This window comes from Hippoglossus stenolepis, chromosome 7 (genome assembly GCF_022539355.2).
Source record: "Hippoglossus stenolepis isolate QCI-W04-F060 chromosome 7, HSTE1.2, whole genome shotgun sequence".
Taxonomy (NCBI): Eukaryota; Metazoa; Chordata; class Actinopteri; order Pleuronectiformes; family Pleuronectidae; genus Hippoglossus; species Hippoglossus stenolepis.
This window is the reverse complement of record NC_061489.1, coordinates 26,365,662-26,436,355: the sequence shown is the minus strand read 5'-3', so window position 1 is coordinate 26,436,355 and position 70,694 is coordinate 26,365,662. Positions and strand designations below refer to the sequence as shown.

At 43.1% G+C, this 70,694-nt stretch overlaps 4 protein-coding genes across 4 annotated transcripts in view; 3 read left to right on the top strand and 1 right to left on the bottom strand.

Annotated features, from left to right (window-relative positions):
* shtn3 (shootin 3) overlaps nt 1-13,684 on the top strand; it is a 20,521-nt gene extending 6,837 nt beyond the window's left edge. Inside the window, 17 exon segments of the mRNA XM_035162256.2 lie at nt 2,312-2,406; nt 2,897-3,077; nt 3,736-3,833; nt 4,009-4,090; nt 4,746-4,840; nt 5,541-5,687; nt 6,059-6,212; nt 7,228-7,374; nt 7,377-7,401; nt 7,515-7,585; nt 7,889-7,992; nt 8,352-8,393; nt 8,518-8,538; nt 9,399-9,461; nt 9,824-9,953; nt 10,610-10,886; nt 11,039-13,684. Coding sequence (XP_035018147.2) covers nt 2,312-2,406; nt 2,897-3,077; nt 3,736-3,833; nt 4,009-4,090; nt 4,746-4,840; nt 5,541-5,687; nt 6,059-6,212; nt 7,228-7,374; nt 7,377-7,401; nt 7,515-7,585; nt 7,889-7,992; nt 8,352-8,393; nt 8,518-8,538; nt 9,399-9,461; nt 9,824-9,953; nt 10,610-10,886; nt 11,039-11,153 — 1,847 coding nt within the window. The 3' untranslated portion in view covers nt 11,154-13,684.
* Nucleotides 13,685-14,143: 459 nt separating this feature from the next.
* thoc3 (THO complex 3) lies at nt 14,144-17,261 on the top strand. Its single transcript, XM_035162258.2, has 6 exons — nt 14,144-14,359; nt 15,409-15,565; nt 16,108-16,312; nt 16,400-16,561; nt 16,659-16,759; nt 16,844-17,261. The coding sequence occupies exons 1-6, from the start codon at nt 14,180-14,182 to the stop codon at nt 17,005-17,007; spliced, it is 969 nt and encodes a 322-aa protein (XP_035018149.1). The 5' UTR covers nt 14,144-14,179; the 3' UTR covers nt 17,008-17,261.
* An 8,758-nt stretch (nt 17,262-26,019) lies between these two features.
* Nucleotides 26,020-54,169, top strand: LOC118112806 (complexin-2). The gene is made up of 4 exons (XM_035162384.2): nt 26,020-26,171; nt 45,726-45,876; nt 53,078-53,253; nt 53,759-54,169. The coding sequence occupies exons 2-4, from the start codon at nt 45,846-45,848 to the stop codon at nt 53,954-53,956; spliced, it is 405 nt and encodes a 134-aa protein (XP_035018275.1). The 5' UTR covers nt 26,020-26,171; nt 45,726-45,845; the 3' UTR covers nt 53,957-54,169.
* An 8,736-nt stretch (nt 54,170-62,905) lies between these two features.
* Nucleotides 62,906-70,694, bottom strand: part of slc25a48 (solute carrier family 25 member 48) — an 11,625-nt gene continuing 3,836 nt past the window's right edge. The window contains exons 5-7 of the mRNA XM_035161470.2: nt 69,411-69,698; nt 66,405-66,538; nt 62,906-64,934 (exon numbers count right to left, since the gene is read on the bottom strand). Of these exons, the coding sequence (XP_035017361.1) occupies nt 64,830-64,934; nt 66,405-66,538; nt 69,411-69,698 (527 nt within the window). The 3' untranslated portion in view covers nt 62,906-64,829. The remainder of the gene's footprint in view (nt 64,935-66,404; nt 66,539-69,410; nt 69,699-70,694) is intronic.

Genomic DNA, 70,694 nt, shown 5'->3' with positions numbered 1-70,694 from the left:
AGAGAGAGAGACAGATCTGAGGGTGCAAACGAGTCTCTGCCAGGCAGGGAGGGAATCACACCACCATTCGGAGGCATTAAACACTGAGGGTTTAAAAATAGATCCAGAAGCCTTCCCCGTCCTCCTCCTCTTTTATATCATCCCTCTCTTTTCTGATCAGTGTTTCCTCGACTGAAACCCAGACCGTCTCTGACTCTGGGCGAAGAGATGAATCTCATCTGGGCTTTTAAAAGGTCACCTGCTTATATGTCTCATGCAGTTAATGAAAACCAGACTAATATTGTTTTTGCTGTTTAAAGAGGATTTTGCTCAGATCTCCAATATCTGCATTTGAAGTGGAATAAATGCTGCCTTTTAAAAAATCTTTTATTTCCTGTTTTACTTATTGAATAATCTTCAAATAAGAACATCTTAGTTCAGAAAGTAGTAATAGTAACAACCAGTAATGTGTTTTATCAACATACATTAATATTATTTAGTTAACACCTCAAAAAACCTACATTTTCTTTTATCACTTGAAATCCTGAGCTTGATCTTACAGAAAAATGAGTTTGTACTTTTTTAAACCTTTTACATGTGACTCACATGGTTCACCTGCTTGTTTAAATGAAGTAATGCATTCGGATCAGGTTTATTTGAACAATGAATCATTGATAAAGATTTAAATGAAGTTTATGACGGAGAAATCAGATCAATATACGAACAGGATGCTGCTGATGTTTCTCTGTAAAGTCCTGGTGAGAGTCTGTTCTTTAAAAGCCTTGCTCCCTAATGCATCTACGCACTGCAACTACACACAGTGGATAGTGTGTGTGTGTGTGTGTGTGTGTGTGTGTGTGTGTGTGTGTGTGTGTGTGTGTGTGTGTAGGACTCATTGTGTTGCGTTCAGACATCAGACAGAGACGCATTAGTCATTTGCCTGAAAGAAGAAAACCTTTCACCTCCAGCATGTGATCTAGAATCAGGGTTAATGTACCTGAAGGCTTCACTGACACAGATGCAGGTTTTGGTCGTCGTCATGGTTTCGGTTCATTCTGTGGCCAGTTCAGTGTCGTGAATCATAAATCTCTGCATCATACATTTGATATTTTAGATCATCTTCTGATAAATACACATACTTTTATCAGAGAGCAATTTCTGATTCTACCGAGAAGACATAAACTCAGAGTTGATATCTGCTTCCCTAACAGCCTTTATATGTCTTTATATAAACTGAGGTATAGATGAATATGTAAAACAGTATTTTACCCCCATCCACCACCCTTCAGCTGCACTTTCACTGCTGTGGCCTCAGATTATACAGACGCCAGCTGACAGGCAGCTCGAGAGTCTCTGTGTCAGTGGTTGAGGGCAGAAAGAACATGAACACCTCTCCTCCTGCCCTCAGCCGTGTGAGTGATAATCACATTTGTGGGCTTGTCCATCGACCAGGAATCTCTCAGTTAATGGATCAGGGACGTGAGAGCGGGAGCTTCCTGCTGACTGAAACACAATCCAGCCTGAAGGAGTCCAGGACGCATTGTGTCAGATGGTGGAAGGTCAAGGTCCCGAGGATGTGATACATCAGGGGCACTTGAAGGGAATTTCATTACACGTGGCATTAACATTCACTTGGACTTGGTTATCTTAAGAACGCCCTGAGAGAACCTTTTAAATGTGGCACAAATCTCCTCTTAAAGACTCACAGACCTACTGATACGATTTGGGGGGTCAAAGGTCATGGTGGCCTCTAAAAATGTTTGCTTTTGGCCGAACATGAATATCTCACACTGCCCCAGGTCGGTAACTGTATATTTATTTTGTGTGTTGAAACTTTTTGGGATCGTTTACATCCAGAAAAGAGCAGTGGGTAAATTTACAGAATTAAAACTTGGATTATTTTTATGTGAAAGGGATTTAAATAATTAGAATGAAATGCCCGTCATCTGAGAGATGCGATATAAAATTCAGCCAAAGACGAAGGAGGGAGATGAATGAAGGAAAGTGGATCTTTGTTTTGACAAAGCTAACTCATCATGTCGAGTTTCTCTCCGCTCGGTCTGGATTCTCCTAAAGTCGCCATATCTGGGTCATTTTAAAATAACTGCAGACTCGCTGAGCTCTGGTGACACGTTCGACAGCTGCGGGCGACAAACCGCCTCAGGCAGACGTTTTTATTTGAGCTTTTCTAGTATCTGTGGAGGTTTTACACTGACACACACACACACAGACACACACACACACACACACACACACACACACACACACTGATCCCAGTCTGGACAATAAGTAACTAAATTACTTAATTTCTCTTTCTGTCTTTCTGTCTCAGTGTCTCAGATGGTGATTGAGGAGGTGAGCGTCCTGCAGACTCAGCTGGACATCGAGAAGTCGTGCCGGGAAAATGCAGAGGCCGTGGCCACAAAGGTCTCACACACACACACACACACACACACACACACACACACACACACACACACACACACACACACACACACACATGCAAAATCAATGCTATGAGATTAGCTTTATCAGGGTCAGGATGACTCTGCACAGAAGTGATTTGACTACATTATCCGTGTGTTACTGCCTCGACAGCAAAAACTGTCGGCTTACATGAAACTTTAGCAACATCCAGAGGCAGATACAACAGTTACATCACTTATTTTCACAGTTATATGAATTTAAATTTGGGTTAAAGACCCAAAAGACAATAATACAATTAAAAGGCCAGCAGCAGATTATGTTTTCTTTCTTTATTGTACAGTAAACACTCAAATCTGACATGAAATGTACTTTCACTACTACAATTCTGTTTCCTAAAGGAGAATATATGTATTATGTATAATTTTTGGTTAATTATACCTTGTAATTACTCTGTCATTGCCGTAAACCCCCTGTGAACTTTGACCTCCAGCTCAACTGTGAGAACAGGAAGTTGAAGTACCTGAGCCTGTCGTCTCGGACGTCTCTGGACGAGCTGCTTCCCAGCATCTCGGACTGCATCGCACTGGAGACCGACGCAGACGCTGCAGACGCTGCAGACGCAGCAGACGCCAGCCCAGACACCTTCATACAGTATCAACAACAGGTCAAAGGTACAACACGCAGAATTAGACTCAACAAACAACCAGTTCAAATGTTGGTGACCCTCGACCTTGACCGCTAGCACCACAATCAGGACGAAAGGTCAACCTTTACATAAAAATACCCGGAGTCTTATGTGCAAATTGCTTTTAGATTCATTGAGCACATGCTCAGTGGGTCCTCTAAGACTAAACCTACAAATCCTGGTGTCTTTCTCCAGAAGCTTGAGATGTTTATCTTGGACATTTATCTGTATTTTCCTTTTGTCGAGCCAGGATCTATTTAATAATAATGTACATTTTAATTATTTAGGGTGCTTTATGTGCTTTCTAATGAACTGGTTAACTATACACCAACACAGACCGTGCAGTAATTTAGCAGGTAGTAGAAATAAGTAGACTCACCTGATGTGTCCCAGTGGACATGAGTCAAAAAGTCTGACTCCTCCATCAACTTAAAGATGAATCATCTCATAAATAACAATGTGCTCCCCAGGATTTCTTGCTCTAACTTTTGTTTTCTACGATGAAGCCACGACATCAGCACTACAAAAAATAATCTCAAAAATGATGTCAGTCTTTGTGATGGCATTTTTAACGTGTACCTAATTATTTGATATATTACCACAAAGGCCCCTGACTCTCACATGTGTCCTCTGTGTTGTGTCAGAGCTGAGGGACACGGTGACCGGCTTGTTGGACGAGAAGAAGAATTTTGTTTGTCAGATCCACGACCAGCAGAAACGGATAGATGAGCTGACCAATCAGGTGAGGGCGGACGTTCACCTGCATCACAGCTTCAAGTTCGGTGGCACTGTCCTGTGCTGATTCTGGATCAGTGCTGACTCCACTTTAAATTCAGATAGAAAGATAATTATGCTAAGATATGGCTTTGTTTGTATAGTACAAGTAAATAATGATGAGTTTGTTTCACTGTTTGCAGTCAGAGAGAAATCAGACGGAGATGAAGGAGCTTCGTGAAACTGTCGAGAAGCAAAGTAAAACCATCAAGAGATTCAACAGAGGTGAGAAAACACATTTAGCCTGGATAGCGTTATACACTGCACACACATGCTAACATGCTAATTATTATTAGCATATAGCACGTTTGTTGCCATGTTACCATGCTGGCTAGTTTGTGCTAACATGCATGTCAACATGCTAATACTAGCATGAAACAAGTAAGTTGGATATTAGTAGTCACCTACTTGCTTATATACGTTAACTTTCTAATATATATCATGGAAAAGTAAAGTGGATTGTTCTTGCTAACATGCACATCAACATGCTAATATTAGCTTGAAACCCGTTAGTTGTATTGTAGTAGTAGCATTTACTATCCTGCTAACGTGTTTCCTGCTAATATTAGCATGTTGGGATGCTAATATTAGCATAAAACAAGTTAAAATTGTCATTATGCTATGCTGACACCTTGGATAGTACTTTCTAACATGCACATTCTATGTTATCATGATTGTCAGTATGCTACTATTAGCATGAAACAAGTTAGTTGTCATGTTACCGTTGGATAGTTTGTGCTAACATGCTAACAGTACTGTCAGACTTTGTGAAAGTAACGTAGATACAGGTTGAATAGAAAAAGATAAATGTATGTTTATGATTTAAAAGAAGAATCAGTAGTTGTCTGTGTTGAGCCTCATTGTCTTCTTGTCTCTCTAGTCTCCATGATGGCCACTCAGGAGTACGATGGGATGACGGAGCAACTGGACCTGGAGCAGAACCTGAGGGTCAAAGCTGAGACCTACGCACACGAGGTAACGATACAGAAACACTCGGCCATCGCAGTATAAATACACAGTACTGCAATCACATGTTTTAGTACTCAAAACATAGTACTACATAGTATGCAGTCAAAAGACACATGGTGGATAGGATGGATTGAGATTGCAAAAGTACTTCATGGGAAGTAATGTAATGTACATCCACAGGTTGTAGTAAATGTCAGTAACATAGCAGCAGTTGTATAATGATTCAATCTTAATTACATATTGATCAATGGTATTGATATTTGCATATGAATTATTATTTCAAGGAGAGAAAAATCTTTGTATAAAGTAATTGTTTCTGTTTATCACAGTGGAAACTATAAGCTGAGAAAATACCTTGGGTAGATTTAGTATTTGCACCATAAACATTGAAGTAAAATCAGTGTGTTTTCCATGAAGGCAGCCGGAGGGACGCTGTGATGCTTCAGTGATAAACTGGGACCTGGTGTTGTTGTGTTAATAAACTGGTTTCTGGTTTTAATGAATCGACCTGAATCAGTTGTTTACTGACCTGAAACATGAAGAGCCTGTAGGTTTAAAACAGACTGGGATGGATGAACTGGGACAATGTGTTCAAATGTAGAAGGTGAGAGGGATTCATCTTTCTTCTCCTTCCTCTTCATCCCTTTACTCCTTCCACCCCTCCCTCCCTCTGTCTCTCCTCCTCCTCCTCCTCTGTCTCCTGCAGATGCTGGTGAAGCAGAAGGAGGCCAACAGGCAGAGCATGCTGCTGCTGCAGAATGCTGAGCCCAGCGTTCAGCTGCTCAAAGCTCTGGAGGACGTGGCAGCCATCACCAAAACCCTGGAGGACGAGCGTCTGCAGCATCAGCAGAAGGTGAACTAGGAAAACTTGTGCTTCTTTGGTTTATTCACTGGAAAACCAGTGAGTGACAGATAGTTCCAGTTATTGTGAAGTCAAACACTCACTTTAGCTCTGCTTCTGGTCTCCACCACCTTCTGAGGGATGTCTTCACTCGTCAGAGGCCTTTTCATTTTAGTCGTTGCGTCACACGATGGGACATGAGGTTTACTGAGGGTCACATATGATTCATTAAGGTCACAAAGTTTAAATGGGTCCTTCAAGACTAGACATACAGACCCTGGTGCCTTCTCCAGAAGGTTGAGATGCTTATGTTGGACATTTACCTGTTTTCCTCTTGTGTTTCCATGTAATGAATCATGAAATATATTCATGTGTGTGTGTAGGTGCAGAGTCTGGAGGCCCAGCTGGAGCAGAGCTCTGTGAAGGAGCAGCTGGAGGCGCTGCAGAGGCAGCTGGAGCTGCTGGAGGTGGAGAAGAAGGAGGTGGAGGGACGGCTGCAGCAGGTGGAGACAAAGAACGAGGGGCTGGAGAACAGAGGTGGGCAGAGGTGGAGACGCACACTAGTTGGTACAAGGTGTAAACAGTGGGGCGGGAGGTATCAGGGTTCTTGAGGAGGGTGGAGGAGCTGGAGACCAGTGGGACTGAACACACACACACACACACACACACACACACACACACACACACACACACACACACACACATCAGTTTGAGCTTTGATTGAGCTGCAACGAAAATCTGACTGAACTCTGCAAACATTAGTGTTTTTAACAATTTAGAAACATTTGCTATTAAATGTAAAATACAACATTAAACTACAGAAATAGCACAGATTCTACAGCACTAGCTTCATGTCTGAAAAAATCCACAGGAGGAATCTATGATATTTTCCATTTTCCCAGTGTTGTCATAAAACTTTTTGTTAGTCCTAAATAAAATAAAATATTGACACAGTTTTGTTTTGCAGCAGTTTTACTCCAAAATGAATTTCTGTGTGTGAACCATAAATCCAATATTTGTCTTCTTGACAATCCTTCACCAGTAAAATCAGAATAAATTTAAATTCATGAAATTGTTAAATTCCCTAAAGCCTGAAGTGAGTTGAACAGAGTGATGTCCTGTCGACTCACATCCGTCACTGGGGTGTTGTTTATTTCTGTGTCAACACGGACCGTTGACCATCTGCTGCAGGAAATCTGGCAAACAATTAACCTTAAAATGGGTCACACACGCCGTCAGGCCCCGAACCGAAAACCGACTTCAACCACAAACCGTTTTTTAAACAGGACAAAAACAGATGAATAAATAAATGACGGTGACCAGAGATGCTGTGTTGGGTAAGAGGCGTCACTCTGGAGTGAAAATGTGGAGGTTTGAAGGATTTCTGTCACCATAGCTCCCACAGGAGAAGTAGATAACAACAGCACCTCATGCATCTGCAGTACCATCAGTACCAGCAGGACAAATAGTACTGGTATTACCATTAGTGCTAAAGTAGGTGTTAGTAGTATTATAGTACTTTCATCTGTTCCCATTGTTTTCATCTCCACAGTCTACGAGCTCCAGGAGACCCAGAAAAAGATCACCATGACGACCAGCACAGCACCCCCTCCCCCTGAACCTGGAGTGGCCCCACCTCCCGCTCCTCCCCCACAGCCGCCTCCTCCCCCTCCTCCTCCCCCGCCACCGCCTCCTCCACCTCCCCGTCCAGATGCAATCCCCTCAGGTGAGGAAGGGGGCGACATCCCGAACACGCATGTTACATATCACACAACAATATTTATGCTTTGTAATAATCATTGATCAGGAAAGTAAATAAATGTTTTTTCTCTCCTTCAGTTCTCTGATCGCCATCATGAGAAAGTCTTCAAAAGGCTCCAAAGCCTCTGTGAAGGCAGAGGAGCCTGCATGTGAGTCTTCTCACATTCATCATATAATAATGATAATAAGTTCATATCTATAGAACTATAGCACTGATCCCACACATAAACTAATTAATGTCGGGTAGAACATAAAAAATATCTTAAGTTATAAATTAAATAAGATACAGCTAAAATAAAATAGTCTCGTTTAAGGCAGGTGAATTTTAAATATAAGTAAAAACGTAATTAAATTAATTTATAAAAGATTGTATAGTGTATATATATACTGGGGATTTGATATGGATAAAAATGCAAAGTATATAAAAGCTGCTTCCCTGTTATACTCTCCAGCTTCTGAGGGCTCGGACGACGTGAAGGTGAAGGCGGTGAACGAGATGATGGAGAGGATCAAACACGGAGTCGTCCTGCGGCCGGTCAAGAGCCAGGGCAGCAAGGTTAGGACGACAGACACCACTGATATCTGTTGTCTGGTTGTTTATTCACCGCAGTGGTTTCCATTCATCTGTATTTAAATATTTAAGTGTTTTCTGATCATGACAAACATTGTTTTCCTTTGGAAAGAATCTAAAACCTGTATCAGCCACATAGTTTATAATTCTCATGACCGACGTCAAATTCAGTTGGAATCATTATTATTATCATAAATCTTTTAGAATAAACCGTCTTCTACCTTTTGTCCTCATTTACCTTTGACCCTGTGTCCTATAATAATAAGGGGTCAAAGGTCAGAGTTCATGTCACCCTGGCACCAGAGAGAAAGATTAAAAAAAAATCTATCTTTTATTCCAAACAGAAACAAAGCACCTCAAAGTTCGTCCCTGCTTCGTCACCAAATGTGAGTGTAACTCCTCTTCCTGTAAACATGATGACGTGTGTAAACATAACGAGGTCGTTTCAGAGTCTGATTTCACTCCGGATGATTACTCTCCTCTCTCTCCTCCATGTTCTGCCTCGTGCAGCCACAGAGACCAGCAGTAAAAGTGAGTATATTGACGTTTGCATCAATCTTGTGATGTGATGCCACAGTCACTCCCCAGGGGGCCGCAACGCACACACACATAAACACACACGCACACACACACACGAATACACACACACAGACGAGACCCTTGAATTTTAATCAGTTGAACACATGGCATTTTATCGTCCTTTCTGACCGGGACACTGTGTTCCCTCTTTATTGTTCCTCCCTTAAATGAAGCTTCACTAAAGCTGCTTTCAGACATAAACTGAAGTCTTTTCTGGAAATTTTTCCAGAGGGTCTCAATGTGAGAATACAGCAGGAAAATGTCTGGAAAATTCACGTGTTGATGAGGTTTCTAACACGTGACGGACGTGAAACTGGAAGAACACAAATATCTCAGGATGAAGAAGAGGAGCCGTACACGTAGAAGACGAAGACGTCAACTTGGAAACACGAGGAGATTCCAGATCTTCTGGTGATGAGGGCCGACGCCGGTGTGGATGAGCTGTAAACAACAACACTGATCTTTCCATCCAGGCTCCGCCCCTCGCCTGGATGTTCCCCACATGTTCCTGTTGGTGTGAACGAGTCGGACCCGACAACCTGCTGCTGCTGCTTCACAAACACCAACTACACAACATGTCCAGACACTATTCCCCTGACATTTTCATGTTTGAAACAGTATAATTGTGAGTTCCTGCAGTGTCCCTTCACTGACACCGCGCTACAGCGCTCAGAAACTCCTTGTTTGTAGATGTACATTTAGAAGCTGAAATTTCCAGGTTTTCTGTGATGCTGTGATGCAGCAGCTGTGTTGTTCTCAGACTGATCACAAGAAAAACAAAAAGCTGATTATTTGTGTTTTTCTTCCTCCAGCCGCCTCCACCGTGTGAGGAGAAACCACAGGAGAGCGCCATGGAAGAACTGAAAGGCATCCTGGTAAAATGATTAGTATACGTACATTGTTTCAGAGCTCATGGCTCTTTTGTTATAGGCGTTTAAACAAAACAGCAAAAATAAAGATAACATTGCTCTTAAGATATTTTGTATATAATTTCTGGTTCATGCACAAAAGGATGGTGGATTTAAGTGAGTTAAAAACACAATAAACATTAGACAGTGAAGTTATTCATGTTTCTAACATTGTTGAAGGTTGGTTTATATAATAATACTTAAAATATTATTCTTTTACCTGCAAATCAAAGTTACATACACACAGATAGGAAAAGGAAAGTATGTAGATGTAATAGATTTTTATGATTCAGTGTCAGAGTGTGTGTTGAATTTATAATTCTGTGCAGGAGACGGTGAAGAGGAGCCCGAGTCGAGGCTCTCAGGAGTCGGGCCCCTCCCCTCCGGGGAAGAAGGACAGCGAGCTGGAGGTCATCCTGAGACGCAGACGTAACAAGGCAGGCGAGGCCGGAGCTGCAGGTAAACACGTCTGAGGAAGAGACCTCATGAACTCACCTCTGATTTACAGACTCATCTTAGAGTCAAGGCTCAAATAAAACATCCTAGTTCATAAACATTAAGGTCGTTCTGTTAATTATCACGTCGCTGTGTCTGTCAATGTGCACATGTGTTTTTTACTGAGGTCACAAGTTCGACTCCTGCTGTGACGGCACAGAGAAGTAGTAGCAGTAAAAACCTGTGTGTCCAGAAGAGGGCGCTCTGCACCTCAGAATGAACACTATATATTTATATATATATATAATGAGGTCAGAAACTGCTGCTGTGGATTTATCTGCTTTTCCATGATTGATTGACCTCGAGCAGAATAAACCACGTAACCACAGCTGCTTGATTTAAAGTGTGCAGAGATATTTCAACTGCACGTGTGACTGAGTCTAGTCAAACAGATAATAAAGAAAATAAGATAAAGAAAATATATACTGACTGAAGTAATGTTGAATTTCCCTATTGGCAGTATTTATCAGGTCAGGAGTCATTTACACTGTGGACACAATGTTGTGTTTAGGGCTCAACAATGTGCAAAAAAACATTATTAATTATTTTATTTTCTAAATCTGCCATTAGATCTGTCAACCAGATTTCAATTGCGTTTTTCTTTTCTTCTTCATGTCCAGACGACGGCCAGTTGAGCCACGTCTCCTCCTGCGACAGCCTGAACTCGAGCAAAGATCCGGAGGCGCCGGGGGGGCTGAGCGCCTCCTCCGACCCGGCGGCAGCCAGGTTGAGCTCAGAGAGACGGGGCTCCGGGCCGGGACCTATCGTGGCCCGGAGGAAGAGCTCTGACACGGGCAAGCAGGCCAGAGCCGGCTCCTGGCAGGAGAGGAGGTCCTGCAGCTCGCTGTCTGAGAGGGAGACGGCAGAGAACCAATTCAGCAACGGCTGCGTCAACAGGTCGAGCATCACTGTCCAAAAATACAGTTTTCCGAGGTCACAAAAGTGCATTTAAACGCACCTTGTGTTTACGAGTTTGACTGAATATTCAGTGTTCAAAACATGAACAATATTAGTTCTTTTAACTGTGTTTCCGTCTCTTCTCCAAACAGCGCTGGGAAGGATGATCAGAATGTCCAGTCGAACGGAGTTGACCACGGAGAACCTGGTGAGAACGCACACGCCACCGTCTGCGCCGGTCCGGTCAATGGCAGCGCCGAGTGCTAAGGTGGAGGCCGAGGATCCTGGGTTTGGTTTCATATCTATCAGATTATTTGATGGATACGGCCGATGTCACTGATATTCACTCAGATCAGAAGATGTTTGGTTCAATCCCATCAAAACAAACCAACAGTTCTGGTTCAAGTATTTCCTGAAGAGTTTCTTGCTTCACTGACACACGTTGAAGTTGAGTTCAAACATCTCCTGTGAACGAGTGAGTTTAGATCCTGTTCAGGTTGTGCTCGCTGTCGATCTCCAGCCTCTGTAGAAACCTTCTCCAACTCAGACTTTCACTGTTAAGACATAAGTCAACTTTCATTGTTTTCAGTCCAAACCAGTTTGAGCATCAAATATATGCGGAAGTTCATTCATTTAAAAATAAAAAAACAATGTAAACGACAGTGAATATCTCCTATCTTAGCATTTTTTCATATAAAGGCAGTTGTTGCCAACGTAGACTGTAAATAAAGATGGAAGGTTCCTCACACTGTACAAATATAAAGCTAAAATATCAGATACAGTGCTGCCTGCTTGTGCTGGTGACGACAGTGAGTCAGTGTGAAGTTTCTACAGTGAGATGGTGTTCTGAGTTTTTATCAATCTACTGTACGTCAGTTATTTTTTCTTAGAACAAACCCGTGGATCCTCGAGGACGAAATGACTGAACGTTACGAGGGAAGCTGCACCTTTTTTTTGCACCGAGCCTCAGTTTTCTTCAAACACTTCGACTTGTACGACGACTGCGAAGCTTTAGGTTGATGTTTTTCTTTGTTTTCTCTATTCGATGACACAAAGGTCTTTGTGTCATCAGAAGGAATGCGCTGTGCCGGACTGTTAAAGATCCAACTTCACCTCCAGGGTAAAAAAATAGTCCAGAAATCCCTGCACGTGGAAGAGAAGCACTTCCATGTTTTCTGCAGAGGATTTCTCACGTCCAGGTTTCAGCAGGTCGACTATCAGTGTGTCTGAGGTTTGATGTGGAAATCAGACAAATGTGGGAAAAGTAATAATTCAGGTTTTGAAAGAAAAGAACAAGATGTTTCTCCAACAACAGAAAAGACAGTAGGTGGGTTTCCATCATGGTTCATGCAGATTTGTTATTTACGGCGAGGAAATGCAAGAAATTCAAAAGACATCCTGAAATGTTGAAAGAAAACTTGTTATGCTCGACTGAGATGGAAGCAGACGAATGGAAAAAAACATCACAACATGAATCAGGTTGTTAAAACGTCCAATGAGAGAAGAGATGAAAACTGATCTGTGACATTTCTCGAATTAATACAGAGAAATGTCTTATTTCAATGTTTCTCGAGTAAGTGACTTATCAGCAGAAGAAGAAACTCATCCAACAACCTAGATAATAAATAGCATTAAATATATATATGAACCAAAAAGATTCTCTCTTGAGTTACGTGTGCCTTCTTTTCTTTTTCTGCGTCTTTGTGGACCGAGCAGCTGCAAGAAAAATGTGTTGGCCGCATTCTGTAATAGCTTCGATGCATCTGACTGAATCACAAATGGCGCTATCTGCTGTTTATCTTAATAACTTCTCATATTGGTGTGTAGCATTCGTGGACACAATCTGCAAATCACATTTTCTTTTGAAATGTGGATACATTTGTTCCGTATCTGGATGGAAACCCACCGAACATCACAACTAAATCACAGCTGACGGAAAAGTTCTCAGGGTCCATGGGACAAAATGTCACCAAACCCACATCAGGGGCCTTGACGAGAAACATCTGGGAGAAACCAACTGAGCCATTGTTATTTTAAACTCTTGGTGAAAAGGGTCTTCGGAAGGCGTCCGGTGTTTGTGCACTTTCTCTGCCTCTAAACCTTCAGGTCCTGAATCACTGTGTTGTTAAAACCCATGAGACACGTCATCGTCCCTCCACCACAGATAAGACGTCTTCCACACACCTCCTGTGTGCCTGTATGCACATATACTCTGAGACGCCCCCCTGCTGTGTCTGTACTCGGTCGACTCGCTCACCGCCACGTGCATTCCTTGACTTTTATTTTGTAGGGCCTGCTGTCTATATATAGCTTTTCCTGACACTCGATGCAACGTGAAGAATAATTTTGAAGAGTATGCAATTACATAAGGCACATTTGTATGATGCTTTCACACCTTGTCGATATTTCTTAAAACACAGACTCACATTTACAAGTGCATTTCGTTCTTTAGGTGTATTTATTCTAATGCAAAGGACCAGATGTCACTGAGCAGCCAGGCTGCACAGGAAACCACCCTCGGAGCTCTGACAGCTGCCTCTGGCCTGAGCATTATGCATATCAAGGCTTTGCACAGGCCTCAGAGGGCCGGGGGGGGGGGTGGCCTGCAGCTGGGGTGTGTCAGGTCCTCGTACTGATGTCGACCTCGTGGCTACTTAAAGGGATTTACTGCATCCGACAGAGTTTGGGTGACGATAGATATTGTGTGTGTTTGGGAAATAAATGGAGTGTTAAAGGTTTTTTAAAACATGGATTTTCATTTTAGCATCACTTGAAATAAATTGCAAATCGAAAAGAAACAAGCGTTGTTTTGTCTTCATATGAAAAAGTGAACTGACGCCTCTGATGAAAAGTAAATAACCTTACACCTGCTTTTCAGCAGATTGTTATTTATCTATTAATATCTATCTATCCATCTCTATCTATCTATCTATCTATCTATCTATCTATCTATCTATCTATCTATCTATCTATCTATCTATATCTCTCTCTCTCTCTCTCTCTCTCTCTCTCTCTCTCTCTCTCTCTCTCTCCCTATCTGTCTATCTATCTAGATCTATCCAGTTGTTAAGTATTAAGGGATATATTATATTTTATCCTAAATAAAACAATGAACTGATAAAGAATCAAATGTGATAAAAATCTATTTTATTAATTTTATATTTTTAACTAACAAATGGACTTCTGGTCCAAATCAATGCCCGCAGTGCTCCTCCTGAGCCCCCAGGTGGCGCTGCGACCAAACCACCGCTTGTTTCCCCTTCCGCCGCCTGATGATCACGTAGTGTTTCAAGATGGCGTCTCGTTACTACCAGGAGATGCAGGAGAGCTTCAGGAACAACAGCAAGAGCCGCGAGTTCCCGGCTCACACCGCCAAGGTCCACTCGGTGGCCTGGAGCTGCGACGGCCGGAGACTCGCGTCCGGGTCCTTCGACAAGACCGCGAGTGTCTTCCTCCTGGAGAAGGACCGTCTGGTGAGCGGCAGCTAGCATGCTAACGTTAGCCTCGCTCCGGCGCACCGGTGGACGCGAGATCGATTCTCACTCAGTGGTTATTAAAACATGTATCTGTGTTATTATCTTTATCAATTTGACTCTGTAAAGTAACGACGGGTCCAGACACAAAGGTTCAGGTCAGACTTCCACTGAGGGACAAGTTTGAAGAGGAGGAAACTTTAATGTTACTCTGAATAAACAGGACACAGCAGTTTACATCTCATACTTTATGTATATTTAATATAAACATATTGGTTAATACTTTCTATGTCCCACTGATTCCCAGCCAATGCTGAGTTGTATTATTAATGTAGATAACTTGGTAATTTCTTGATAATACTTACGTTTAGTGTGCAACACTCAAAACAGAATAATTATCCCTTAAATCTGATTATATCTAAAGAAACATTGCACTTTATTAAAACACGGTGCATTTGTTTTTAAATAAAATATTGTCCTCATCTGGAATATAGTTTTTATTTATTGATTTTTCCTAAATGTACATATAATAAGTGGAGCCTGACTGGTTCAGATTTTCGGGGCGAATACTGATGTGACTCAATATATCAGATGATATGATATTTAATAAAGTGTCCTCAGGACAAAGAAACATGATCACAGTTTAATATTGAATCGTTAAACCATAAACTTTATTGTTAATAACTATAAATTAAAATGAAACACAAATATAACCAAATATTTAGAACTTGTATTAAGAAAGCAATCATATTTCTGACATTAAACATAAGTGGACTTCTTGTCTGCAGAGTTTATGCTGTTAGACTAACTGTGTTAATGTGGTATTTCATTCAGTTTAGTTGAATATTATTTAGGTACCAGTGATTGTAGTTTGCAGCCACAGTTTGTGGACACTTCTCTAGATGTTTCCATCATTAGGAAAAGTGGGAGGTGGAGATTAAACCCACTGCTACTGGTTTACGTGGTCACTGGTCACTGGTCGGAGGAGTGGGATGTGAACACTGTGTCATGTTGCTGGACACCAGTTTAATCCTTGTCTCTGTCCCCAGGTGAAAGAGAACAACTACCGAGGTCACGGCGACAGCGTGGATCAGCTCTGTTGGCATCCGACGAACCCGGATCTGTTCGTCACGGCGTCTGGAGACAAGACCATTCGCATCTGGGACGTCCGGACGACCAAGTGCATCGCCACCGTCAACACCAAAGGTGGAGTTTGATCTACGGGAGATTTCAAAAGCCAACACCACTTTGTTGTTTATGGTTTTTTTAAGAATATAAAAAATGTTTCCTGCAGACCATGTAAACAAAGAAAACTATCTGATCTGCAAAACCTGTAATTTTGGGGGATTCTGAAAACATGAGTTAAAACTAATTCCATCTGTGAGAGTCGTTGGTGGGTGAGGAAACGTGAGGGAGGCGATAAATATAATGTAATCTAAGATCTTTGTTAATATATTAGATTGTAAATAAAGATGGACGACACGTCTCCACTTCCTCAACCAATCACGAGTCAGTCTCAGCTGTCAATCAAGACATCACAGCTCGTTTTTATATCATCAAATAACTAATTACAACCAAACCTGTCATAAACATGATAACCAGCGTGAACAAGACACTTTGGCTTCACATTTATAGAACCGTCATGTCATCTTTAATTTGCAGTTTATGGTCAATATGAGAACCACTGAATTCCTGATAAGTCTTATTGTTGTTGTTATTATTTTTAAACATCTCAATCGTTTTTTCAGGAGAAAACATCAACATCTGCTGGAGTCCTGACGGTCAGACCATCGCTGTCGGGAACAAAGACGACGTTGTGACCTTCATCGACGCCAAGACTCATCGCTCCAGGGCCGAGGAGCAGTTCAAGTTCGAGGTGAACGAGATCTCCTGGAGTAACGACAACGACATGTTCTTCCTCACGAACGGAAACGGCTGCATCAACATTCTGAGGTAGGAACCGAACTACTTACGTTGAACTCCCCTGGTGTGAAGATCTGTGTGTTTCAGAGCTGAAGTAAAGTGATCTTCTGTTTGCAGTTACCCGGAGCTGAAGCCGATCCAGTCCATCAACGCTCACCCGTCCAACTGCATCTGTATCAAGTTCGACCCCACGGGGAAATACTTTGCCACAGGAAGTGCAGACGCTCTGGTCAGCCTGTGGAACGTGGATGAGCTGGTGTGCGTCCGCTGCTTCTCCAGGTCAGTGTGTGTGTCTGAGGACGTTTTCCAATAAATACTTTTCAGTGTCCTGGCTGATAATTCATTTTATTGATTCATGTATTTCTTTGTACTGCAGGTTAGACTGGCCTGTGAGGACTTTGAGCTTCAGCCACGACGGAAAGATGTTGGCTTCTGCCTCCGAGGATCATTTCATAGACATCGCCGAGGTGGAAACAGGTCAGTGCCACAAGTCAGAGCGTTTTGTAAATGATTTAGATTTTCCCATAAACACACAGGACTCACCCGTCTCGTGCTTTGCAGGAGAGAAGCTGTGGGAGGTTCAGTGCGACTCTCCGACCTTCACTGTTGCCTGGCACCCGAAGAGGCCGCTGCTGGCCTACGCCTGTGACGACAAGGACGGCAAGTACGACAACAACCGAGAGGCGGGCACCGTCAAACTGTTCGGCCTCCCCAATGACTCCTGAGACCGAGCTGAGCTGCTACTTGTTGAATTTGAGCGAAACATCATGATGAAACAAATAAATTCTGTAGAGATCAGAGGAAACCGGGCTGAAGCAGCAGTAGCCTTTTATCACCAGCAGGTGGCGCAGCTGTGCTCTAACAGTGGGCTTCATTCCCTGTTTTATACACAGATACAAACACACCCCCTGTTCTGTAAATACATTGTTTGTGTAAAATATTCTTTGTTTATGACATTAAAAATGGTCTCTTTTTAATACTCGTGTGTCTAGAGACATAATTACTGAACCACTGCCGATGATATTTGTCAAAATATAAAGAAATAATGAGATTTCAGAAGTTTAATCTGAATTAATTCATTTTCTTTAGCAGATAGATTATAGTAGAAATCTATAGACGAGCATGAAGCTGACGAGCTGATACCTGGTGTTGTGATCAGTCGCATATTGTTAAGTTAACTAAATTAGTGAGAAGGTTTGAGTCTGGTTGTGTTTAGATGTAAATCTCTGCGTCGCCTTCGAACAGAACTGGAGAATGAAACTGGGCAGTTTTCACGTTGAAGCTTTTCACAGAGAATCTGAGCCGTAAACACTCGTTTCATTTCTCTGGACCTTGAACCGTGTGTGTGCTGCAGCGTGGGCGGACGGATTAGATCATAAATGGAGGGAAGATGAAATAAACACACACACACACACTAACTCTAAATGTTTTTAAAATGAACCACAAACGCTTTTGCACACGAGTCAATGTTTTTATATCGTTTCACATCATCGAGAGAATCTCACATGAGTTTATTTGAATCCTGCTCAGGAAAGTTGTTGTTCACCAGTTACAGGCTTTAAAATGAAAAAAAATTACTAGAAATAGTCAAATTTATGTTATTTATGATTTATCCGAAGCAGAAATCCGTCTCAGTCTTGTCAAGCCCCTGTTTTGAACGTGGCGTCCTTCTCTTTATTGACCCTGAAGTTGGATCCCAGCTGTTATTTATTGTAGCAGAGACGTCGCGAAGAGGTCGGTCAATATCCGGGGATGTGATTGCCAGCGAGCATCATGGGATTGTAAATCAAATAACGCCGCCTGCAGGGTCTCCTTCGTGTGCCTTCCTCGTCCTGCGAGCAGGAAGGTCTGTCTGATTTGACTTTTAATGGTCTGCTCTACATGGAGCGTCCTTTGCCTTTCCATCTGCAGAGTAAATCACGGTTGTTTTGATGTGTTGTTAAAGCTCAGTGGGAAGAGAACACAGATGAATAATGTCCGACTGGAGTTGTTTATTTTTCATACAACTTTAAATAGCAATTAAATCAAATAACTAGAAGTAGAATGTGAGTGCAGAGCTCGTATCTCTGCCAAGACCCGACAGTCTCTTAAATCCAGCACCGAATCCGTCATGTTCATTTGGACACAGATCTGAAACTATTGAAGATTCAAATAAACCTTTTGATTCTGTACTGATCCACATTGTTACAGGTTTATAGTTTTATTTTTACTGCTCAGTGGCTGAAGAGATACGACCCTCCTATGAAGGTATCAACTTGTACACTCACAAATATCAGTCCACTAAATATGTATGATTTACATTAAGATTCATGAACAATATCCTGTTAAATCAGTTAAAATGTCCCAAAAACATCCAATCTCTCTGTTTCCTGAGGACGTTTGGCCCCTGTCCCGTCTTCCCAGTTTCGTTGAGCTCTGTTATATTGTTGAATAGTTTTAATGTGATTCACTAGATCTGGATCTTTCCTTCCTCTGAACTGGATCCACTTCATGTCACCGGGTCACATGGCCAGAGACCGATGGACTGTTGCATTATGGGTACAACTCTCACATGTCGGTTTACGGAGAATGTAACAGAGACGGAGACGTTTTACAAATATTCAAATCCGACCCTGTAACTGGAACCATCAGGACTCAATCTTCTGTGCAGAAGGTGAAACGGTGTCACACACACGAGCTTTCAGCCCAAATCAGGTTTCATGTTGATCGATACTCTCATTGAGCAGCGGCGTCTCCCAAGGTGATCCTCCTCGGTTTCATCAGCCGCTCGGCTCAGATGGGCTCGTGCACGCCGATCAATCTGCTCAGATACTAATGCTTTCAGACAAGCTCTGTGTGTGTGTGTGTGTGTGTGTGTGTCTGTATCAGTGGTATTTGTGTCTTCACTCGTGTGCATGTGTGTGTGTGTGTTAAGGATCTGCAGCTGCGTGCAGGGAGATAATCAGACCCACCCGTCCATTTGCTTCAGTCAAAACGAATAAGGCTGTGTATCTGTTAAAGGGCACTTCCGCTGCTCTGGATAATTGCAGTGCAGCATTGACCCGAGGCTCCTGATTGATTCCTGGACTTTTGGTGAGATGAGAATCTTTGATGCTCAGTCACACTCTCTCTCTCTCTCACGTTTTCCTGATCGTCCACTAAATAAACGGGATTTCATTTCAGCTCGAGGGCGGAAAACACAAATGTTATTCAGGACTGAAAACATGAAAGTTGTCATCTGGGTTTCCTGGATTTTAAATGTGGACAAAAACATCCTCAAAGAAATCTCATATTTTGTTGCTCGGACACTGATTCCAAACAAAAACGTATATAAATATGACCAGAAGTTTGTTCTGCACCTGTTCCACCATCACCTCCGTCCGTCTGTCGTCAAAGAACCGATTCAAACCAAACCTAGAAACATCACGTTTTCTGTGGACGCATGTGAGCAGCATTACAATTAATGAAATATTATTGGTTGATAAATTTCATCATCTCCTCATGACTAATTTAATAGCTACTTAGATAATTGATTATCTCATTCATGACCGAAGAGCACATGAGGCCGACACCTGATCTGAGCAGCCTCGTCTGAGTTTCACACAGCTCTCCAAAAGGCAATTACTTGTCGAAGGTTTAATTGGTTTCTCCAGATTAAAATGATCGATTTTGTTGAAATGAGATCTGAGGTGAATCATCGTGTGCAGAGATGCAAAGATGGAGGATTTTCAGACGACACAAACCTCTCGTTCTCTCAGGACAAAAATATAAAAGTGAAATGCATCTCGTGTGAATCCGAGCGTTTTCTATAAACTGAGCGATGTCTGAAGTATCAAGGTTTTCTCTGTGGAATCATGTTTTCAACCAAAATCTGTTCAAAGAGTCATAAGACTGAATAGGACAGAAAAGTGGCGTAAAAAACAACCTTTAAAAGACTTTTTAAAAAACACTAGTTTTAAACGCAATTTTGCTCCTTTGGTCGTGACGGTTGATTCATGACATTTTTGAAAAGTATATATACATAAAAAATAAGCTCAAACCTGTGGTTGCACTCGACAGCGTCCGGGCAACAAGAGCAGAAACAGAGTTTGGTGGTCGGTGTCGATTCTGTGGAGAAAAATCCAGGTAAAGAAGAGAAATAATGTGTGTGTGTGTGTGTGTGTGTGTGTGTCTCTGACAACAACACGACGTGTCCAGGTTTCTCAGTTGTGGTGTTGACCTGTGGGAAGAAGCAGCGAGGACGCAGATTACTGCTTCAACTAGAAGAGCAGGAGTCAGGGCTTTTCTTTCTGCTCAGGCAGTGAACTGCTGACAGCGGCAACGCTCGGCTGGCTCCAGCAAACACTCCAGATAGAGACAAGGAGGACAGACACACACACAGACACACACACACAAACAGACACACACACACAAACAGACACACACACACACACACACAAACAGACACACACACAGGCAGAGGACTGAGCTGTACAAAGAGTATCGTAAAGAGGAAGTGAGGACGGCAGCATCCATCTTACAGACAGCACACGTGATTATTTCTTCTTCTCGGCCTCCTGATTAAAAACAAACAACTGTCACCGGATTCATTCATTTCTGCTGCACTCGGTTTATTTAAAATCCAAAAGCAGGAAAATATGTAGAAATTATTGGATTCATGATTCATTCAGAAATCCAGAAACCGAACATTTCTGTTTGCATTGGAGCTGCAATTTTATTTCCATTTACAGATTAGTGGGAATATTTCAATTAAAGAAATAGTGAAAAATTACTTTTCAATTACTTATTTTGTCCAAAAACCAAATTATTACATTCACAATGTGGACATGTGGTTCAGCAGGTAGAGGTTGTAATCAGAAGGTTGGTGGTTCGATTCCAAGGCATCGACCAGCTTAACACACGACAAATTAAGAAAACAACTTCATCAATCTGACGCTGCAAAAAGTCACAACACATGCAAATACTGAGACGTGCTGTGAAATTGTGAGAACGACACCAGGAATGTTTCCAGGGGACCCAGAAAAGTGACGGACCTGTAGTTCAATACTTTGTGAAGTTACTGAAGTCTGCTGCTCGTCAGTGGCGATGGAACTTCACAGGTTCGTCACTTTTTTGTGTCCCCTGGAAACATTTCCGTTGACGTTGTCACAATTTCACAGCACGTCTCAGTATTTGCACGTGTTTCTCTCTCTCTGCCTCCGGATCAACCTCACTGCTCGTTCAGTTTGAAGGAGGTGACATCATGACTTGCACAACGCGTCATGTTGTTAATACTTTACACGACAGAGCTCAACTTTAAACACGGCAATAGAAGCACCAGCCAATCAAATCCCTGTAATCATCTGGACGTGGATTTTATTCCCAGTTCTCCTCTTTAATATTGTATCAACAGCTGCTGTGGAACATTAGTTTGAAGTCTGTGTTGCGTCTGAAGCATGAAGCCGTGATGTCTGTGAGCGTCGGGCACCTGGTCGCTGTCATGTGACCCCACACGTCTTCTTCCTGAGGTTCCCTCGACCAATCACAGTCTTCCTCCTGCAGATTAACGAGCCAGCGGTTCCTGTTTTCACCTCACAACTCTCCATCATGTTTTCTCTCATACTCGACATATTAAACAAGTTGCTGGTGCGACCGCTGCCCTGCCCCCCCGGCTGCACTAATGAGGAAGTGATGCCGCAGCAATGAATCTTATGTTTTTCAAATCAAGCCTCTCACAACAGTGATGGATGGTTGAGCGAAGCGGGAGCGATGGCTTGTTCTCCGATGATAAACTGGAGTCGTCTCTGTGACTAATGGACTAATCAGAGCAGAGGAGGAGCAACAGAACTAAAACAGAGGAGACGAATATAGAAGCTGCTTCCGTGAAGCCGTGCAGGAGCAGAAGATGGAGGAAGGTTGGGCTGATTCCAGGGTCTTAATGCAGATCGAGATTATTCCTGCGTCTTTAAAATCCTCTTCCCTCGCTCCGTGTCAGCGTGAACAAAGAAAACGTAAAAAGACCTTAAGCTTAAGATGAGGGAGAAGAAAGGAGGAATTATAAAAGAGGAAGGAAATGAAAAGTGAAGGAAGTAAAGAAGCTTTTAGAAGTTTTCCAAGTTCTACGTGTTCAGCTCCTCTTCTTCATCCTGAGATATTTGTGTTCTTACACTTTCACGTCCATCACATTGTCCTGCTGTTTTCTCCCATGGACATGTTACACACATTTTACCAGGAGGCTGCAGGAGAAGTTCCAGAGACAGCGACTCAGACATTTGTTCTCACATAGAGAACCTGCAGAACCTGCAGAACATGTGAGGAACATGTCAGGAACATGTGAGGAACACATGCACCCGGCCCAGGGAAGAGTCGGCCTTTGTGGGCTCAGGATCGGTGTGACCAGCTTGTCCCGCCCAAATTTCTGTCGCCAAGCAACAGAGCAGAAGTTGGACATGAGCAGAAAGTTTTAATGCCCCTTGTTGTTGTTTCTTTTACCGTTGTTCAGCTGAGTCGAGGCCTGATACTTGAGCATCAGACATCTCGTCACCTCTTTAAAAAACGGTTCTTCACCAAAGTGCAGTGAATCCTGGGACAGGTTGGGTTCAGGAGGGATCCACCTGCTGGAGCCTGCGTTTCTCTGGGTTGAGAGGACGCTTCTGTCGGCCACATTTGAAAGAGCCTCTGAAATGGGACGGACTAGTCGAGCTGCTGTGATGCACTCGGCCTTCAGAAGCAGCCCCACGATTGAGTCAAGAAGAAATGTCAAACCATCACAGGACGAACACAGATTCTGTATCTTTGCACAGTTTCCAGTCGTTGTCCCTCACAGAGATGAGCAGAACATGTCCTGAGTAGAGAAGACGTCCTCCACTAAAGGTTCCTGCTGCACAGACAAGCGTCAGCAGCAGGAGGACGAGTCTCCGAGTGTGAACTCTCCGACGTTGATTTAAACACTGATGATTTTTCAGCGTGAAAACATGATAACGTGTAATACAGCATGTGAGCAGATGGAGTACGAACACATCGGAAAACACGACGTTACTGAGTGAATTATTCACGATGGGCCGACTCGATGTGTTTTTCACCAACATCTGGTCAACGCCGTCACTGATGTGGTTATGAGACGATCACCAGGGGGAAACATCCTCGCACCTTCAGACACGGGATCGAGTTTCATCAAAGAGTAATTTTATTTAGAGAAAACGTCGCCTGTGTTTTCATTGAATTAAACATTTTAAAGAGATTAAAATAACAACAACCACACAAACTTCTCTGTGTTTTCAGTCGGGCGTGTTCGGGTCATCCTGCAGAAATAATGAGCAACATACAGATAATATACATAATCCAATATCCAGAGCATCGTCCTGTGACTGGAACCGAAGCTGAGGCTGAGCCTGTGGACACTTCAGACCTGGAGATCAAACGCTGACAGACCCAAATCACATTAATTAGCATTTTGTCTGGCAGGACTTTGCTATTTAAAGGCAGCGGCTTAATGCAATTACACCCTCATGCCTGTTTTTGTCATGGAACATCCGACATGCGTGTTAAATCTCAAACATACAGCACAAGGTTCACTTCCCTGATCTGCAGCCGCCGAACGGACTCAGTCATTTGTTAGTGCACGTGAACTGAAGCAGCTTCCTCCAGTGACGTGTTTGTTTCAGAAGAGATCTACTGTACAGTAAATTAATAAACCACGTTATATTTCATGTATTATTGGAAAAAGGAAAATAAAGACTTTTTTGTGGGGTCAGAAAAGGAGATTTAACTTTCTCTCTGTGGTCGTCTTGAGTTGTGAAGCTGAAACTTTCCTCAGCAGCAGCTGTGGTGTGATCGTCGCTCTGACTCCACGACATGAACCACGAGTGTTGATCAGTGAAGAAAGTGGCGCTGCATTATATCAGTGATTCAATTTACTGAAAACGTGCTCGGCTCTTTCTCAGGAGCTCGTCTCTTTAATGCACACTGTTGTAGTTTTTAGTAAAAAAAGCCTAACAACCAGGAAATCACAACAATTTAAAGTGTGACTCTGGAAACCTGCAGCTGATAAAAGATTTAAAAAGTGAACAATAAGGGGAATTAAACGTGTTGTTGTTGTTTCACCTCCTCCGGTGATTCATTATTTACAGCCGTGAACATCTGCTGCATTTTATATCTGCACACGGACACCTGACACCATTTTATTCTGTCTTGTTCTAAAAACCTTTAAAATCTCTTTAGATGAGTCTGTAGTTTGTTGTTGAGACAAAACAACAGAACCTGGTTATTAAGAAATAAATACAAGTTCAACAGAACCATGAAAAACCTCAGGCAACGTGATGGAACCTCAGAATCAAAATATGGATGTAAAATAACCTGAATCAAGTTAAGTTCATCCCTTGTTTCTCTCAGTACATCTGTATTCTGTCCAGTGTTTGTCCCTCAGGACGTGTCTGATGCTTCTGTTTGTCTTCGGACAGACTCCGTGTTGTTAGCGTGACTCGGCCGTGAGCAGCAGGCGGCAGCTGTCCCGTGTGTTTGCTCAGTGTGTGTGTGTGTGTGTGTGTGTGTGTGTGCACAGTGATAAATGAGCCTGGTAATGACACTTTAACAATGAGAGCATTAGTGTTACACCAGGCGTCACATCAGCAGCCTCCAGCCTCGACAGCTGCCGGCACCTGAACGCACCATCGTTATCTTTTATTACTGAGGAGCTGCAGCGGCTGGTTCTCCACTTTATTAACGAGTCGTTCTGAAGTTTAACAGAAGATCGGGTCTGACACCTGATTCAGATCTGAATCATCCAAAGTGAAGCCAGAACTGCCTCCGTTGCCCCCTGGTGGCTTGGTGCCACTACAGGTTATTAACCCTGCCTCCTCCATGTTAGCAGGTTGGACATGAACTGACTAAATCTTTATTGATATTGAACATATGACGCGTCCTAATCGCACCGAACCTAGAACTGCATGTCCTCGGACCAACAACAACGACAATGACGAGTGTGAAATAGATTCAATGAACAATTCGTGAGATATTCGTTCAACTTACAGACAGACAGACAGATGTTTGTGGAATTTATATAAATATACATATATATTTATATATAGTTTTACTGTTGTTGAGGGTTAAGAACAAAGGATCTATGAGAATAACTGTGATTTGTGCAGCTTATGTTCATCTCTTATCCCTTCTATATGATTTCCCTCTGTTATTATGCAGCAGACAGTTGATTAAGTTTCCAGCCTCTGAAACCTGATGCATGTTTGGGATTGTGTGGTTTTGCAGCATCACCTGCTCCGGTGTGTGTGTGTGTGTGTGTGTCTGTGTGTGTGTGTGTCTGTGTGTGTGTGTGTGTGTGTCTGTGTGTGTTCATGTTCCAGGTGGACATTTAAAAAGCAGCTGAGCATAAAAATCTGTGTTGTTTCTCGGTATTGAACTGTTTCCTGCGTCGCCATATGCTTTCTGCTGCTCTCTCTCTCTCCTGTGTCTTAGAGGAGTGAGGTAATAGTGTGCAGGAGGGTGGTGGTAGAGAGAGAGAGAGAGAGAGAGAGAGAGAGAGAGAGAGAGAGAGAGAGAGAGAGAGACTGGGAGAGAGAGAGAGAGAGAGAGAGAGAGAGAGAGGGAGAGAGAGGAGAGAGAGAGAGAGAGAGAGAGAGAGAGAGAGAGAGAGAGGCAGAGAGAGAGAGAGAGAGAGGAGAGAGAGAGAGAGAGAGAGAGAGAGAGAGAGAGAGAGAGAGAGAGAGAGAGAGAGAGGTTGCAGAGAGAGAGAGAGAGAGAGAGGCAGAGAGAGAGAGAGAGAGAGGCAGAGAGAGAGAGAGAGAGAGAGAGAGAGAGAGAGAGAGAGAGAGAGAGAGAGAGAGAGAGAGACTGGATATAGGACAGGCATCAAACGGAGGTTGGCTGCAGACTGGTCCGGATCCTTTCACCGCTTCGGTCGCTCCAGACGCATCAGGTCAGTGAAAACCAACGCACCGTGCGCAACAGTGTCTCAGAGCGCGTGTGCGCGAGGATGCTCGGTTATTATGATTGCTATTGTGTGTGTGTGTGTGTGTGTGTGTGTGTGTTTGAGGAGGAGGAGGTGATGTTGGCGGTGCAGATGATGTGAGGATGGACATGGAGGAGAGTGAGAGGGTGCGCACAGGTTTTAGGCGTGAGCTGCTGGTGTGTGTGTGCAGTGTGTGTAGTGTGTGTGAGTGTGTGTGAGTGTGTGTGTGTGTGTGTGTGTGTGTGTGTGTGTCCGACGGTCCGCAGGTGTCAGTCAGATTCACCTGTTTTCATGCAACATGGTGAAGACGCGCACTGTGCAGAGAAAACCCGGGTTTTTAATTCAGGTTTGTCACCAGGGCGCGCTACGGTGGTTTCCTCCCTCCTCCTCTCTCTCCTCCTCCTCCTCCTCCTCCTGCTCCTCCTGCTGCTGCTCGGTGTTTATCCATCCTCTCCACCAGGTGAAGGTGCATCTTCTCTTTCACCGCCATGTCTTACATGTGGGTGCGACGGGTGTGGAAGGGAGGAGGCAGAGCAGGAGGAAGAGCAGGAGGAAGAGGAGGAGGAAGAGCAGGATGAAGAGCATCGTCCTCCTCCTGCTCCTCCTGCAGCTGATGGTCCACTGAGGATGAGGAGGATGCAGACCCCTGGACGAGGAGGGCCCTGCAGCAGCAGCTTCACCTCGGCTGCTGATGGATGGATGGAGTGTGAATTATTTATAGCTGCCAGTGCATTGATTAGCTTCATGTAAAGCACCGGCGGCAGCAGAGAGGGGCGGTGTTAGTGAGCGAGTGCATCCAGCAAACACAGGTGGAAAGGAGAAGTCTCTGTGCACGTGCATGTGGCCTGTACGTGCACACGCTTGCCAGAGAGTATTGGAGAGGTGGTGTGTGTGTGTGTGTAGGTGTGTGTGTGTGTGTGTGTGTGTGAGAATGGGTGTGAGATGCTTGTATCTCCTCGCAGCCAATCACACGCAGAGAGAGGACGGAGCCTTTGTAATCTACAGAGAAGCTGGACTGATGCATTTAATAACATCAGACCATAATTTATAATAAGACTTTGTGTTCATTTCTCCTGTTTGCAGAAATCTCCTGCAGCCTCAGCGAGCTTTAATATTTCAGACATTTCAAACATGTGGTAAATGTCTTGCTTTGGTGGGAGAGGGAGAAATTATACAGCCAAGAAAATCCCCTCCTGAACTTTAGTGAAATGACGTTTGTATTTTTTTAGCCATAATCAGTCACATATATCTGACATTGATGCAAACATCCTCTGAATCCAGTTGTGAAGCAGCTCTGCTCAGTGGTTTTACAGTTTTACTCTCAGTGACCAGTGGATCTTATTTGACCTGATACTGGATATTACTTACTTACTTACTATAAGAAGTATGACACTGTAATGTAACTCATAATGTAACATGTCTGACAGCGTGTTTCAACCAGCACACGCACACGGATCATACGTGTGCGTGTGTCAACAGGAAGCAGATTGTCTCTGCAGTCGCTCTGGTTTCTTTTGTTGGAGTGACAACGAGGTGGAGCTGTGACTCTAACGCTTTGTCTTCACCGCTGTCGTCGAGTCGTAACTGAAAAGAAGAGACATCTGAATGTGTGACTGAATCATAGTTTCCATTTGTCTGGTTTAGCTGTTTTGTTTAGTGTGTTATAATAAAACTAAAATCTATAAGTGTGCAAGCAAAACCTAAATCAAATATATAAATAGCTTCATTTTGACTGATAATATCATTATAATACAATAAAATATATAGATTTGATGAATCAATATTATACAAGTGCCATCTCGGTGATAAAAGCCTGTTGAAAAAAAACACCAATCAATACTCTGAGTCGTTTCCCAAACAAACAGAAGTAGGATTCAATAATGTATAAAGTATTTTTAGTAGCTGCAGGGTTGAGAGTTTATTCTCTATTTCCCTCCCGTCTTTATCGAGAAGATCAGAGTTCCTTCAAACTCCTGATGATCCCACAACAGTCACTCAGTCATCAGAGAAACACAACGATGACACAAACCAGATGACGGAGCTGAGGAGAACGACCAGTGAAATGTTCCTTATTGTTCCTGGAGGCTGAGAAAAAGAGAAGCTGATCTGAAAATGTGCAGCGAAGATGAAACGACGTGACGGAGCTCAGTTTGTAATGTGAAGCAGAACCTCCGGCAGCAGCGAGAGTCCCTGAGGGATTCACCCTGTGTCGGTGTCACCCTCTCCGTCTGCCACCTGCACGTGCACGCACTCCCCAGCAGCTCTCGTTAGTCACCGCACGTGCACGACACGAGGAGGAAACTCCCTGATTCCTCTGATTGCTGCCGCCTCAGGTCACAGCCACGGTAATACGTCGAGTTGTGAAATGCAGAACTGCTCAGTGGTTTATTATCCCAGGTGGGAAACTAGGTTTGCAGTCAGCTGCACAACATGAAAGAACAACAACAGAAACACAGTTATAACATGTACGTGAATACAAGAGCCCAAATATGTTTGTAAAATATTTCCTACAATAAACGAAACAACGTGCGACACCACTGCTGTCGGCTGAAATGACTCGTGGCGTCCCGGAGCCTTTGGGCAACGCCACAGTTTGAAAACTACCACTTCCTGATTGGATGTGCTCCTCTCATGTGACCCGGGCAGAAGCAGCCTCGACACCAGCGGTGAACGTAACTTGGATAATGATGGAGGAGCTTAGTAAATGGTTCCATTGTTGCTCTTTGTTTAGAATGAACTCGCTGGTTTCACGCTGCGACTCTTTCTCCAGCGCTCGCTCTCTCTACGTTCAGGTGACTTGTACTCGAAAGGTTGAGTCCGGAGAAAGAACAACAGGACGGATTTACTCTCTTATTTATTCATTGACTTTTTGCTCTTGCCGTCTGTACGAGGCGATATGAAAGATTTAAAAATCTCATCTATTATCTGCAGACGGAGACATGAGCAGCAGACAGGAAGAGGGGAGTCGAGCAGGAAATGCTAGGCCTCATGGGAGAACGAGTCTCGGAGTTGGAGGCAGGCTGAGGGTTGATTGGTTTTCACAGATGAGGGTCACACGGTTTAACGAAGCTGTCGCTGCGTTAGATCTCACAGCCGCCGGAGACGTCTCACGTCTCAGAGGCAGACGAGGACGATCAGGTACGATGACAGGAAGCAGAATGAAACAACAACGTGAAGCTGCTGGTGATTATAAAACCATCGGGTTCTTAGGTCAGATGGAGATTAAACTGCAGTAAACAGATCCATACACATTTATATATATATATCTACATTATTGTAATATAATATCTATATCATATTTATACATGACAGGAAGGTAGCGTCTAGTTTACTGAGAAGTCAGAGTTCAGTTACTGGGAGTTTGTTTCTTTGCTGCGTGTCTTCCTCAGCTCTCTCTCTCCTGATTTCACACTTGAAGTCCAATTAATGAATCCATAGAATATCTAGAGTCCTTTTGACTTTTTGTAGTTGCATGTATGAGGTGTGATCAAAACGTTCAGTCTTCTTGCTGCACAGGACCGTACACTTGATGATGTCTCTTAGTACGTCTCCGTCAGGTTCAGATTGTGTCTCACATCACAGGGAAAACAGCCCAAACTAATATAACTGTGGCTCGATGACACTGTCGCTCTCCACCAGCTCTACTCGCCATGTCTGTCTCCCTGCGACTTCCTCCTCTTCCCCAAAAGTGAAAATCAAGCTGTAGATGAAATCCAGCTCAACCGAACTTCCAGGAAGCATCGGGAGAAGTGCGTCACTGCACAAGGTGATAACTGATGGCAGCCGAAATCTAAAGCAGGTTCGGGTTTTGCTTGTGATTGATGCAGTTTCACAACGCTCATCATTTAATCTCATATTCAGCGAACTCTGTAAAGTCACCAGATTCGTCCAGATCCACTTCTCTCTTTGCAAATGTCTCATCCTTCCAGGAAGTGTCGTGGGAATCTGTTCTGTAGCTTCTGCCTCCTCCTGCTGTACAAACAAAGACAGGAGTGAAAACACAACCACTTTGACGAAGGGAACAAAGACGTTAGATTGTGAGTTCTTAGATAAAACTCGTGTTGCGTTCAGGCCCCTGAAGCGACGCCTCATGCGAGGCACAGACAGCGACGTCTTCCTCCTGTTTCTCACCCGACTCTCGTACCTGCTCTGCCTCACAGCTGATGAAGCTCTTCATCGATCAGCTGTGAAACAATGACTCATTCTAAAAAGCGTCTGAGTCACCGACGCCTCTCTGGCTCATTATGTGTCTCGCACCTGTGATGGATTTCACTTTGTTTCACATCTGATGACTCACTGTACAATGTTTTGGCGTGTCCTGCTTTTTAACGACCACTCAGACGTTTAATGGACTGAGGGTGAAAGGTCAGTGAAACGCGGCGTCACTTCAGGCTGTCTGAAACTTCCTGTCTCTTCTGTTCTTTTTACTGCAGCTTTAATCCAAAGTGACTTTTCTTCTTGTGTTTGAACTCAGTTCCTGTGGAGATTGACGACAAAGCTACAGCTACACACTGCGGATCTATAAATAAAGTACAATACGGCAGCTACTGGACCCTGAGTACTACTTCTGTCTGTATTCAGTTTGAGCCCCAGGCATCAAATAAAGAAACTAAGTTATGATTACTATTAGTTTCTCTTTTGAAAGAGCTGTCAATCAAGCTTAGAGCAATAATAGCTTCTAATCCGGTTTATATTTATTATTTCTTCATTCTGGTTTCACTCTCTTTCATCGACAGGCACTAAAATATCTTTACGTTTGCTCGTAATTAACCGTTAAATAGATCATTGTGCTTTATCAATAGAAGAATGGAAGAAAGGGTAGTTGTGTTATGAACGTGAGTACGAGCAACACAAGGAATTATAAGAAGTACGATGTAAACAGAAGATAAACACGGCATCAGACTATATGACGTTGGTATTACACAGATAGAAACCTGCGATTTTAGTTTAGTATTAATCATGTACAATCCGGGGGTTTTGTTGTTTTATTTCTTTACGTTTTAATTTCATTCTTCTGCGTGTGAAACTCCTCTGAACTCTTCGTCCTGTGTCGTCAGCCTCTTCCTCGCTCCTCTCCAAAGTGCCACTGTTGCCCCGGCAACGACCCTTTGGCACCTGTTGCCGTGGATCACCGTGTTAGCGTTTGCCAGCCGGTGAAGCTCCGGCTGACTTCGGGGCGAGAGCAGCTTGTGCAGCAGCGGGGGGGTGTTTGGCTGCTGAACGGCGTGGAGTCGTCCTCCGCGGCCGCTGAGCAGCCGAAGATTAATGGACGTGTGCTGTGATTTTCTGTTTCTCTCCCACTGACGACAAATCTCCGGCCTGATGTCTCTGGTTCCTCTGAGCCACAGAAACTAATAGAAACGCAGCAGAGAGTCACACTGACGTGATCCTTCATCACCACGAACACACACCACGCTCTTTATTCTGACTCCGTCTCACACACACAGTCCTGCTGCACCTCACTACGGCACCGAGTGAGGATTCATCCGCAGCTGGAAGTAGTCCCCGACAAATACACTGTTGACCTGCTGGTTTAGAAAAGACTTTTCACACCTGAGAGTCTGAAGCTTCATGTTTGTTCCATAGTTTCATCTGATCTGTTAGTTTTGGTTTCACATTGTAATTTAGGGACTAAAGAATTTTGTCTGACAAACGTATGTCCTGTCCTAATCACCTACGTGGGCGGAGTCTACCTGTACTTGACTCTGATTGGTTTGTAGACGGCGTCTGACGTGGGCGTGTGGTCAGTTGGGAGGTGTCATTGGTTGTCATGGTAACATCGTGATGGTATCACTTCCAGCAGAATGAACGTCCTCGTGGTTCAAACATTATATAGTCGCAGGTTCTTCTTCTTCTTCTTCTTCTTCTTCTTCTTCTTCTTCTTCTTCTTCTTCTTCTTCTTCTTCTTCTTCTTCTTCTTCTATTGTTAAATGCTGTCTCTACTTCCTGTGATTGGTCCAAAAGTCACTGAACAGAAAAAAGTTCAGTGACTTCACTTTTCACTCCTGTTATTTTGGTTTGGGCTAAAATGAAAAGACTGAAGGTTCAGGAGTTTGTTCCTGAGATGCAACATGTGTGATGTTGTGGTTTCACGTTTCCCCAACAATCATAAAATAATTTCTACGTCCTCCATATTATCTTCAGTGTAAACATTACACATTTAAACATTTGAGCGGTCACATGATCATGATGATGGACTGGAGACATCTGGACTTTGCTGTTTTGCAGATTTCTCTGCACGAGGCTTCGACCTGAGCGTCACTGAGCCCCTCGTGTCACCCCTCAGAAGAAGCAGGGACTTATTGCTCAATCAGCCATGTAATGAATCCCACCATCCAGAATCCCCAGCTAATTAACTGCACAGCAGGTTCCAGCGCTAAGTTAAATAACTTGTGTCCGGCCCACACGGCGTCGGCCTTGGAGCGGAGCCAGTTCACTTAATTCCTAATGAACACCTTCAACATATTCAGAGGAAAACAAAGAGACGGTTTCTGCTGCCGCGGTGCGCCGGCTCTTTCATTCACACTTTTAATTGTCTCCACTTTGATGCTCGCTCTTCTTGTTGCACGGGAACATAAGTCGCCGTGCGTTCCGACGCTGCTTTGGCGAGCGGCCACTGTTCCTCCGAAGCCTCTGAAGTCGTGTTTAACGGCGTCTGTCGGCGCGTTTATCACGGAGCTCCTCACTCTGTCGCTCGCTGACAGGAAGTGAGGCGAAGCACAATGTTGGCAGCGTGACAGCAGCGTCTCGTCTCACTGTACAAGGTCCAAAACAGAAACAGGTCAGGAATTACAACGGGGTTTATAGAGAAGCCACATATGGACAAGGCACTGGATTAGACACAGATGGAGACACTGGGAAAGTTCCCAGGCTGCTGGCGCGTTTTCAGACGAGTCTTGCGGATTCTGGATCAGGAATTGGGTTCGGAGTTTACCTGCAGTTTGATTTTCACACCTGAACAACACATCGGGAGTTTTTCTGCACAGACTCGATCACAACAGCATCAGATCCTCCTCATGGTTCAGGTGAGAGGTGGAGCAGCCGGGTGCAGCAGGAAGTGACGTGTTACCTCTGCTGCAGAGGTCATGTGATCATGTTTACATCACCTGACACCGTCGTCAGCTCTTATCTCCACAAACTCTGTTTTCTACGCGTGTGTCAGCACTTTTTCACCAGAGAGATTGTTTTCTTTTAGTTTTAGCGTCTGTTGTATTTGACGGATCGTCGACTTTATCGCCACCTACTGGTCCGGCATGTTTCTTGGAGTGTTTGTTTACGTTTTTGTGTTCTCGTCTGGACGGAGATATTCAGTAAAACCCAGTTTGTGTGTGGAGATATCTGCAGTAGTGTCGACGAGGCTTTAGATGTCACGTGTCAAACATTTTCTCCATGTGCTTTAAACCTTGTATCTACAGCTCATAGACTGACGGAGGAAACTACATCCTATTTATCTACAGCCACTAAGTGAAGCAAAGACATGAGAAGAAAACCTCCGATTCACTTCCCCCACATCTCACTGTGTCGTCTGCGAGAGGCTCAGCAATTGGCTAATTCACTGGCTTTAAATAAAGCTAGTGGATGAGGTGCTCGTCTCCGACAGCCGCCTGCGATCGCTCAGTATTTTTAAACTCTGCACATCCTCCTGTCGTCGTGGGGCAGCGGGCGACCCACAGCGAGCGCCACAGCTCGGTGTTTAATGCTAATCATCCATTGTTCTCACTGTCACATCCACTTTGTCGAGGAGGAAGAGCTATATTGAGTGTAACTTGATTATATACCCCCCCCAACCACACACCCACAGAGACCCCGCCAAACCCTCCACCATGATACTGAAACACAACAACACACAACTGTTCCCGATGTTGGGATGTTAGCTCCTCCTTCTTCTTCAGGAGAAACACAAACTCCAGAAAAGGTCCGGATGCAATTTTCTGGACATTTTCTGGAGTTTCTGTACGATAACAGCTCATCAAGGGTCAAAGTTCAAGGTCTGTGGTTTTGTAACGGGGCCGAAACGTTCATCACACTTAATGAAGGTTCCCTCCACGATTCCAAAGTTGACAGATATTTGACAGAAAATGAATTGATGATAATCTTGATAAAAGGTTATTTATTAAAAACCAACATCAGCTTATTGCTTATTGTTTATTTGAACAAAACAAAACATTGAAATTCGAATCCTCAATATTCCTACGATGTTGTTCATCTCAAGACAAATCAATATAATTGAGCCTTGACATTTTACAGTTTAACCGTAGATTCGATTATAAATAAGTATAATAAAAATACAATCAAATATAAAGAACAAAACATTCATGTAAACGTTTCTTTTCCACATTGTTTATTCCGTCAATATCTGCAGTAAATGCCGATACCAGTGACACCAGTGTGTCAGAGACAGTCAATAAATCAGTGGGACTCTAATTTGAATCCGTCACCTTGGACACAGGAAACGAAACAATTATCAGTTAATTAATAAATCAAACAATAATGAACACAATCATTAATCGCAGCCCTAAAATAAAGATAAATACATTAGTATCCATGTTTGTTCCCTCGGTTGCTCTCCTGGTTGGAGTGGTCGTGTTTTTCATCCTCTATAGTGCATCTCTCCATCTCCCAGCATCATTCATCACTGTGCTTGAGCAGCTGGCAGACGTAGCGATCCTCCGCCCACACGGCACCGCCACCCACCTCCCAGCATGCCGCTGGCCACTTACCACGGCCCTCCTAACCCTGACGGAGTAAAGGAGGGGAGGGGGCGGAGGGGAGAGCGAGCGCTTATTGACGAGGAAAATACAAAAGCTCAAGAGAGAAAATACTGACTTTATATTCAGAAATAATCTGTCGTATGAACAAATCATTGAATCTGACTCCTCCGTGCAAACAGCCATAGAAAATACAGACCAAAAAAAAATGGAGGAGGAAACGAATGATTCTTTATCTTGAATTAAGTTTATTTCTGTAGAGTTCAAACATTTTGTCGGGACATTCTCTTAAAGTCCTCGTCCGTCTAATCAGGATCTTTTTATTTTATCTTATCACACACAACGAGAATATGAAAATCCTTGTGTGGTGTTTTGAGGATTATTCACCGATGAATCCTCCGACATAAACAAAAAGTATGAAGAAGCAGGCTCCTTAACACCTGTCATACTTACCACAACCACTAGAGGCCGCCTAACAGAAAAGACGCATTAGTTGTGATAAGCAGATGATTTTATTAAATTGATTAAGTTAACTTTGATCGCAGCTGAACAGAAAATACTTTTTTCTTCCAGGTGTGACGCTTTGCTGAATTAGCTCAAGTGAAAATGTAGTTTGTCAAATCAGTCCATGCAATTTGAATTTTTTTAATCAAAATGTAAAATTAAACAATGTGGATTATTATTGTCCAGTTTAAGTAAATATCAGGACTTTTTCCTTTAAACTAAATCTACATCTTGTCATAAATCGAACGCTGCTCAGTGACAGTAGATCAGAAACTCTTGAGGTTCACGTGTTTGCAGTGAAGATGTCGTGACCTCGTCGATGCTGCACGAACCCGACATGTCGGCTCTGAGTGAAGTTTAACCCAGATCCGTCCGACCAGAGACAAACCTCTCAGCTCTTAATGAATTATGTAGAGTCGGTCTCTGAGGACGTCGATGAACAAACACTGAGCTGCAGCTTCACTCGATCGTCTCACTTCTCCTTCGGTCGGTGGACGACACACGAAACACGATCATTCTCTAGATTCTCTTTATTATTATTCTTTCTATTCAGTGTCCAAACCTTTACTTTTGACTTTTCTTGATCAAAGAACCTGATGTTTTACTCCCAGAGGATTTTTGTTGAACCTTCGCAGCTTTTAGAGGTTTAAAAAAATCTTCTCTGCCTCGTTGTTTCTCCTTCTCCTTCTTCTCTCATCACTTTCTCTCCATCTATCGTTCCCTTTCTCCCTCTATGTGTCACTGTCTCCTTCCATTTCCTTCACCTCCTTCTCGTCTCCTTTTTCCACATTTCTCCCATCCTCCTCCTCCAAGTTCTCTCCTCCACCTCCCCCCCATCATTCTCTCCCTTCCTCCACCTTCCTCTACATTTTCTGTCTCTTTTTCATCCTTCGTCTTTAGAACCCAATCATCTCCTCCCTCCCTCCATCCTTTCCTCCTTCCTCCCCCTCTCCTCTGCCCTGGTTTCTCTCTTTGTTATCCCTCCCTCTTCATGTCTTCCATTGACCCCCCATCCTTCTCTTCCTTCAGCTGCCCAGCCACAAGACAAATGGACGAATGCCTCATTGGTGATAAATCGCCTGCTTCCTCCCCCTCCATCCTCCAGCGCCTGAGGGGAGGAGCGGGGGTGGGGGGTGTTCTGCAGCTACATGTACAGGATGAGGTCGGAACAGTCAATGGGGGATGTACGTACAACATCATTGGACCTTTAACTCTGCATTAGTGTCGAGATAATGACGCTAGAATCTAACGTTGTGTCAAATATTTATTCACTGGCCATAAATGAAATGATTTTATAACATCTGGAGCTTTAAATCCTCTCATGACACATGTACAGTGTAAAATAATGACTTATTATAACCGAAGACGTTGGTTATAATAAGTCTTTTAAAACAACTGGATCCTCTAGTACATGATGATCTCTTTGTTTTTTATCCATCGACCCAAACAGAACATTAGAACTGAAGTGATTAGTTCATTAATTGATCAACACTTTGATGACTATTCAATCACAAAAGATATGTTTACCAAATATAACAGTATCATATATAAAAACATTTTCTGCCTTAAAATGATTATTAAACAAACAAACAAAAATTAAACTGAAATTACTTTTAATAATAATTATTATTATCAAAAAAGGAACATGTAGATTGATGGATAGATGGATGGATGTAGAAGAAAGAAAGGATGGAAAAAGCTAAATGGAGATGGATGGACTGATGGATGGGTGGAAACAAGGAGAGTGGAAGAAATCTATTTTAAATCGATGGTGGATCAATGGAGAAAAGGAAAGGATAGAATAGCTAAATTGGGATGGATGGAAGAAATATGAATAAGTGATGAATGGATGGAGAAGGGGAGGAGGGGAACAGCTAAATGGAGATGGTGGATGGATGGATGGATGAATTGAGTGATGGACAGGTGTAAAATAACAGATGGATGGAAGAAATATGAAGTGTCGGATGGATGAAGGAGAAGGGAAACGGATACAGCTGAATAAAAAGAGGATAAATGAATTAAGACATTAGAATCGAGAAATTAGTAGTGAATGGATGGACGGACGCTGAACAGATGGAGAACACATGAATGGAGAGATGGATGGATGAAGGTAGAGGAGGAGGAACAAATGAAAAGGTTGGTGCAGGGTGGATGAATGAACAGATGAGTGGTGGATGTAGACAAGATGAACCAGGATGATGATGATGAACCAGTTGGAGCCTGGATGGAGAGATGTGCAGGACTGGTGGATGATGGAGGGATAAACCGACGGAGGATGGAGAGATTGAATGATTAGGTAGCGAGTAAGACAAATGAATGGATGGATGTGTGGTTAGATGGATGGATGATGACATTCAGGATCAATGTAAATAGTAAAATATCATCAGATGATGAAATGTCAGCCGACGAGCGGGGGTCAACGTGTCACGGGATCTTTTGTCTTTTTGAATCTTTTGTCTTCAGGCAGAATGAGTTTGCTCAGAAAATGTCACCAGCTGTTAGAATCAGCTGCTTTTACACTGAACATGAATTCTTCTTCTCTTCTCCTCACGACGCTGGTTTGTCTGTTTCTGAACTTTCATCTTGAAGTTTAGGATAAAAGCAGCTGCTTCATGTTTCTGTGTGAATGGAACAGAAGTGTTCACGTTGTCCGGACGCTCCGTCCTCTGCTCCTGAAAGACGACAGCGACAACTGACATGTCCATAAATGACCAAAGATTGATTGATTGATTGATGGATCGATGGATCATCCAATTGCATGAACGGTTTACTGAAAAGACCTACGAGGCCCCGGGGCCCAATGAGGTCAGGGGTGTCTGTGCTTCACCTGAAGGAAAGGTGACAGGAAAACACAACACAACGAAGGAAGGAGACGGAAAAGACTCAAGTGAGATAAACAACGAAATGACCACAAAGACACACAAATCCACAAAAACTATTATTAAGAAAATCCACAAATCCACCGAATGACATCTCTTAGAGTGTCGGGATCTTTCTCAGAGATACGTGCACGTCCACTCTCTCATTATCTGTACATTGCAGTTTTAAATGTCGCATTAAATCTGAAAACGCAGGAACATAAATCAGACAAAGATGAAACATTAAGCTGTTTATCAGTTTGTCTTCAGATTGAACTGACACCTTCATGTTGTCTTTACTCTCCAGTGAGTCTGAGGTTGAACAGAGACACTGCAGCAGGATCAGGTGACCGGAGGGAAATACCTGATAGGTATAAACATGGTGAACCCCCGGCTCGTTCCCCGTCAGGCTGACTGGATGCTTTGTCTATTGGCTGACGGCCGGAGCAGCGGCGGCTCTGGGACTCGTATCGATTTCAGTGTTTGTCCTGTGAACAGGTGGCAGAGTGGACGCTCCGTACCGCAGCAGCTAATTGCTCCATTTATTACATCATATCAACACAGAGGGTTTCAGCTGCTGCTTTGTCGCCCGCTCTCTCTCCTCCTCTTCATCTCATCATCATCGTCACTTACAGTCGTGGAAGTCTGGGTTTATTTTGTGACAAACTCTTTGTCCAGTTAAAGACGGGTTCAGGTTAGTTTGTGTTTGTGTGAAACGCAGGATTCAACGTTTTGAAGTTGTTTCTCTGGAGCTGCTTCGATTTCAGTTTTTAATCTGAAACAAATGATTAAACCTGAAGGCTAAATTTAAAGTGAGCAGGAGGATTTAATTACAACATAAATCAATGGAGTGTTTTATTGATTCAAGGAGAAAACACATTGTCCATCATGTAATTTGAGGAAAGACAGGGTCGGTTATTCATTTACAGGACGTGACTCAGAAATATGGAATCTCAGGGGAATCTGGTTCCTCTCATTCCCTGAGTGACATAAACCAGGTTTCTCTTTTACATTTAACTGTTTAAAACCAACAACAACCCAAAACACACACTGATGGTTAATGAGCACATTTTTCTCTTCGGCTCCTTTTTGAATTTGTTGTTTTTTTTACAAATCAAACATCGAAACCGAACCAAAGAAATGATCTGTCACCGCAGAGTAGAAACACAAAGATTAACCACATCAACAAAACGCCAAGAGGTGTAATAAAAAGTCTGGGACAGAAACAAATGACCTGAGGAACAAGCAGCTGAAAGAAAAGGCCGACAAATAAATCTGCAGACGACAGATCAGTGAAAAACAGCTGTTCTGACTCAACTTCAGCAAATTCTCTAGAAAGTCCATCTCAAGGAAATCCTCAAATAAACCAAAATATGTATTTTAAAATTGTGGCATAATTCTGCAGAAGTCGAACGTGCGAGTGGGTTCGGTCACTTTCAAAGAAGAGAAATGAAATGCAGTCATGTATCCCTCCTCTGCCTTGCAGTCTGTGCTGAGGGAATAATTTATCAGCGACTAAGTCACATGAATAAATAATGGCCCCGGCGCTGCCCGGCAGATCTGAGAGCGAGGCCCCGGCGTGAGCAGCTCATCATTAATTCATCCGCCAACGTCTCCGAAATGTATTTTCTGTCTTTGGTGACTTTTGCATCATGAATTTCGCACAAAGAGCTGCAGGATTTCAGCCCCGAGAAACAAGATGGAAGATGTTTGTCCACATTTTCTACTACGTGTGTGTGAGAGACTTTATTTATTCATGTGTGAACGGTGGAGAAACAAGAAAGTGATGAAGGTGAAAAAAACCTTCTGTGGAGAAAGTTTCCTCCTTCTCTCCCTGAACGTCTGTTCTCTGTGACTCTGCTGAGTGGGTTCCATCTCCTGTGAGAAGAACTGACTCAGAGTCAGCTTCAACTGTCACAATCAGCTCCAGTTGAAGAGTGAAGCTGAACCGAGATCAGTTAAAAAGACTCTGAAGTTATTAAAAACCAGAGTTTATCTCCAATATTCAGCAGGAAACTTTGAAAATATGAAGAATTCTGAACAGAGTTTGGTGGATTTGTTACAGCAGCAGCTCTTCAGGGTCAGGAAGCAGAGGATCATGGGTAATATCCAGCGTTCAGTTGTGTTTTTCTTCAGTTTTGTTAAATTTTTCTGGGACACGGAACCCAACAGAGTGAATCAGTACATGTAGAGGGCGCTGCTGCTCAGTGAAAGGCGTTTAAATATTTGAAAAGAACAAACCAAACATCTGTATCTTTGATCTAAATCTGATCCTGAACCAGCGGATCCAGAACCTTGTAAGACCTGTGGTCCCGTGATGTCTCTGTTTCCTGTCCGCTGACAGAGGAAGACGAAGCTGTGATGGAGTCGCTCGGACCTGGTGTGAAAACGGCTCCTGTCACGGATCCATCTTGGTTCATTCATCCTGCTCGTTGTATTGATTTACCCATTCAGGTCCGGCCGAGTGTCCCCAGGGTCGGCTCGTCAGGCAGAGGGTGAAAGGCTCGCTGGGGGCGCTGTGTGTGTCTGTGTGTGTGTGTGTGTGTCTGTCTGTGTGTGTGTGTGTGTGGCCGACCTCCTTGAGAACTGGTTAAAGGCGACAGGGTCATTTCACTGGTGATTTATCTTCTGCCAACGATTCTCCAAAGAACTGGACGTCAGATGTTTTTAAACCTTTATTTTGATCTTGAGCTGAAGCTGCATTCGACTGCTCCTCGGATGCTCCAGTCTCCTGAATCTGTGCGTTACCCCGTGCAGTTATTCTCCTTCTTTGGTTTGTTCAGGTGCTTTTAAGTCGTGGAAAATGTGTGTTGTGCTTTGAGCTGTATGTCTCAGATTAGATATTGTTGAACTTGTCATCAGTGTGACTGCTTTTACAAACATATAACAAACTAAACGTTAATGTGCAGTACGTGAATTTGCAATAGTTCAAAGGTTCTTATATCATTTCCTTTTAACCGTCATTTTTCCAGCCTGGAACTGGTTTCTCTGATTATTTTCCGACACCACATCAATGCACCATTAGCTGTTTGGGTGGAAGTGAAGTTTCGCATGTTGACTCATATGTTGCACGAACCATGAAACAGACGATTACTGCAGCATGAAGGTTCATTCTGAAGCGTGAGGAGGAGCAGTGAGAACAAACGGCTTCAGGGCCGATGACCTTCGACCAGAGGAACTTTCTGATGTGTTTCTTTTCACCCAGTCGGTTTGTGAGCTGCTGCGGCGAAGCCTCCAGTTTCACACTTTGTCGTAAAGTAAGTAAACATATTTAAAGGACTGCCACCTCCACCCATTGGACAGTACTAGCTGTCAATCACATGTCAATCCACTCCCCAAATACCAACAGTGCTTTATGGTGTATTCGAATCTAAATAGACCTTAATTTGTCTTGAAACTACAGATTGAGTCATAAACTCATTAGGGAAATGTTTACTGACGTTATAAAGTGAGAAGTAGAGTCACTTTCTATAGAAACAACCAGTGGAGTCGCCCCCTGCTGGTCATTACTGACAATTCATAGTCCGTAATAAATGCCGCATTTCCTCCTGGTTGTTAGAAATTACACTGAGCCTTTTAATTAAGTTAATCTTTATTCTGTAATCTTTTAAAATCAACAGGGTTGAAGCTGAGAGAACATAGCAGGTATTAGAGGAAAAGGTGGAGGACTACTTTAGCTTTGTTTACGGGACTTTGATCAAAATAAGAAATATATACAGGAGCTAGAACAAAAGGAAATCAGCAGAATTGCAGTAACGAGTTTTTGCGCGACAACAGAAATCAGTTTTTCCTTCATCATTTTAAAAAGGCAACAGCAACAAATTGGATCCAGTGTTCGTCGCTCCTCCTGTAATGGACCTGTCATCACACCCATTTAAAGCTTTAATCTCCCTTCTCTCTCTCTCTCTTTCTCTCTTTCTCTCTTTCTTTCTCTCTTTCTTTCTTTCCCTCCCTCGAACACGTTTCCCTTCGCCTGTCACAAACATGTTACTCTGACAGATTTCTTCTTCTCCGAGCCGCTCTCGTTCCCTTTCGGTCGTGAAACTCTGAAACAACTTCCAATTAACTGGATAGGATCAGCGCGGCGTCCTGCTCGGCCCTGATAACATTATCCCACATCACGCACCGCTGCCAGCGCCGGGATTATGAAATTAAAAAAGAGAAGAAGAAGAAGAAGAAGAAGAAGAAGAAGAAGAAGAAGAAGAAGAAGAAGAAGAAGAAAGGGTGGTGGAGGATGGAAGGTTGGGTGCTGGGGGATGGGAGCAGAGGGGGTGGTTGCCCTTGGGTGCTGTTGGTATACTGGGCCTTTTGTGCATGGTGGGGGGGGGTTATGTAAGGTTTTAAAGCTTCTCCACTGTTATCACCCGAGTGGAGGAAGTTCAGTTGGTGGCGAGCGGCCTCAGCTTCCAGGCCGCCCCCCCCCCCTGATGAGCTCTTACATCACCAGCCTCCTGGATCCGGACGGAGATGGATGAGACGTGATGAATTATTCCAGTCTGTCTCAGAAGAAGCACTTTCGGAGGCGGTGGCGGTTTCCATCCTGACGGCGAGGTTCAGGCTGATGGCTGCGGCGAGAGAGGAGAGCGGCGGAGCTGCTCTGAAATCCATCACTCTCACTTCATCTCTGTTTTAATGATGAGTAGATGTCGTCGGGGTGGACAGAAATGTTTCTGCTTCCTCACAGTGAATCAGGATGAGTCACAATTTAAACTCAAACCAATTATAAGATGATATTTAAATAAAAAAAATAAAATCTTTGAAAACTGACACATTTTTAGGCCACATATTGATTCTAAAATCATTTTCACCATCAAATAAAGTAAATTAGACCAAAGTTTGATGTTCAGAACATGTAAACAAGTGAGTTTATCTATAATCTATAATTCAGAGTTTCTGATAAATTTGAATCTGATGATTTGAACCTGAAAAGAACCTTTAATATGTTAAAACATTACGTTATATGACATTTTCCATAGTTAATGTCTGATAAAAGCCTTCGTGACATTAGATTGAAAACAGTTCATTGTTACATGTTGTAGAAAAGGCCATAAAAAGCAGACGCATTAGATAGTGTGTGTGTGTGTGTGTGTGTGTGTGTGTGTGTGTGTGTGTAGTCGGGGGTGTATTGTGTAGCTGCATTGTACATGGAGAAAGGAACGAGAGCTAAAGCAGCAATAAAAGCAGGAAGGTGGATAATTAGTAAGAGAGAAAGGATGGAGAGATGAGAGACGTCCCGCAGAGCGAGAGACAGACGACTGATCGGGACATGAAACAAGCTGCTGCAGGTCGAAGCAGGAGAAGAGGAGCCAGGTTGAAGACGAGGAGGAAGCACACGATAACGTCAAGGTTTAAAACAGGTTGATGTGGAGGAGTGAAGTTTGAGTGAGCTGTTAAAACTAAATTCAATGCTCATCATAGTACGGAACATTTTTATAAAACTTGTAACACTGATTTCATTTCGAAGAGAAAACCCACCAGCTCATGATCTGAATGTGAAGAGGAACAAGTCCTGAAAAAGTCAAGGCTGCAGATTCACGGATTTTTGACTCTAATGTCAAGAGTGTGTGTGTGTGTGTGTTTGTCTGTGTGTTTGTCTGTGTGTGTGTGTGTTTGTTTCATTCTCTTCCAGATGTCCTTGTCTGACGCAGAATCTTTCCTTTATTCCATTAACGTGTCCTTGAGTCTGTTTCTGTAACGAAAGGAGAAATGTTCTGCTGCCAGGCCCCACACACACACACACACACACACACACACACACACACACACACACACACACACACACACACACACTGTAATGAAACACACAACAACAGTGGAATACAACCTTGGCTCTAAATGCATTTGAAAGAAAACCCCTTCTTTCATATTTCTCTTTTGCTTTCGTCTCTCACGCGTTAATAGCTAATGGGGAGCGTACCGTGACCTCTGACCTCTCGCAGTGAACGCTGGGATGTTTACAAAGAGAAATATTTTCAAATTAGAAAAGAAGAGACGCTTCTTTATCGAGAGAGGAGAGAGGCGTTCTTTCAAAATGAATCAAATCAGGTTTATGTAATTAATTAATACATTTTCATACAAACAAACAATGGTGTTAAAGCTTTTCTTTACTGTTCCTAGTTTATTCTGTAGCTTTAAAATATTTAACTGTCTGTTGTTCAAGTAGCATCCGTAGACAACTCAAATTATCCAAACACACAGTTTACTCTCCCCACACAAGATTCAGTGTGTAGCATTTGTGTGCTGTTAATGAGATCTTGTGTGTGTGTGTGTTTGTGTTGGAAATGAGGTGCTTCCCCCCCTGACGCGCTCGGTCACATTTACAAATGGATGGTCGTGCCGCTCCCGTCCACATCTCATCCCGCCTCTATTCACCGCCGCCAAATATTGGCGTGTAGCGAAATGACACCGGGACGCTCGGCGGGAGGAGAGCGGGAGGGACGTGCCTCGATAAAATGGAAAAATGCTGTGCTGGTTCCTCTTTGACAGTGGAGCAGGAGAAGAGTTTATCAGAGGGACACAGGGAGTGTCTCAACCAATGAGAGACAGGACTCAACCACAAACTGTAAATAAAGATGGACGACACGTCTCCACTTCCTCCCACTATCTAGAAATTAAGCTGACATTTTCTCACATGCTAACATGAGCAACGTTGACGTACAGTTTGGTTGTTACGTTTTATTTTTTAAATAGTTTGGTCCACGTCTCATCTGCTAACATGGAGGAGGGGGATCACGTCTATTTGTATTTACGGTCTGTGTGTTAAAGCGACTCTTCACACACCGACAGGTTTTTCAAAAGGCTCGGGGCTGCACATACATGTCAAATCTGGTATTCTCCGGGGATGTGGACGCAGGAAGCTCGATGACGTGCAGAGGTTCTCTTCACAGGGAGGAGGGAGCCGGAGGAAGTGGGAAACTGTGACTGTCGGACTTTATGAAATATTGATGAGCGAATACGGATGTGACTGGGATTTGTTGCATTTGAGAGGATCTCCCTCCGTGCGAGTGTGAGTTTCTATGAGCGGATGTGAGCTGATTCCTCTGAACATACAAGTACACGTGTGGGATGTGAGTCGTGTATGTTAGAGAAACACAAAACAGTCGTATCATTTCATTCTGCCATGAATTATTTACGGGCTGTTGGCAACAGAAGGTGATTGATCCGCTGCTCTTGAGTTGCAGGCAGATGAGTGACTCGGCCTCGGAATCGATTCGAGTGCTTCTCCTGAACAGGATTCCTGTCACGGGGGTAAAGCGTGTTAAGAAGATCCCATTATCTGTTGTTTTAACACCGTCCGATACCGCAGGTTCCACTGCAGATCTGTCGATGCAGTTAGTGACGTGCAGGAGATGAAACACTTCCTCAAAGCAGGAGCAATGAACCAATTATATGAACACGATTATCAGTTCATAAATGCATATTAAATTATTTCAACTTCTCTTCTCTCTCAGGTGCAGAAGACGCGCAGCATCAGGACAGAGGAAGAGGAAGAGGAAGATCTCCGGCCTGGTGGCTACATGCTCAGCTCTCTTCGGCTCTGAGAACCACAACTGAACCAATCAGCTGCAACCATGGATTTTGTGATGAAGCAAGCTTTAGGTGGTGAGTACGAAACCCGGCTCCTCTTCTTCACGTCACGTGGGAAAACAGCGGAGTGGGAGATGAAGGAGCTCTGGAAGTCAGAGAAACAATGGAGTGTCTCCAGCTTCACTGGAGTAATTCAGGGTTAAGGGGCCTTGCTCAAGGGCACTTCAATGCAGCATGGTAACTATGATGTGTGAGAACAGAGAAGAGTCTTTTTCTGTTGTGCTCCAGGGTGTTGGAACCTCTGGTGGGTCGGGGAAACGAATGAACCAGTTCATTTAGTTCATTTGGTTCATTTGGTTCATTCGGTCGCTTCGGGGAAATCATCAGGTGAACGTCCTCGTGGTTCAAATCCTCGGAGGTGAAGACTGAAGCTGCTTCCGACTATTGTTTTGTTTTTAAAATTGATATCTATTATTGGAGAAGCCGACATGTGACACCATCAGATGTGATTTATAAGAGTTGAGGTCAGAGGTCAATGCCTCCTAAATCAAGCCTCTCGTCTACTTTCATCAGCTCAGTGGCTGCAGCAGGAATAAGATTCTCTCTCTCTCTCTCTCTCTCTCTCTCCCTCTCTCTCTCTCTCTCTCTCTCTCTCTCTCTCTCTCTCTCTCTCTCCCTCTCTCTCTCTCTCTCTCTGTCTCTCTCTCTCTTCTCCCTCTCTCTCTCTCTCTCTCTCTCTCTCTCCCTCTCCTCCTCCTCTCTCTCTCTCTCTCTCTCTCTCCCTCTCCCTGTGCGGTCGCCCGCTTGTGTTACCGTGACGATACGAGCACATTAACACAGAGTTTATTTTAGAGAGTTAATATCAGAGGTGGAAACTAGAGATTGAGACGTAAACTCATTAAACCGAGAGAAGTATCTTTCTATCTTCCATAGAAACAACCAGTGGAGTCGCCCCCTGCTGGTCATTACAGTCTACGTCCATTTTTCATTGTTCATCCCTCTCTCTTTTCAAATTTCTCTCCCAAATGCTTATAGCAATTTTTTCTCCACCATCTTCGTCCATTCGCCTCCGACTTTATTTTCCATCCCTCCTTTCTTCATCCTCACGTCTGGGAGGATTTCTGCTTCTCTCTATCCCTCTTTCCTCGTATCCCTTCATCACACAGCCTCCAATTACTTTATACACCCCACACACACACACACACACACACACACACACACACACACCCCCCTGCATCCATCTATTCCAGGTTGAAGTGTTGTAATTTACCTCCCGTGGAGGTTCGGTCTAGTGCTGTGACCTTTTCTCCTGGAACAGACTGGCATTTATTTCACTGGGACACAGCTGGCCATCCCTGAATATATGTATACAAGCAAGCAGCACACACCGACAAACACACACACAGAGGGGAAGGACACACACACACACACACACACACACACACACACAGATGAGGTTTCATTTGTGGTTTTCGTCTCGCCGGTCATTGAGGCCATTTTGAGATGAGGTGTCCTGACGTTGACGGGAGTGTTGTGTTAAGGTGGGCGTGTCCCGGCATCAATCTAACGACAGACGTCCTCATGCATAGAAATGATTTCACATTTTAGTTTATTGATTTTAAAATACAGTGTTACTCAGGTAGATGTTGTGTTTTAGCTCAAAAGGATGTTTCCCAACAAATGGGAGGATCCAGGATTTAAATGTGTTTTCATAAGAGAGTAGGGTTTTTTCACTGTGTGGTAACAGATACGACTAGAAAACTGTTACTATCACAAGTATGTAAGTGAGAAAATGTAAAGTGGCTTTAGCTACAAGTCCTTGTTTGAATGTGTCGGCCTCTGCGGAGCGAAGTCGTCTTCAGACAAAGAACCGGAGCCAGGAAACTGAATCTAAACCTGACGGCTCCCGTTCACGATAAATGTGCACACAAAGTCTCTGTGTCCAATTTCACTTCACTCAAACTTTTCTTTAATTTACCCCGACAGACACACACAGACACACACACACACACACCCTCACTAATATCATTAGTTGTTAAACAGCCCCTGACTGTTCCGTCGCTGCAGACTGAGCTATAGATTACAGCCACAGGCCACAGATTGCATTTACTGGTTTGTTTAATTAGAAATCGGATTCATCAGTGTTTCCATGTTGCGTTGGATGAATCAGTGCTGGAGCCGCGGAGCTGAAACTCTCTGCAGCAGCTGAACACTCGTTTGTTTTAGAAACTTTCATTAGACTTTGAATTACTAACTTTTCATGCTTTTACATTTTAAGTACATCTGAAATTGTACATGACCAAAGAAGAAGGTTATTTCTGATCCTTTGCAACAGCGCCATGTTAGAATTCGTCATTTACACATAAGATGTAACTTCTGAGACTCTGGATCCTTTTTCTTGTCGACGACATCAAATCATTTATTTTGTTTCCCAAAATGCACTTCCTTCCTTTTCTGACATTACGGGGAAATCAAACGTGTGAACTTCGCCTTTTCTCATAAAGAAAATCAAATAAAAGATAATATTGAGATAATCTCGGGAACATCTGCGTGAACTGGTCCAGACCAGGCGGGCGGAGCTCGCCGTTTCATTTCCTGTGCAGGCGAGGTGAGGATGAGCAGGCGAGGACGCTGCAATAACAGGAAGCCACAGGCAGGTTGATTAGTTGACCAGAGACAACGACACAGACACAGCTTCACACCACACCACAGCTCAAGAGCACTTCAGCAGTGATGTAACCATGAAACCGTCCGAATTCTGATCGATGTGGTTGATTCCCCCCCCGTTCCAGGCGCTCACGTGTCTTATGAGGGCGTCATCTCACAGTGGAGGTCGTCCATTAGTTAGATGAGCTTCTAACAGATGATCCAGCTGCAGTGTCGTCCATCTGAGGGGGGGAGGAGTCTCTCTGAAGACTTCGGTTTGCTCTTCGTCTCTGAACCAGCTTCACAATCTTTGTCTTTCCTCAGCTCAACCGTCACCTTTCTTCTCTCCTCCCTTATACGTCCATTGAAGTTTTTAAGCAAAACTTTAGAAATCCTGCAGAAAAGTTAATTATTTACAATTATTATTATTTGGAATTTCCCCTAAAGCTGTCTCTTAGCTTTGTGAAGTTTCTTCTCTGGGTACAATAACAAAATCATTCAACAGATTGGCTGCATTTATTTTTTCTCATTCTCAATCTTGAATAGAAACCTATCACTTCATCCTGTCTTCCTCTCCTTCTTACATTCTCTCCATCTCGGTGTAAGTCTCTGCTCCAGTGGTGAAGGGTTCAGCGGCTCAGATTCGTCGGTGCCCAGTTTGCTGCGTCAGATAAACATTACGTGACATCCTCTCGTTCAGGAGACGCCGTCTTTGCTCCGTGGCCTCGGCTCTGGATGAGGATTTACTTAACCTCTTCACCTCCGAGTATTTGCTCCAGTAACATCGCCGCCCCCACCATCCATCGACACACATTCAACCTCATCTCCCTCTGTCCATGAAAAACTAAAGACAGAGGATATCTCGTACCTTAAAGCCTTTTAATATTCAAATTATGCTTCTATCGGATCTTAACTTATGGTTTTTTTATTCATTTTGGAATTTTTCATTTTATTCTAAAGTTGTTTTTCATTTTGTTGCACTTTTTCTCATATTTCTGCCCCAATATCTCCATAGTTTTAATTATAAATTTTGATTTATCGTTGTAACTGTGTCATAAAGCTGCTATATACTTAAAATATTATTATAATTATGAAAAGAAAACCAAAGAAAGATTTTCTCAATCCTCATAGTCATCATGAGTTTTTAACTGAGCAAATTTCTAATGCTTCACATACATTTATGTCCATTTCATTTCTTTACTTTAGTCACACCTCCCTGTAATTTATCTTATAAAACTCCATTCAGCTTAAAACTGCTCAGTTCCACGTAATCGCAGGTTTCACTCTGACTGTCTCACTGTTTTCGTTCACTTCACTCAGCTTCTACACCATCAATCAAATCGTACCCACGGTAACTCTCTCCGCTGCCGAGTGTGTGTCTGTTTGTGCGTCTGTTTGTGCATCTGTTGTGCGACTCTTTACCCATAATGCCACCATATCTCCGCCTCTTCAGACCCGGAGCCTTTGTGTATTAAAACCTCTTTGGCACAAAGACGCAGCCCACGGACCGACTGAATGAAGTAATGAGCGACTGCACGCACAACACGAGGACTGCGGCCGCTTGAGCACTTAGCCTGGAATTGCTCACCTTTGTCTGCCGTGCAAATCTGTCAGCTGGCCTCTAATGGACAGGGAGTGGAGGAATGAGACGGCGAAGGAAAGACGAGGATTGCGGACGATGTTAGTGTGTTAAAGTGGGTGGTTCTGTGGTGAAAGGATTGAAAGCTGGAGAGAAATTCTGAAGAAAAGAGACGAGAAGAAAGGAGGAGAGTAAACAAGTGGAGGAGGAAGGGGAAGAGAAGAGGAAGATTAATCAAATATCACCTCAAGTGAAAGGGAAACAAAAACAGAGGCGGAGGGAGGAGGACGAGTAGGACAGAAAAAGACGGAGGAGGGGGATGGATGAATGGAACATGTGAAGGGTAAAGACGCTGATGGGTCAAAGAGTAAATGAGAGTGGATGATTCTCCCGTTTCATTTATCGTACTACTTGTGAGCATCTCGGCTGCCGGTGTATCTTGTGTACGTTTGATGCTTCAGTCGTGCACGTCCTCAGAAGTAAACTCACAGGAACGCTGGGGGCAGTGTTGGGGCAGCAGAGACCTCCGGTGTGATCTGTGGTTTCACAACAAGTGAGAACACTTACGATGTCGTCTGGTGTCTGGTGAAAGCAGACGTCTCTCCGGCCTGTGTTTTACATCACAGAGACGCTGGTGTCGCTTTAAACTCTGCAAACACAAAGAGCAGAAATCTGAAGCCTTCGTGTCATCTGCTGCAAAAGTTGAATGAGGTTAAACGTTTCTGCAGAATTGTTCCTGTCGTCTGGGACAGTGACGGACCGGCCTCACTCAGATCGTGAAGCCTGACGTCTGGTGATGAACAGGGCAAAGCCAAAAACTTTGATTAGATCTGGAAGTTACAGCCTTGAAAAATGAGATATGCGTGTGTGTGTGTGTGTGTGTGTGTGTGTGTGTGTGTGTGTGTGTGTGTGTGTGTGCGTGTGGTGTGTGTGTCACCACCACCTGAGCACACTTGCCCTTTATGTGCATGAAAACACACATCTATGCATAATTCAGGGACAATATGTTGTGTGTCTGTCTGTGTCAAAACAAGGAAGCCCCCTGAATGGACAGTGTGACCTTAACCCCCCGTGTGTGCGGGGAAAACATTTCACATTTCAGATTTCAGCCCCTCCGCCCCCGACGGTGAGCTAATTTGTCATCTCCAGGTTTGTTGCGGATGAAACGACGCTGCAGGGCAATTAGCTCCAATGTGTGAGTGTGCTGCAGAGCGACAGCCCCCCCACCCCCCCCACCGGGCTCACCAACCCAAGAAGGAACCCGTCCAGTCCTTAAAGCCACAATTCTTCAGAGCAATTCACTCAGAAATCCTCTCTTTGCCTCCGCTGGGCTTCATTGTGGGATATAATTCAGGTTTTACAGCCACATAACCCTGAACGACCACAGTATATCTCCCAGGGCTGATAGGGAGGAAATCAATAGCAATGATTGAACCATTAATGTTTAATAACCTCTCTGGCTCCCAAGTTTCTGTTTCAGTCGTTAACTTTCAGAACAAAAGCCACACAGCAGACTTCTTGAATTCATGAAATAGATTTCACACTTTACAATGTATGTGCTAAGGGAGTAAAGGGATTTACAGGTAAGTTAAGGTAAGTTAAGGTAAGGTATAGTTTACTGAGCCAAAGAAAAACTTTTAACTTATCACATAACATATAGAACAATAGTGCACGTACATGCAAATATACCTGAAACATGGTTTTGCACCAACAACCCTCGAGTTAATAACAGAAAATACAACTTTGATTTCTGCAAAAATACCTATAAATTTAGAGTTATGCAATTTGAATAAAATAACTGATGGCAACTGATACATAAACATATGTATCAGTTATAGATTCAAACCTCAATATTTAATGTTTCAAGGAAAACAATCCTCTGGAGTCTCTCTTTTTTATGTCCTTTCCTCATCACTCTCCTCTCATGTGGAGCGACGGTTCTGGAAAGGCACTGGACGGAGAACCAGGCCGCCGCCGGCCAGGCTCTGTGCTCACCAGGCTCTGAGGGGCAGATCAATACCCAGATGAAGTTTTCTCTCTGCTGGAAGATCCATAATTCATACTCTCTCAGGTGGTCCTGTATTTACTATCGACCACGGGGAGGTAACAACAGCCACATCGATAGGCCAGAGGGAGTCGCTTTCACATCTGCAAAATGGCCTCTGTCTCACAGGAAGAGGTGAAGCTGGTTCAAGAGCAGAGGGGAGAGTGAGGGAACCAGTGTGGAGGGGCGAGACCCGGGAACCTGCAGCCAATCAGGAAGTGTCAGAACATTGTGGGAAGAACCTGAAATAATTTCCCAGACTCAAATCTGATTTGGTCAAACTGCTTGTTCGTCCAACCAACATTTTCAAACTGTTAATATTCAATTAATTAAGGTACAAACACAGAGAAGCACATTTGAGAAGTTTAATCAGTTAAAGTGATTTATTATTTTAACTAAAAGTTTAAATAACTGTATATCCTGTTTCAGTGTATCCTCCATTTGCAGTGACCAGATTCTCTAAAGGCTCAGATCACTTCCTGAACGCTCTTGTGCCATAAAGTGACGAGGCCTCGTGGCTCCGCGCTGAGGTTCAGGTGCAGCTGACAGATGGTGGACACCGGACAGGACAATGTGTCTTCCTCTGTCTCCCTGGTTCCTTGAAGCTTTTCCAATTGGCTCGTTCCAAGACGCCTCAAGGATCCTCAGGAAAAACCCTGTTGCTGTATAATCCCCAAAACTGCTGACGTTGTGTTTTCATAGTGGAACAAGACAGTGTCCATTGTTGTGTGTTTTCATTTGTGTAGTTTGAATTCAGCTAGTTCCTGACAGGAGGAATAACTTCAACCCTCGATTTGTACCTTCACATGTTTGCATTCACAAGATCTTAATGTGACCAAATATGTTCTTCCTCTCCAAGGAACTACAAGTGCTTGAGTGCCCATGAGCACAACACCTCCAGCCACCGGTTTAAAAGAGAGCGAAGGGAGCAACATATTTAGACCTGACTTGTCAGTAGCCCAATATTCGCAGAGTGGAATCTAACTGTGCATGTTTCTTCTGTGCAGGGGCCACCAAAGACATGGGCAAGATGCTGGGGGGGGAGGAGGAGAAGGACCCGGACGCATCCAAGAAGGAGGAGGAGCGTCAGGAGGCGCTGAGGCAGCAGGAGGACGAGAGGAAGGCCAAGCACGCCCGCATGGAGGCCGAGAGGGAAAAGGTTCGGCAGACCATTAGGGACAAGGTGAGAAAACACTCACACACAGATTTCTGCCTTTTCGAATGTAAGAGCTGAACAAACTGAGGGTTCCTGAACTTCTGAGAAGCTTCTGATGCTTTGGTTATAGATTGTTTCTCATATCACAGAGCAAAGATCTGGATGTGCGTCACTAAAAAAAGCCAAGGACGGGTGAAACCTCGTCTTTTTTCTGTGCCACTGATATTGTTTTCTGTTTTATTCTGATGGGGAATCCAGGGATGAGTCAACGTGGCAGCAGGTTTCTGCTCCACTCATAAAACTGAAATGTTTTATTATGTCTCCTTCGCTGTGGCCAGAGAAAACCACGGCCTTCACAGCCATTAGGTCTTCAGGTCATCTGTCCATTCATCCCATTCCTGAATATGATATCTCATGAACACCTTGAAATCTGTTACCTTAATAACACTTATTGGGCCATAATTGAAGAACTGATATCCCTTCCTACTTGTCATTCAACGTATCCTCATTCTGTCTCTCTCTCTCCGTTCAGTATGGGCTGAAGAAGAAGGAGGAGAAGGAGGCGGAGGAGAAGGCAGCAATGGAGCAGGCGTGCGAGGGCTCGCTGACCCGTCCGAAGAAGGCCATCCCGAGAGGCTGCGGAGACGACGACGAGGAAGACGAGGAGAGCATCCTCGACACCGTGCTCAAGTATCTGCCCGGACCCCTACAGGACATGTTCAAAAAGTAAAACAACGGAGAGAAACAAATCCAACCAGCCCTGAGTTCAGGGTCCAGTCTGGCCCGGGCCAGGCTGTGGGGCAAAGGGAGGAGGGGATCTTTGTGTCAGGGACTTTGGGATGAAGGGATGAAGGTTGACGACAGGCTGGGGGGACTCGACCTGACGGGGGTGTTTGTACGCAGGAAGGGGCTGAGCGTAGATCTGGGGCACGTAGAAGTCATCGGGGAGGGGGTTCTTGCCAAACTGTTAGAGGCTACTCACTGCCTTTCTAGAAACCGTTTACGTTCTTTTTCTACTCCTCGACGATGGCGTCATTTTGTTCACCACAATTGCCGTACAACCTTTCAACTGCCACTTAGCACATTTCCTACGATAAGAAAGATTTTTTTTTGTCCTTTCCTCGTTTTTTTTTTTTACCCATTAGGATCAGACAATTTGATTGGTTGTTCATCATCTGTTGCCAAGCAATGGTGACCAATGGAGGACAGTATTCCCTTAAAGACGGCCAGTGGACATGTGTGTGTTCTTGCCTCTGTGGTTTTTTTCCACTGCCACCATGTTTTCCAGTAGATGGAGCATGTGTCCTTTGTTTCAATGGGTGTTTTCTACTTTTATGAACCTGGTGTAGGTCTTTATATTAAAAAAAATATATATATATATATATGAAATCAGCATTTGAGTTTTTAGGACATGTGCCTTCATATCACCTCCTCTTGCAGAGGGATTGTAAATGAGGGTTTCATTGGAGTCGTCGGGAGCATGTAGACACGCGTTCAAAGATACAAGACCGGACACTTTAGTGTGTTTGATTTGGAGGTTGGCTGATACATCACACATCAACGTCCTGAGGACTGAACTGTCCTCAGGACAACTTAAAAAACACAATTCACCGGCTCCGAGCTTCCAAAGATCAGTTTGCTGAAGACAAAAAGTTGCATTTATCTCCCACTTCCACCTCTAGTTTGTCGAAAGCTGGACGTTCTGAGCGTGTCAGACTTCCATCGGGTTAGAAAGGTAAAACTTAAAGTCTGGAACATGTCCAGAACTCATTTCAATTTACCAATTTGGACTCAAAGTATCTTTCATGCAAGTAAACAACTCTTTGACCTTGTGTAAAAACCCTGATTTGGAAAATAAATCACTGCTGTTTAGCCTGAAATTACAGATTGAAGCAGCTCAGACCAAGTCATCGTGAGTTCTGTGTGGTTCCCATAGACAATCAAAGCATCAGCCACAGGGAAACAGTTGGAGTCGCCGGTTCTGTGCGTGTTGTCATTTCTGTCGCACCATCTAAATGTCGGTTCTACATTAAGCACTTGACTGTTGCTATTAAGTGGCTTTTCATTTGAACTCTTTATTAATGTTTTCTACTTTCTTTCTCTCACATGAATGCAAACGTCTGGATTTTTTATTTTCGTATTTTTGTGAATGTGCTGCCAATTTATTTCAATGCAAAAAGGAAAATGTGATTTATTTCAGTTAGCCTTTCTCCTCAACTTTCAAAACGCATAAGTTTTCTGTGTCTGAAGTTCGTCCACATCGAGACCAAAGAAATACTGGTGAGACCTTTTCGATTTCTTTCGTCGCCACCGACACTTGGACACTCGTGCCGAGCTTGGTTTCTATTGCATGCGAGAGGCGCGTAGGAGAGACGCCGCCGTTACAGCGTCTGCATGCATCCCAAAGACCAACGCTAAACTCAAACCATACGCGCCTGTTCCTGCAGAAGTATTCCGTGGCTAAATACGAGTAGAAGATTAAACAGTAGACTAACTGGTCCTTGTGCCGTCGCATCTCACTGCCTGAAGAGCTCGTTAAGAGCCGATTATATTCTGTGTCCTGCATCTCGTAATCCAAGGAAATATCTTAGTGATGTGTCCGATAGCATTTAAGTATATGTGCTGTACATGGAGTGAAACTACCTCCATGTATGGAAATGTATTGGTAAAACGACGCATGTTGGTTATTCCTCAATGACCCGGTGGCTTTTCACTGGTCAGTTATGCGGTTGCGATGTTTGACGGTGAAGACATTGTGTTCCGTGAGTTTGTGACTTAGAACAACTCAAAGGGTTAAACGGTGAAGTTGTCCATTATCATCACGGGAACGTTCTCCTTCTTTTCCTTTCCTCGCTCAGATAGGACCTTTCACTAGACAAAGCCATATTGTTTAGATCGCAATAATTAAAATGACAAGAAGAGAATATTTCAGCATTGAAAGTTTTCTGTCTCATGTTTGTTTTCTGTATGAAACATAGACGGTATCTGCATATCTGTTTGTAAACCCTCGACATTCTTGTATCTTTAAACATGTATACTAATGTATACGTAAAAGAAAATGTACGTAGAAAAGAAAAGCCATTGTTATAATTGTCTCAGTGTACTACATGTACTGTGTGTGTGTGTGTTTCTACGTGTGCGTCTTTCTACGTGTCTGTGATGTGAGACCATGTCGTCGATTCATATAGTCCCGGTTTATACGACGTAAATGTGTCTTTGAACTACTTTGTGCACAGGCAGGAACTGGGGCTGCTCCCCGGTTGTGCCACATGTCTAAAAAAAAAAAATACTTAACACATTCCTTTCAAATGTTGAGCATGCGTCTGTTTGGTAGAGAAGAGAATCCACCAAATGTCCCAAGACAAACGTTTCCTGTTTCTGTGGGAGTCTCCAGGCAACAGAATCTGTGCGTTGGATCCAGAAAGATCGGCTGCGGTGCGATGAGCTGGTTCAGGGCTCAGGGTTCAGGGTTCAGGGTTCAGGGTTCAGGGTTCTTCAGGCTCAGGGCCGTGATCACACAGGAACTCGGTTATAGAGACACAAAGTTTTAAATGTGCTCGTCACTACAACAAACTGCAGCCGTGTGTACGACAGAAGTGAGGAAGTAGTTTTACTGGAAGATGTCGATGGAAATTTGCAGACAAATGTTTTTCCGTGTGGTTGTTACATCCCCTCAAATCCTCCATCTGGTTTGATGTCACTCCTCTGACCTGAGACCAGCTCTGGGACATAACAGTGGTCTTAATGGTCACTATGGTCCCACAGCTACAACAACTATCTATAACCACTTGATCATTGTGAGTTTAGCAACAGATCTCCGCTCTGACGCCTCAGTTTATCAACGTGCTGGTCAGAATATTAAAAGCAACGGGACAAAACACAAGATGGTCGATGTTTCTAAAAATCCTGTGTGCTCACGGCCTGAAGACATCGAGTCTGAGATTAACTGGGGGCATCGAATAAGAAAACGGGGGACGTGCAATTAAAAACAAAGAATTTAGATACTGTAACTAAAATATCTGCTTTATGTCTAACCTCATAAGTACTAAACGCTTTTTCTCCATTTATATTTTCATGTAGTTGTTCATCGTGCATGTTTTTGTGTCTCTCTATAGGAGACTCAGCTGCAGAGGGATTTACTCTAAAGCAGCTGCTCATCATCGGTACCTGTGTTAGATTCATGCATGAGGAGGTTGTTGAGCAGAAGTAGAGACGAGTGCAGTTTGTTTTCGTAGAGTCGTCTGAGGAGAATCTCCTCGATTTAATTATCTCATCACCACATTCCTGGGGGTGTACAGCAGGGACATAAATCCTGGACTAGGCTTAAATTCATTGGCCCTTCATGGAAACAACAGCCATACGTCCTCTGTGTGTAAAAGAGTCTCTGAGCGGGACCGAGGCGTCGCAGCTCGTGGACTGCCTCAGAAAAGGGCTATTACCATGTCATCTGTGTGGGAGGTTAGTTAGTGTCCTTGTTTAACTCTGGCTGCATGAGATCCTTGTTGTGTGCAGAGCGGCGTGTTGTTCAGTGTAGATGCATCCTCGGTTTAGTGTGAGACTCAGAAGTTGTTTGTTTGAGTAGAGGTGATAAAGAGAAGGTATTATCTTACATGGACGTGTATGAACTGTATATTTTCCTAACACAGAGGTAGAAGTGGGGAGACGGATGGAAACCACACGAGTAGGTTTTGGAAATGAAAGGACGTTAAACGGCTTCATCAGATCTTGGCTCGTTTCCCCTGAAACGTTTCAACTCAGAGGCTCAAACCACCGATGGGTTGATTTTTAGTTTTTTGAGGGCGACTCGAGCCAAAGAGGCTGCAACTGAGAAACTGGATTATCAAAACATGTTCTGTTGTCAGGAGCCCAGAAACATTCAGAGATCTGAGAGCTGCCATTCATCCTCCCTCCAGAAAACAGAAAGCAAAGACTCTCCTTTAGGTTGGGTGATCTTCTCGTGAATAGAAACATTAACACAAAAGAGTTTATACTGGCAGTTTGCTGAAGACGTGTACTCGGTGAGTTTAATGAAATGCATTGAGTGACGCACAGAATCTATTAGAATAAAAAACTTGTATCTTTCATCCAACACCACACACGGCTTCACTTTCCCTGAACGCAGTGACGATGCCGCAGCGTTTGCCTGTTAACTGACATTTCCTCGTGAACTGATATTAGAACTGCCCCGCTTGAATCCTGCCAGTAGATCCAGAAATGAACGTTTCCGGCTCGGTGAACGTTTCACCGATAAGAAGAAGCTCGTCTCGTCACCACGGTAACTTTCCCTCCAGTGGCAGGCGAGCTTCTTCGGAGCTCTTCTCAGCTGCGAGCACAACTTTTACTGTGAAGAGAAACTCATTGAATACATTCCAGTCTTTTTTGGCGTTTGCACTAGGATACGTTGAAATGTTACCACGGCAACGCTGCGGCGTCTGAGGAGTCGACGCTACCGACTGAACGGTCGAGTCGAACGAGAGGTGAATAAAATCAGCCACCAACACCACCGCAGTGTTCGGGGGCCAGTGCCTGGCAGGGGTCCCTTTAGTTCTACAGTGGAAAGGGGACGTTTTTTATCCAGGTTCCTTGAACTGAATCAAGAGGGTCTTTCTTTTTACTTCAGGGTGAAAATCATTTCAGGGTGCAGAGGTTAAGAATGTAAAATAATATGAGTTCTTTTTGCTATTTTTCTCCTTTAATTGCATGTCACATATTATGTGTGGAGCCCAATCACTGTAAAACTGTCTCATCAATAGAAATGAATCATTCTTTTTGGAAAATTCAATGCATAACACTAATAAAAAAAAAGGTTTATAAAAAGCTCACCCGTGTTTTTATTCTGCGCTTTGTCTCTAAAAACTTATTGAGACTTTATTGTGTTCGATTGGAATCATGTGATGTTTTAGCTCAAGTTGAAAAAAGTCTTATGTTGAGTTTCAGGTAGTATCAAGTCTAATAAATCATCATAAAGTCAAATCTTAGAGACATTTCTCAAGTAAAACTGGTTTTGCTCTGGTTGTTATTATATGTTTTTAGATCCAGTCTTAAGTTTTCAGGATATTATAAACTCTGATTCTTCATATATACAGTAAATAGATTAATAAGATCATAGCAATCGAGCTTCAGGACTTGTGTGACAATCAAAGTTGTATCAAAGTCTTCCAGTGAGTTTTTAGTACATCTACATCTCTGAATAAATGTATTTAGAAATATAACAAATGTTAATTGTAGCCCACAAACAATATGAACTTTATTTTCAACCATTTTTAAATTCACACAATACCTAGTTCCACAGATCTTTACTGCTTTGGATTATGGGTAGTTTATTATTATTATTATTAACTTGTCCTAACTAAACTAATCTCTTTGAACAATGAGCATGAAATGATGGAACACGAGCCGAGAAAACAGAACAATTAAACAGATCCATTAATTCAATAAATAGGATTTGTCGGTGTTTAATAATTTAAATTCGTATTTAAATTGAAAGTTGATTGAACACTCTGTCCTGCAGTCAGTACGTTAAAGACCAGTTTGTTTGTCTAATAGGGAAACACTGACTGAGCTGTTTAATTAAAGAAATCTTTTGTGTAATTAAACAGTTGACTTCATATTCCAGTGGGTTAATTAAGCTCCTGGTGAAAAAATATTATTCAGCTCAGCGAAGGCAACAGACCAAGGAATCCACAAACCCTCCAAACCAGGACACCGATGTTCAGTGTGTGTGTGAGACTCAAGGTTTTATACCTTTGTTTACCTTGAAATCTGAGAATCTCTTCTTTGGGTTTCGACTCACGAGTGAAGTCACCGAACGTTTCTCCTGTTGAAAACGTTTTTTAACGTCTTTGAGGCCTCTGCTGGTTTGAAGTAAAGTTTGTGAGAAACACCAGTCGTCAGTTCTCTGTGCAGCACGAGGCTGAAAGTGACGACACGGTTGTTGTGAGAACTTGTTGTTCATTTGAATCCTTCGTCGGCCCCAAAAAGAGCAAAGTGCGATATTAATGTGCGTCTGTTCCTCTCGATGAGAAACAGTGAGAAGCCGGTGACAAAGTTCTGTGTTGAGCAGACGGAGCAGCTGCAAGTCGACGAGTCAGAAACGAGAAGAGACTCAAATCCACCAGTTCCAGAAAGAGTCGGTGCAATGAAACACATCGTTAGTAAAAACAACAATTTGTTTTTGTTTTTGATTTCATGTTTTCTCTTCTTCTGACAGAGAAATGATCCACTTCGACGAGACGTTTGAAGACGACATTAAGATTTTAAAAAACAAAATTATTGATCAGTTCAACAGAGAAATTGTCTGAATATTAATTGATAGTGGGAATAAACATGAGTTGCAGCTCTTGTGTTAAAAATAGACAGAATACATTTCAAAGGAAGGATTCATTTAATCATCAATTAATCTGCAGACCATATTAATTAATTGATTAATTATATAATCTCTAAAATGTCATAAAATTGTGAATAACACTAGACCCAGGTGACGTCTATGTCTTCCTGTGTCAGACCAATGGTTCAATATACAAAGATCATATTTACAAAGATATAAAACTAAGAAAAACAGGAAATCTCAACATGTCACTGAATCATTTTCTCTGGACAGATGATGTTTATAATTCACACTGACATCATGTTTCATGCTTCATCACATTCACACACATGCAGGATGTCATCGTGTGTGTGTGTGTGTGGGGACTCTCTCTTGTTGAATAGCAGAGAAGTGGTTCAGTGTATTTTCTGTCTCCAGAGGAAAAACTCAGCACAAGACATTTACATGAGCAGAGAGAGATTAGCTGCTTATTTCAGCAAACGCTCACATTGTAAATGCCAAGAACAGAGGTGGTGTTACAGTGTGTGTGTGTGTGTGTGTGTGTGTGTGTGTGTTTATTTAAATCCATTCCTCTGAAGGCAGGCGTACACGCTGTGTTTTTTAGAATAGGCGTAATTATATTTTCTACACGTTTCTGTTCAAACACAACAAACAGACCTGAGGGGAAATCACATTTTCTTTTTCTCTGTGTAGGAAGAGAACTCGAGTTAAATGAGAAACAAGTGAAAACAGTGTCAGACTGTGAATTAACCTGCTGAGCACGAAGTTCAAGCTCCTGCAAAAAAACATCTTATTAAAAGTAACGGTTTCTAATACTGTAAAAATAACTTGAACAGAATCACTCAGATTTCTGAATAACGTTCAATTATTCCCTCTATAGAAAAGTTTCAAACCATTTTATTTTCTTTCTTTATGACTGTATTTGACAGGGACAGTGCATATTAATACAATTTCTGAAAAGATGCCAGAGTTAGCCACAGAACGATTGAAATAAAAGTACATACTTTCAGAATAAAAGCGTTTTAAGATACAGACAAATATAAAAGCAGTGAAAACTATAGAGACACAAATCGGGTCTGTCTTAGTATATACTGTCAATATATATATACATATATATATAGTTAATTAAGAATGAATTTCACATTTGTCAAATTTACTTCAGTGTTTATATAACGACTCACTAAAGCAATCAGGCTGCATGTAGATCAGTTAACCATCAGCTGAGAGTGTGAGTGTGTGTGTGTGTGCGTGTGTGTGTGTGTGTCTGTGCGTGTGCAGGGGTGGGACCTCAGCTGCACTGGGTCAAGTCCAGGAGGGAAAATCACTGACATTTGAAGTGTGAATAAAGACAGGAAGGAGGAAGAGGAGGAAGAGGAGGATAAATCAACAGGAGTGGATGGAGGGCGTCCAGAGATGGAGGCAAGAGGAAGGACAGAGGAGACGGAGAAAGGAAGCGAGGGGACGACTCTGAGTGGACACTGATAAATTGGAAGTGTTCTGTCCTTCCTTGTTCCGACTTGAAGGACAGAACTAGATCTTCCTGGATCTGTGTGTTTATCCCCATCAGCTCCAGGATTTAACAGCTTCTCCCTGAATCAGGACCCACAACCCCCTGCAACATTTCATTTGAATAACAAGGATCTGTCCTCCAGTGCGTCCCTGAGAGTGAGGACATTTCCTCCTTGTAGCATGTTGCAAAGTGAACAGGTAGAACATGAGCAGATCAGAGGTGAGACACGGGGGCGTCCGGCCTCCGGGGGCTGAGACAATCTGCAGCAGGTCAGTGCTTCAGTTGATCTGTGAAACCAACCAGCTGTGGATCTGCTGCCTTCACGTCAGACTTATGACTTATGTTTTTCTATATTTGCCACTTGTGATGAATAAATGCCTAAAAAAAAGCCAATTAAAATGATCCTTAATCCTTGTGACATTATTAAATTGTTCACGTGAAACTCAAGCAAGAAGAAGTTAAAGTATCATGAGGTTGGAATTTAAAAATCACGATATAAATCAACGTACTCATTAATATGATATGAATGTGTATTTTGCTGATTTCCTAACCGCGGCTGCTTGACTTTCGTGTTGAGACGCTGCCATCTGGTGGACGTTGTGCAGCATCACAGGCTCAGGTGAATCCACACAGGGAACAGTTGACAGAGGTCGTGACCTCGGGGGTCGGGCTCTTATCAGCCGCCTGCAGGCACTCGGCCAACGTCAGCCTGCGTTTCCCCTGAAGCCCGACTCTTCCCACCGGGCTGAGACTCGACCTCCTGCTGTCACATCGTGTCACAGAGCTCGTCTGATAACGTCTCAGTATCACACAGCACACATCTGAGGGAGCGGAGCCGCCCGGGACGTTAAAAGCTTTATTTATGTACAATAAGACACGTCTGGTTCCACAACAGCTGGAATGGCAGTTCACATATTTACAAGTATTTACATGACAAGGAAACAATTTTAAATATCACTTATAAGGCAGCGGCTACGTTATGATTCAGGATATTGTCTCCAAAATGAGAAATATCCTCTGTGTGCAGAGATCTAGAGGATCAGTAGCTTCAGGATGCAGATTAATACGTCTTAGAATATAAAACAACACTTTCCGGTGCAGTAAAATCTACACACAACGTTAAATGTTAAGGCTTTAAATCGTGAAAGTAATAATTATTTTAGGTATAGATGCTACGAACCTGTTAACACGTCATTGATTGAATATTTGTGCTGCAGACTTTAGAAAAGCAATTAATATAAAGCTTTGCTATAACGGCTCATTGTGTGAATCATGCATTTTAATAGTATTGTGAAAAAAGCTCATGTTAATGTGGCGTCAACTTGTAAACTCACTTTTCTTAATATAAGAAACACACAAATATAATATTACACACATGTGGACGGTAACATGGGAGGCACACACACAACACGTGTCATTGTCATGTTCAATGGGAATTTGATTCTAGCTAATAAGAATATTTAGAACAGAATAAAAACTAAAGGGAATAAAAACCAACTCAACACTGAGAAAATATATTAAATTTAGATTCAAGGATTTGTGGTGAAAACGTCACATCCTCTTTTCTTAAAATCTTTAAACTCCTATTTTAGCATGAAGTCGTATTTCTCCATCTCGCTGAGGTCAAAGTGCAAAGATCCTTTCTTCACTGAGTCGCCACATTCAGACTAAAAAACATTGATTTGGAGATTTGCAGGTCGAGAGCTGATCTGGTGTCGAGGTGGAAACTCGTCGGAACGGACAATTTGTGTCATAATCACTTACATGATTATTTAAGTGTCAAATTAGTCAATGAAGAATAACGTTCAAACTATTTAAACTTTGTCTAAAGGTTGTTTTCTGTGACCAAGTTTTTAATCTCAAAGATTCTCTTGACTCATAAATCAGCTCTTTGTGTTTCTGCATCAAAATCATAAAGAAAAACTTGTTCTTTGGTAAAACTGATCAAAATCAAAGAAATCCTCCACTCGTCCCTTAAATAACGAGATTATCGACATTATTATTCGCTTCATTAATATAATTCTCAACCATTTAATTAACTGCTGCCTCTGTCTGTTTGGATTAACAGAGTTTAGGCCCCCTGGTGGCCAACGCCTCACCTGCAGCCTGAACCTGAACCTGGGGACAGTCGAGGACAACTGTGGGTCTGAGGCCACGAGTCAAAGTGTAAGAAGAGACGATCACATGACCGGTGGTGGATGTTTCAAATTCTAACTGAGACGTACACGATGCTGGTTTCTAGTCAACGCAGGAAATCTAATGAAATGTTTTATATTTGCTGCTAAAAATAAATGTTAATATTCAAAGTTTGAAAGCTTCATTCTGACTTATTTGACTCATTCATAAACTGAGTTAAATAACAGAATGCTGCTGTTTGACATAACTTTACCAGATTTACCTCGACAGATTAAAACGTCTTTTATTAGTGTCTGACTCTGTTAAACTAAATGACCGACTCAGACTGTTCTGCCTTTAATAACTAATATTAGAACTCGTATCATATTTTCTTTCACTTTCACTCTGAGTCTGACGAACGCCTCCCACTTTGAAAACCCTCTGGACTAAATAAGGCGCAGCATCAATGAACCCGTCATTGAAGAGCAGCAGCGACTGAAGCTCATTCTTTCATTAATTCACCCTGAGGTGCTGAAAGTCTTTAAATCTGCTCAAACCTAACTTCAGGCCACGAAGCAGCAGAATCGATCTCTCGTCTCAAAGCTGCGGAGGTTCGTGTTGCTGTGGAGAGCGGAGCGCGAGTCCTCCGTCCTAGAGGCTCCTGAAGAACTGCAGGGAGAGTTCGTAGGTCAGGAACATGGTGGCGCTCATCGGGAAGCCTCGGACGGCGTTTACCAACGCTCCACAGAAGAAGACCTGCACAGAAATACACTTTGATTAAATGTACGTTTTTATATTTCATTTCAAAATATGTTTTTCAGAGCAGAAGTCCTGTTATAAAAGGAAAAAGTACAGACACAACTGATTCATGAGTCGCCCTGTGAAACATGGCAGTGAGATAATATCCAGTATGTCAGGCCCAGAAACTAAATTTAAACGTCATTCATTTCATTATTTACACCAATGATTCTGTTGCTGTCAAGTCAAATCATTTTATTTAAAAAGTTAAATAATTAATCAGCCACTTCCAGGGCAGAAGAGATCGACAGAGATCTGAGGTCTGAGCTCTCTGGGTGATTTCTAGTTTCAGGTCTGTAACTCAACATCTAAACTGACGGACTCTCTGACAGTTGGAACAGAAAACCTGAGAATCACAGTGTAATAGTTCATTTTTCTTTCTCTCAGAGTTCTCGACTCATTGATCTGTGACCGTCGGGTGACCAGAGCCGTCCAGTTCACTTCCACAGAAACACACACAGACTCTGGTATTGATGATTGTTTCCAGTCTGGTGCTTCAGGACCTTTTCGGACCTTTGACACGATGAACTCGAGACACTTGGACGCTGCCAACTTGGCAGCAGCTCCGTTTGTCTCAGGCCAAGTTGGGATTCAACACCTGACGTGAAGCGGTGACATATCTACATCAAATCTTCAGATGAGAGCTGAATGTTTTCAGCAAAATAACTGATATTTGAATATTGTTTTCTCTCCATTCACGTTCCTCTGATTAATCAGCAGCTTTCTGCTCAGTTGCCATCAGGAGTTAGTTTCTGATGTTGTGTATCTGGATGTGATGCTGTTTTCTGTCCATGTTGTAATACGAGTCCTGACAGAACGAGCCCGTCTGGATGCTGAGTTTTGATTCGACGACAGAATCACGTCCCTGCGAGACGTTTCAAGGAAGTTCGATTCCTGAGAACTGACTCGTCTGGGTTGCACGTGTATTTAAGGTTTCACTTCTGAAGGATTAAACATCTGTTCAGCAGCTGATACAGTTTCTCTGCTGCTGACTGTACTGAAGGGTTTGTAATTCTTTATGAAATGATAACAATTCTGTAATTAATTAAAGATAGTTTTATTTCCTGTACGTGTTGGGACGTGGCCCACATCTGCTATTAAAACCCTGCTGAAGCCTCACATCTGATATACATGTGGAGAATAATCACTGTATTTAAGACATTACAGCACTTGTATTATACTTTAATTTGTCTAATTGTAGAAATAATAAATTGGTGAATACTTTTACTTTCGTAAATGAACCTGAAGCTACTATTTAAGTTGAATTTTTGTCATCAGATATTTGAAGTTTTGCTCGGTTTACTACTACGTTACTTATAACGTTTGGAACCTTTGTCTTAAAACTGTGAAAGTGCACATCACCAGTGATTGTAATATTCACTATATATATATATAATATAATAATATGTATATAAAAGGTTTGCTGACCCGTATTCCCTCCGTCTTGTAGCTGTGGACGATGCAGTGTAAGATTCCCCTGTACTTCCTCTGCAGCTGGGCGTCGGCCTGCATGCGGCTCTTCACCACGTCCGCCGGCGTGGCCGTGACCCAGGAGATGGACCCTGAGGAAGAGGAGGGCAAACTTTAGTCTCTGCCGGGTGAGGCAAGGCACAGACCTTTCCAGGGTTACGGGTTCAATTCCCTGCAGCTTGTTCGCTGAAAATCAGTGTCAAGACATTCAGCGAGCAAACAAAGGCAGATGGAGCACAGAGGGGTCAAAGGTCGACTCAAGAGACGTCAGTTGAACCTGCTCCGACCTTCAAAAGAGACAGACACCAAAACTAATGGTGCATTCAGGTGCTGATGGTAAAATCTGACTGAAAACTACCATCTCTGGTTGATTAGAATGGTTTGATTGTCTGGATACGTAAAAATATTATTTGGAGTCAGAGAGGAAAACAGACAATGTGAAATAAGCACAACATAAAAAAACACGACTCAGAATTACTGACACTCCTTCATCATCAAAGATAAGGTGAAGTGGCCGATTAGAGAATTACCCTCGATACGCTACAGACACGCAGAAGGTTTCCTCTCCCTCAGACCAGCTGAGTGAACTGAGATCAGTACTGACTGATGTGTCAGTGATCGGTTCCACGTTGGTCTACGTTGTGGTTTTGCTAATATCTGCATCACTGAGAAAGAACGACGACACACAGAGACGTTACAAACTCTGCAAGTCACCAAACAAACACAACAGAATGATCATTAAATGAACTGGAACAAAATTAAGACCTACTTAAATGTATTTACATCACATATCATATCCAAGGCACTGCCAATACATGCATTCAACCATGAGGGAACAAACCCAGAACAGCAAGAATCAAGTAAATACATTAGCTTCAATAAAAGCCAAACTACAAAGTTCATGTACGTGCAACTAACTTTTGTCTTTTTTTTCTCTACATCATAGTAGACGGTGGTTTATTAGACATCATCTTCTTGAAGTCTGAAGAGATGAGTCTTTAGCCTTTAGGGGAAGATGTGGAGACTTTCTTCTGTCCTGACGTCAATGTGGAGCTGGTTCCACCGTTTAGGAGCCAGGACGGCAAAGAGTTGAGATGTGGTTGAGTGGCAGCTGTCCCTCGCAGTGAGGGAGCAGCCGATTGGCCGACGCAGAGCGGAGTGGACGGGCTGGGGTGTGAGGTTTGACCAGGTCCCGGATGTAGACTGGACCCGATCCGTTCACCGCACGGTACGCAAGATGCAGGCAGCCACTGGTAACCAGTGAAGGGAGCGGAGGAGTGTGAGTTAACTTATTGAAGACCAGTCGAGCTGCTGCATTCTGGGAGTTGTAGTAGTCTAGGCGTGAGATTAGGGTTTTGACGATTATTGTCTGAGGAAATATCACGGTTTTAACGGTTTTCACGATTATTGATACTATAGAAGCAAAAAGACACACAATAATCAAAATATAGCTAATGAACCAAAAGATTTATTATTATTGTAAGCTATTTTATTTAGTTGCCTTATTGTTGAAGGTTGGTCAGTGAATTTGTGTTTCCTGTCATCATAAGCAGTGTATCTGTTTGGGACTTTTATTGTGAAGGTTCCGTGCGGTCTGGGTGGGGGCTACTGCGGAGTTGTTGATGTGCTGATAGTAAGGTCACGGATCAGATGGGGCCGTTCCCTGGAAGGAAAAGTAGCTCGGTCTTGTCAAAGTTGATTTTCAGGTGATGTGCGGACACCCACTGAGAGATGTTGTTCGTGCTTCTACCTGAGTTTCAGACCGGGGGGAAAAGAGAGAATTAATTGGGGGTCATCTGCGTAGATGTGGTTAGAAAAAACGCCATGTGAGTGAATGACAGAGCCGAGAGAGTGGGTGTGCAGAGAGAAGAGGAGGGGACCCAGGACGGAACCTTGAGGGACTCCAGGAGCGAGAGGACGAGGTTCTGACACAGGTCCTCTCCAAGTTACGTGCAAACTTTGAGGTAAGATGAGAGCCTGAGACACCAGATCCTGAAGGGAGGAAATAAGGATCCGGTGGTTCACCGTGTCAAACACAGCAGAAGGGTGAAGAAGGATGAGGACAGAGGAGAGAGAGGCGGCTCTAGAAGTGAGAAGTTGCTCAGAGGCAGCGAGGAGGACAGTTTCAGTTGAGTGGACTTGAACCCAGAGGATCAAGAAGGTTGTTGTCAAGACTTTTTAAAGCCCTGTGGAAACCATGCATTAGTTTTCTGGACATATGGAAAAAGGCTTCAGGTATTTTCCTGCTAAACTGGAAATCAACATCAACACAGGCTCAAACTGTTTCTCCACCACCCACACACACACCCACACACACACACCCACGTTACATGAGTTCACGTGTATTTATATCACGACAGGTCAATAAAAACAGATGCGTGAGTAAAGAGGCTGCAACAGGAAGCAGCTACAAGGAGAAGTGTGTGATCACGATGATGAAACGTGCAGTCGTATGTAAAGCAAAAGAAACAAGTGTATAAATATTAAGCAAATATACTGTTTATATATACTATATACTTTTTATTTCAACATGTCTTGGATCCAGTTTTTTGTTTCATTTCAGGACTAGGAAGCAACTTTCCTGTCAGTGTGTCATCAGCAGGATGTAATTACCAGTTTATTCATTTAAAGATGTAATAACTAATTATTTATCCTGTATTATCAGCATAGAAATACATGATAATTGATGTATCTGCTATAAAATATGTAATAACTGTTTGTATAATCTGTATAATGTAAAAGATCTATATGTATTTATCCTGTAAATTCCTCCACGACAAAATGAGGTTATCCTGATTTTGATGATTTATAATCAGAATAAAATAAATAATAACTAATTAATCCTGTGAAATAGTTTTTAATGCCTACTATATACTTTAATGCCTTTCTACTCTGTACTCGTCCGTCATTACTCAATCTTAATTAATCTAAACCCCAGTAATCACAGAATAAACGTTATTTTACCTGCCAGTCCTCCCGCGAGCCAGATAGAACCAGGATGAGGACTCGACGTAGCATCTGGCTTCAACAAGTTGCAGAAGATGGTGTATGGAATGAAGTAGAGTGTGTATCCGGGGACGTCCCTCAGGATCATGGCCCCGGCCCCCCGGTACAGGCCCTGGAGGCCCTCGGTCTGCAGGATGCTGCTCACACAGTGGAGGGGCCCTCGGTACAGGGTCTTGTTGGGGATGTTGACCGAGCGCAGAGGGATGTTGGTGCCGTTCGACACGTTTCCAGCCAGATTTAAGTTCTCTGAAGAAAAAGAACAGGATGAGGAGGTCAGTGCTATAACCTCATATTTCTTATTGAGGGTGTTTCTGTTTCCTCTGTGAATCACAGTCTGATTCATCGAATCATAAAGCTTCAGATGCATCACTCACTAAAAGGACATTCAAACATTTGATTGACACAGTAAATGTTACGGCACTTTGCTCTATAAAAAAACGTAAAGTCAAGTGTGAACCTGACCCACGTCATCACATCATGACGGGGGGGTGAGCTTGAACGACACCATAAACAAATGTGCATCACATAAATGATTCATGTGTCACATCATTAAACTTCTGACCTCAGTTTTAGTAGTTTATTGTTTAACTGAGAAAGTCAACCAGAAATATAACTTCAATCAGATACTGAAAAGTAACCACGGCTTCCAGCATCTACAAGTTTGCCGATATTTATTTCCAATAATCCATTAAAAGTCTAATAAAACGTAAAAAAAAAACATGAAAACTTGAACTCGACAGAAAGTTTTTCCAGATTAATGTGAGGTTTTCTGTGACCTCTGACTTTGAACAACTGAAATCTAATCAGTTCATCTGAGTCTAAGTGAACATTCGTACCAAGTTTGATTCTCTCGAAGTGTTTTCAAGTTCATGTTCACAAGGCAAACAAATCTGTGACCTTGACTTTTGACCAACAAAGTCTAAGCAATTCATCCAAACTTGAAGATATTCCATCAGAGCGTTCCTGAGATATCGAGTTCAAACCAGGCATGACGACGGCAGGACACATCAACATGTCATCACCATCTGAATATGATCATATATGTTTTTATAAACATTAATTTCTCCTTATTTCCCTTTTCCTGTTTTCTAAGTATCAAAGAAACAACGACTGATCTTTCTTGAGCTTTCTAGGAAAAGTGTAAACACATTTTGTGGTGTTACAGGCTGGGTGTGAGTGGGCGTCGCCATGTTTGCCGCACAGCTGTTTATCTGCAGCTGTTTTCGTGAGAAGCATCTTTCT

Bases quoted from the DNA above. Each gene is read 5' to 3' on its own strand.
- LOC118112806 (XM_035162384.2), top strand. From the start codon at position 45,846: ATGGATTTTGTGATGAAGCAAGCTTTAGGTG. The intron at 45,877-53,077 runs GTGAGTACGAAA...TCTTCTGTGCAG, and splicing joins GATGAAGCAAGCTTTAGGTG to GGGCCACCAAAGACATGGGC. The intron at 53,254-53,758 runs GTGAGAAAACAC...CTCTCCGTTCAG, and splicing joins GGCAGACCATTAGGGACAAG to TATGGGCTGAAGAAGAAGGA.
- thoc3 (XM_035162258.2), top strand. From the start codon at position 14,180: ATGGCGTCTCGTTACTACCAGGAGATGCAGGAGAGCTTCAGGAACAAC. The intron at 16,313-16,399 runs GTAGGAACCGAA...TTCTGTTTGCAG, and splicing joins GGCTGCATCAACATTCTGAG to TTACCCGGAGCTGAAGCCGA. The intron at 16,760-16,843 runs GTCAGTGCCACA...CGTGCTTTGCAG, and splicing joins CATCGCCGAGGTGGAAACAG to GAGAGAAGCTGTGGGAGGTT.